Source organism: Equus caballus, chromosome 15 (assembly GCF_041296265.1).
Source record: "Equus caballus isolate H_3958 breed thoroughbred chromosome 15, TB-T2T, whole genome shotgun sequence".
NCBI lineage: Eukaryota > Metazoa > Chordata > Mammalia > Perissodactyla > Equidae > Equus > Equus caballus.
Genome location: NC_091698.1, coordinates 47,948,530 through 48,019,146, shown reverse-complemented (window position 1 = coordinate 48,019,146; position 70,617 = coordinate 47,948,530). Strand labels below are relative to the sequence as shown.

Sequence of the window (70,617 nt, the reverse complement as noted above, 5' to 3'; positions counted from 1 at the left end):
TATGATCATTGTTAGTAAGTGTGGAGCACAGAAAAGTAACCTGAACTGGATATAAAATTCAGACTCATGAAGAAAGACTACAGGGAGAAAAGAAAGCATCCTGGGACAGAGCCTGAAAAACAGCAAAATCTAAATACTGGGTAAAGGAAAAGCCACTAGCTAAGGTGACTAAGAAGGAGTAGCCAGTGATGAAGGAAGAAATGCACAAAAATGTACTGTCATGGAGCCAAGGAATCAGAAATCAAGAGGTGAACTTGAAAAAAGTAGTGTTGGTAGAAAGGGAGAATAAAAGCCAGCCTGGAGCGGCCTGAACAGTAAATGGTGTGCAGCTTTGGTTTGCATGTGTCAAATGTGGGCTCAACCTAGCACAAAAGAACAGGCAAATTCAAGGCTAAAAGCCGTTCCTGAGACACATAAAAAGCAAACGCATATTCTTAAAAAGAAACAAACACTGTTTACCACACAAACCAGTTTGAACTCCATGAAATGTTTAACTACTGTTGTGATTGAACTGTGTCCTTAAATTGATATTAAGTCCTAACTATTCACCCCCCCCAACTGTGAATGTTACCTTATTTGGAAAGAGGGTCTTCGCAGATCTATTAGTTAAGATGAGGTCATACTGGATTAGGGTGGGCCCTAAAACTATGACTGATGTCCTTCTAAGAAGGGGAGAAGCTGACGGATGTGAACACACAGAGGGAAGAAGGCCATGTGAAGATGAAGGCAAAGACTGGAATGATGCAGCCACAAGCCAAGGATGCCAAGGATTGCAGGCAACCACCAAAAGCTAAGAAGAAGGCAGGAAGGATTCTTCCACAGAGCCTTTGGAGGGAGCACAGCCATGATGACACCTTGACTTTGGACTTCTAGCCTCCAGAACTTTGAGAGAATTTTTGTTCCTTTAAGTCATTCAGCTTATGGTACTTTGATACAGCAGCCCTAAGAAACGAATACAACTACTTGCTCACAAAAGAGGGAAAAAATTTTTATAGGGTGTGTTGTGCGTGTGTGTGTGGGGGGGGATAGTGAATGGGAGATGAAGAAGTGGAAGCATATGCAAACAACTCTTCCGAGAAGTTTGATTTTGAATTATACCAAAGAAATGGGGATACAGGTCAAGGGATATGGGGTCAAGTGTGGTTTTAGTTAAGAGATACTAGAACATGTTTTTTGGTTGACGGGAATGATCCAGTGAAGAAGGAAAGACTGATGCCACAGGACAAGAACAAGCACGGCACATATTATACAATTCCATTTACAGAAAATGTTCATAACAGGTACCTCTATATAGACAGAAAGTAGACAACAGTTGCTCAGGGCTGGGGGGAGAGGGTGTAGAAGGAAAAGGATAGTGACTGCTAATGAGTATGTAAGTTTTTTTGGGGGAAGGTGAAAATATTCCCAAATTGTGATGATAGTTGCATAATTTTGTGAATATTCTAAAAACCACTGAACTGTACACTTTAAATTAGTGGGTTTTATGATATGTGAATTATATCTCAATAAAGCTGCTGTAGGAAAAAAGGAATAGGCACAGGATCAAAGTCCTTGAAAAGGCGAGAGAGGTGGGATCTCACTCATAAGTGATTTGGCCTTTTTCAGGAAGGACCTTTCCTCAACTGTCACAGGCGGAAGAAGGGGAAGGTGGATGACTTTTATGTAAGTTTGGTGGTTGAAAGCCGAGAGAATTCCTGTATGATAGCTTCTGTTTTCTCAGTGAAGCATAAGGTTGACAGTGTGGGGTGATGATGGAGAAAACAGTGAGAAATATTTGAGGAGACAGGAGGGGGGCATGAAATAGTTATCAAAGAGCAGGAAATCAAACTTACTAGAGAAACAAAGGTTTGCAAAGATAGTACCATGTACTCATCTAACTGTGTGACCATTAAATTAGAAGCAAGACCAGGTGAGTCAGTTTTTCTCTAGCAACATTCAGTTATTTCAGTAGGCACAAAAGCTTTGTTCAACCAGCACTGGGGCTTGCCTAGCATGCACAACACGGGAAAAGAGGCAAAGGAGTTGGGGGTGGTTGCAATCAAGGCTGTGGCACTTGATAACACCAGAGAGTGCCTGCCAATCATGTATCACAAATTTTATAGAAGCGGAAATGTAAATTCAGAAAGAATATATTAAATCACTTACTCAAAGTTATACCTATCTTATGGTTGTCAGGATTCAAATCCATCTGGCTGACTCCAGAGGCCACATACAGACATCCTTTGCTATATGACTCTATTTCATACTAAATATGCGTTAAATGGCGATTTTTATACAGCGGGGACCTATACTCAACAATCTTAAATGGAAAAAATGAGTTCATGGCCCACCCAAAGCCCCAAACCTATTTCCCCAAATAGCACAAAACACTAAAATCCTATATATCAATCCTCTAATGAACTCACAGTAAATTGTGGCTATCAACCCACTGTATGAAATACTTTTCTACTTTTCCGAAATATTATGTTGTGATAAACAGTAAAGCTTTCAGAATCAACTCTACTTTTATAGTTTTTTTTTTTTTTAATTTTTTTTCCTTTTTCTCCCCAAAGCGCCCTGGTACATAGTTGTATATATTTTTAGTTGTGGGTCCTTCTAGTTGTGGCATGTGGGATGCCGCCTCAGCGTGGCTTGATGAGCGGTGCCATGTCCGCGCCCAGGATTCAAACTGGTGAAACTCTGGGCTGCCGAAGCGGAGCGCTCAAACTTAACCACTCGGCCACGGGGCCAGCCTCTACTTTTAGTCTTTATTTTCTCATCTCACAGAAAAAAAAAAAATAAAAGCTTACAACTGGTAGATGGGACACATACATGAGAGAACTTTTATCTTTTCACCTCTCAATATGTTTTACCATTTCCAACTTTTCTTCTAATTTATGTGTTTTTCCTGACCTCTTAGGCTTGTCCACTTTCTTCACCAGTTTTTCTATTTCCTAGAAGACGTCTTCACTTGCCGAGAGGAATGATAGCTATACTGTTTAACACATTTAAACAATCCGATTGCAAGATACGATGTTACTGTGAGAACAGGTGAGATACAATTGCAATATGTTCTGGTTGTCTTGCCAGAACTTGAAAGCCATGTGAACAGATTTCACAGATTTTTGGGGCAGATTTTTGATTTGGAAAGTAAATTTTGGGCAAAATGGTTGCAAGCTGTTATAGCAGGTATCTGGATAGTAAGAGCTCATAGTGAAGAATAACCAGACATTAGTTCTAATGTAAGCAGACAAAGGAACTAGAAAAAAAAAAGTTTTGGTATTATTTGGCATAATTGCAAACAAATGCACCTTTAAAAAAACCTAGAAGGAACTGGCATAAGAAGTGATGCTCATAAATTTGACCTAAAGTCGTCAAGAAATGATATAATATCTATTTCAAATACTCCAATTACTAAAGAAAAGCCTTTCTAAAATACATTTCATATTATCAAAAACTTTTAATGGCTCATTCTAATGCACTCTTACACAGACAAGTATAGTGTTTCTGCACTTATCATTGGCAAAGTCATAACATAGAGGCAATACAATAAAATCCAAGGTTAATGAAATCTTAGTGTATACTCCAAGATTAGTGTATATAAATTCTCCCACTATTCACCCCTATATTTTTGAAGATTTTATTTTTTTCCTTTTTCTCCCCAAAGCCCCCCAGTACATAGTTATATATTCTTAGTTGTGGGTCCTTCTAGTTGTGGCATGTGGGACGCTGCCTCAGCATGGCTCGATGAGCAGTGCCATGTCCACGCCCAGGATTCAAACCGACGAAACCCTGGGCCGCCTGCAGTGGAGCATTCGAACTTAACCACTCGGCCACGGGGCCAGCCCACCCCTATATTTTTGGAAGTGTGATATCTATGCATTTAACTGTTTTGAACATTGAGTTATTACACTAAAAAAGTTTATTATTTATTTGAATTTGTAATATATTTACAAGGTTCAAACTTCAAACAGTACAACACAGCAAGAAGCTTCCTGTCCTGCCCCCCATCTGCCTGTCTCATTGCCTACCCTTAATTGCAGGAGACCCTGCAACAAGTTTCTTGTTTATCTCTAAAGAGGGAAAAGAACACAAATACACACGTCACATAAATATACGCTCCCTTCTTTCTTACACAAATGAGCTTTTTCATCTAACAATATGCCATGGAAATCCTTCCACAATCAGTACTTACAGAGCGTCCTCATTATTTTTTGTATTTAAACAATGGTACAGTATTACCATATTACAGTATGGAGGACATGTCAAAGATTTTATCCAGCTGTCACACTAAATACGAGCCTTTTCCTTCTTTATATATGCTATTATCACCTCTCATTTGATCAACTGCACTACCCTTCCTCTTCTCTGCAAAAACTAGAAATTTCAAGCCCATGCAAATTGGTGTTCAGTAAATGTTTGTTAAATGAAAGAAATGATGAAATATTTTCAAATACATTAATATACAGATTTAAAAAACCCCACCCATTGGAACATTGCATTAGCTATTTTTAAATTATCATGGGAATATAAAACGGGGAGATAATGAATTAAATACATGAGATTTTCAATATCTACCTTTTTAAATAATTAAACAATTTCTCCTTTCTATTTTCTGAAAAGATTTTGTCCGTATTTTGCATGCATGAGGTGATAAATAAATGCTGAATAAATGACCAACCAGGAGAAAGAAGATATCCTCTAGTGAGGTTGTTAATTACCAGTGAAATGAATGGTAGATAAAAGATTAATACTTAAAACAAAATGAGTATCTTAGTGCTTTACTCTCAGAGCATTGCACATGCACTTTTTATTGAGCTCACCCATTTGTTGAAAAAGGAGACAAAGCCATATCCCTTAGACTTTCCTGTTGCCATGTCTTTTACCACTCGGGCATCTCTGAAATTAGAAACAATCATAAGTTTAGGTTTGTAAACTCTCCTCTGGATACCAGAAAGAATTTCATACACAACTCATTTTCATGTTTCATCTTCATTAAAATGAACCTTTAATGCAAATTCACCTTTTATTCTACAAAATTTATCATGTATTAGCAAATAAGGCTTAATTTTATAAACATGCAAATCAATAACTTCTTAAACATATATGTATACATTGTACAGAAATTGCCTCCCACTTCAAAAAGTTTTTAAACTTTTAAATATTAAGCATGGTGAAAGCAGCTATTCACGTGAATTACTTAACCTCTTATAGGGTTCACAGGCACATTAGGTGAATGGCTTTCTCTAACCATGCAATTTATAATTTGCTATTTGATACCATATACTACCCTAATCATTAAAAAAATAAATAGAAAACTGGAAACTAAAAGAATAAAAAAGTTGCATATTCCCTGAATTAATTAAATTATTCCATTTTCTCAGATCAATTCAGACCCCCCTTTTGGACTATGGGTAAATTTCGAGAACTTGACATTTTCAGAAATGCTAAATCATTGAAGAAAAATACTAGACACACATTTTAGTTTTAAACTATATAAGAAAAGATTTTATACTGAATTTTAAAATAGCAATCATATAAGATTGATTGGAAACTACAAGATATAAAAGCAAAATTTTTAAAAGTCAGAAAGTAAAAAAGCACGCCAACATTTATCCACTGTGAACCGTAGCTTGTAGTTAGCCAGGGCAATTCTGTCCATTCTTCAGAGATACTCTGCAAAATAACCAGAGCCCTATTATTTGAGATTGAGTCAAAAAAACCCAGCCATGATAGCTAAAACTCCATACCTCAAAAAATTGGACTCAAATTGTGCTTCACAGGCAATCTGCTTTTAAGTTAGCCAGGTATGTCACAATGCTTGTTCTCTCAGGACACATGAACAAAACAGGCACTTTTACAACAAAAACCCAAGTCAGAAAGCCATGCAATATAATTTTATATTAAAGAATACATAAGCATATTTTGATCAATTTAGGAGTGATTTATTAAGTGTTTAGGATCAAAATGACAAAGAAGTGGTGCTAAAGAGGGAAAACAAATGCAGGTCACTTCTCAATATGTAAAAATACTTATTAAATTTCTGTATGGTACACATGCATTTAATTTGGTAGCTGATTCACTTCTATACCAAAATATGTTAGACTACCCTAAACTCAAGGAACAGGAAGAGTTTAAACTGTATAAAGTGGGGAAAGAAAGTACTTTTTTTAATACTAAATATTTCAATAGGCCACCATTTACTGCATACTTTCTATAAATCAAGCACTGTCGTAGGATCTCTACAGAGAATATCTATCATGAGAACCTTTTAACATATAGTTACCAACTTATCTCTTTTAACAAAAAAATCAGGAAATGATGCTACCAACTGAAAATGGTTCTTTTAAACTTAGGAAAACAAACTCCTTGAGTAGCCTAAAGTTGACACATTATACATTATCTCAACTGAAAATTATAAAATTTAAAGAAAGGCCTTACCAAAAAAAACAAAAAAAATCAATAATCATGGTTGACCATAAGAAAATCTACAGACTAATTATGCTACCAACGTATTTAACAAAAATAAATTATTGACCTATTATTAAAAAGTCATGAAATTGCTAAAATTTGAACGTCATTTAACTTACCCTCATTGTTAAACACTCTTTATCTAATCCCAAACTAAAATTCCCATGCTTTCAGAAAAACTACTTGAATCAAAATCAAAGCATTTAATAAAACAGCTAATCTGTTAAAATTTCAGAAAATTATTTTCTTCTTAAAGTTTCACGAAACGTTAGCCTTGAAATATACTTAGTTCTTACTTATTTCTGAAAAGATTCTCTAAAGAAGCAGCAGCAAAGATCTAGATCAGGGTTCTTTAATCTTTCCTTAATCCTTTTATGATCCTATCACTACTCTGAAAATAAGATACAACTTAACAAAGATACTCCACACCAAAATGAAAACAAATACAAAATTTTGCGTACAGAGACTTACAGAGCCTTTAAGAGGTCAAAGGTTAAGACCTCCAAGTCTAGATATTTGAAAGCAACCTAACCATCATTAAAACCCTAAGACAGATTGAAAGGAACAATCAAGAAATTAGAACTTACTTATTTTTCCTAATCAGTTATTACAGATGATGAAAAACGTCACCTAACAGAAGAATTCATTTATAAACCCTTATCTTGTAACTGCCTTTAAAGTTGACCCCTTACTTATGACCATTCCTTCGTCACTATACATTTTTATCCCCCTACCAATGAACTACAACTCTTCAAATGAAAACTCCCAAAATTCGTCACCAATACTACTAGCATTTACTTTCCAAGTCTCCTCACCTTCTCATCTCTGCTGTTGGTCTGTTCATCAAACCAAACCAAAGCTAGTGTTTCCTTTTACTACTCTTCTAGCTGAAACAATAATAAAGCAACCAGAAACCCTAAAAAATTTCTGTTTTCTAAATTCAACAATTACTTCTAAGAAAGTACTATAATCAACTTACTATTTATTACAGTATGCTTTTAAAAATATTAAAGTTCTTTTATGACGAATACTACCTTGAGTGAGCTATTTACAAAGGGCCTAAAGTGTATGATTAATAACATATGCAAGCAGGACAGTGCTTTACAAAATACTAAAAGGTATCATTATTATTATTATTGTTAACTGTAACAACAACCAAAGGGCAGATACTTGGGAATTAACACTTAATAACTGCTTTTTAGGTTGAATCGTTAAAGTTTCTTTTTGTTAAAATATATTAACACAAAATGCATGGTATCATAGAAGTGCCCAAAGGGTCTAAATTCCTTAGACACAGCACAAGTTTTGTACTAAAGATTATCAGCAAGCTATCAAGACACTTACATAAAAAGCAGTATGTACAATAAAGCAAATTTGTCTCTTAAAAGCTAATGCTAATTAAAAATGGATTTTAAGATAATTGAAGACCAAAGATTTATTTTATCAATGGGAAAACCATCTTTGGCTGTTAACTGCTTGAATAGTCTCTAAACAATGTAATACATTATATTCAAGTGTTAAAAGTAATGTCCAAAATTCACAATAGACTTTCAAATTACTTCTACATAAGACGGTTTCTAATTAAAAGCACTTTAAATTTATCTTCTGTTACTTACGATATTCTTCCAAATGGTGCAAAAGCAGCTTTTATATCTTCAGTTGTAATTTCTGGACTGAGATCACCAACAAAGACATGGAAATGATCTTATAAAGGGAAGGAAGGGGAAGTGAAAAGAAAAATAAAATTTTAGAATTTAAAAAATACTAAAATCTATTCAATAAAGTATTCTTAAAATAACTTACAGATTATAGTAAAGTATAAGTAAAACACTATCCTATATCTATAACAAATCCTATCAATTTTAAACATAATGAATCAAGGTGACAATACAGGTAAGCTTCTCCTAAAGACTGTGATATGCCTAACTGGAAACTGACAGTTATATTTCTACTTACAGCCATTTATTATACTGTTCTAAGAAAATAAACTAATAATATATAATAAGTTCTGCAAAAAAATTAATGACTTAATTACCATTCTCATAGTAATTATTACATTTATTCAGTTTACCACTATATTAATGCTTTACACATTAAAATAAAATAGTGGTATTGTGAGTTATGAAGACTAGACTCGCCTCAGTTAAGACAATTTACTGAAGCTAGCTACATGATATATTTGGTTTAACCATATTTTGTGAAGAACAATCAAAGAAATACCTTGCATTGCAACAGTTTGATGTTAAAGTATTTGACAGTTTTCTCAAAAGCCAACAGTTTTGGTTGCCCAGACATTACACCATTCAGTTTATGTGAATCCATGTGCAAGTGAACTAAGACTGAAGGCAACAGAATGAAAACAGTAATCCCTTCACTTTATATCAGAGCCACTAAAAAAGCATTGGAGAGAAATAATGATCCCATATGTGAAGTTTTTAAAAAAAGACAATGCTCAAAAAAGAAACACTTTAAAAATACAAAATACTTGGATCAACACTTTATAAAATGGACATATATATCAATTTTGACAAAGTATATTTGGAAAGAAAAGTTACCCCCACTTGGCAGGCCTCAAGCAACACACTGGGTTGCCATTTGGGAAACAGTTTCAGGAGCAACTCAAGCAATCAGAAGATCTGGGTATGAAGCACAGATTGTGACCTCAAGGAAGCAGGGTATCTTGCCCTTTAGTTGGTGAAAGTATTTCTAAGGCATCAACTGCTACCAAGGGGGTCAGAGAACTTGAGATAGCACCAAAGTAGTGGACGAGCCACACTTGGTCAACACTGAGAAAAGGGGGAAAATATTGCCAGAGATACAATAGAAATACGACCTCCTCCCTCCCCACTCCCCCCAATATCAAACAAAAAAAAATTCAGGTGGTTAGTGAATACCCTTTCAAGAGATTTCATTTTATGTTTAAGAAGATACAATTACCTTGTGAACGCTGTGTGCTGACAACGGTACTACCTGATGACAAAGATTAGATTTGTTCTTAAATTTATTAACACAAACACATTCAATCATATCTTAGGATAACGATCAAAACATTACTGCAAACATGTATGATGTTTATATGCTTTACAATAAAACTACTGTGTACAATAAAAACAAACGTTCAAAGAGTATAAAATATACTTACTGCTTGTATCTTTCTTTTGACTGCTGGGGGTTGTTGCCCAATTCACTTTGACTTCCTAAAAAAATTTTTCTACATTTATACTCCATAAAATAAAGAGCTCAAAATAAGATATTACAACATTTGCATCTATGAATACATAGGAAGGTGTTTGTTCAAAGACTTTTTTTTTTTTTAAATTTTTCCTTCTTCTCCCCAAAGCCCCCCGGTACATAGTTGCATATTTTTAGTTGTGGGTCCTTCTAGTTGTGGCATGTGGGACACCGCCTCAGTGTGGCTTGATGAGCGGTGTCACGTCCACGCCTAGGATCTGAACCAGCGAAACCCTGGGCCACCGAAGCAGAGCACATGAACTTAACCACTCGGCCACAGGGCTGGCCCCTGTGTGTTTGAGATGAAACACTCAAGGGGATACCAGTTCTGGTCAAAGTTTCAATACTTATCTTTTAACCTACACTGACCCAAATAATGCTGACAAACGCTAATTTAACATACTTCTCTGTTAACATTCAACTAACCTTTCTTATCTAAAGTACCAATAAATTTTTTTCCTTTTATTCTTCCCCATTAGTATCCAGTCGTCCTAGATGTTTCATCCGGGCTTGAGTAATTCAACAAATATTTTAGTATTTATCAGGTGCAAGTCACCATGAAGGATACTAATATAAACACACCCTCTAAAAGCTTTATCTCATCTTTTTAACATTACATGTGATCTTTTGCTGTAAAGTGAATAAAATGCTTCTAAAAAGGAAACAAGCTATATGCAACTTAAAATTTTCCAGTGCAAGTCACCTTTAATTATGACAGCTTACCTTACCCATTATCTTCCGCCCATTCATAGCAGCTAGTGCTGCAGCTGCATGACGATGCTCATAAAACTCCACAAAACAATATGGATCATTTCCAGCTGTCTGTTGAAGGAGGAACACAAAAGCCAATTTTAAGTTTTATATTCCCATTAACTTAAAATTATGGAAAGTTTTATACACCTCAGTTATCAGGCCATGGAGAATGAAGGGTCCATTCCACAAGTAAATCTTTAGCTAAGGAAGTGAACACTCAAAAATGAACTATTTATATAGAAAGCTGTCTTCTTCAACAAGTCATAGTATACTAGTATATATAATTTAATCTTTTACTAATGACTAAGTGTCCTAATTATGAATGGATGAATATATAGCTATATTATATATATATATGTGTGTGTGTGTGTGTCTGTGTGTTCTCCCCATCACCATATAATATAATCATTTCTTTAAGCTACAGAGGTTAAGTCTGGCTATACTCCTATGTTCTCAAGTCTTGGTGTTGGCTTTTAATAATTTTTCTGTCCCTTCCATGTTACATGTTACTTTTTATTGCTATAAACGTGCATATATCCTTGCTGCTTCTAACTAGCTGAGCAGCAGAAAATGCCAGCCAACCTTCTTAAAACTGTTTCTAAAACATAAGTAAATAGGCTTTGAAATCTGAAGAGGTTCTTTGGTAAGTAAAGTTTTAGAATAAGTTTTAGAATGTGGATTTTCTGACATTAAATTTTTGTCTGCTTAGCAGTCTTTTAAAAATTCTCTCCTCTAGAAATTACAATGGATACCGCAGAAATACAAAGGATTACAAGAGAATACTATGAAAAACTATATGCCAACAAATTGGACAATAGGGAAGAAATAAATTCTTAGACTCATACAAAAACAGGCACACATATCAATAGAACAGAATTGAAAGCCCAGAAATAAAACCACACATCTACAAACAGCTAATCTTCGACAAAGGAGCTGAGAACATACAATGGAGAAAGGAAAGTCTCTTCAACAAATGGGTACTGGGAAAACTGGACAGTCACATGTAAAAGAATGAGAGTAGACCATTCTCTTATGCCATTCACAAAAATAAACTCAAAATGGATCAGACTTGAAGGTAAGACCTGAAACCATAAAACTTCTAGAAAAAAATACAGGCAGTACACTCTTTGACATTGGTCTTAGAAGGTTCTTTTAGAATACCATGTCTACTTGGACAGGGAAACAAAAGAAAAAATAACCAAGTGGGACTTCATCAGACTAAAGAGCTTCTGCAAGGCAAAGGAAACCAGGAATAAAATGAAAAGACAACCCACCAACTGGGAGAAAATATCCGCAAATCATATATCCGAAAGAGGTTAACCTCCAAAATATATAAAGAACTCACACAACTCAACAACAAAAAACCAAACAACCTGATCAAAAAATGGGCAAAGAATATGAACAGACATTTCTCCAAAGAAGATATACAGATGGCCAATAGGCACACAAAAAGATGCTCAACATCACTAACCATCAGGGAAATGCAAATAAAACCACACTAAGATATCACCTTATATCCATGAGAATGACTATAAATCACCAAGACAAAAAAATAACAAACGTTTGAGAGGACATGGAGAAAAGGGAACCCTCATACACTGCTGGTGGAATGCAAACTGGTGCAGCCACTATGGAAAATAGTATGGAGATTTCTCAAAGAGTTAAAAATCAAAATACCATACAACCCAGCTATCCCACTACTGGGTATTTATCCAAAGAACCTGAAATCAACAATTCAAAGAGACACATGCACCCCTATGTTCACTGCAGCATTATTCACTATAGCCAAGAAATGGAAGCAACTCAAGTGCCCACTGACTGATGATTGGATAAAGAAGATGTGGTATATATGCACAATGGAATACTACTCAGCCATAAAAAAGACTAAATTATCCCATTAGCAACAACATGGATGGACCTTGAGGGTATTATGTTAAGCAAAATAAGCCAGACAGAGAAAGACAAACACCATATGATTTCACTCATATGTGGAAGATAAACTAACACACGGACAAAGAGAACAGTTTAGGGGTTATCAGAGGGGAAGGGGCTGGGCTGTGGGCACAAGGAGTGAAGGGGCATGTAGATACGTCAACTGACAAAAAATAATGTACAACAGAAATTTCACAATGTTATAAACTATTATGACCTCAAAAATAAAATTCTCTCTTCTTTTCTGTTAGTGTTCCAAGTAACTGAGGTATGATGATAAATGAAGCTATATGTTTCATGTAAATTAAAGAAGCAGAAAAAAAACTCAATATTTTACACCTATCAAGTGCAAAATACCAAATGACTTTACAGTCCATTTTGAAATTCCTTCCATAATCTCCTCAGCAGAATTGTTAAAATAAGAAACTAATTCAAAAGACTAGAATGATACTAGAATAAAGAAATATACCATCTTGCTTCAAGCACAATTAACAGTTTAAAAAAGTCACTGGCAATGATTTTTAAGAATTTTAAGGGTCAGCCCCATGGCTGAGTGGTGAAGTTCATGTGCTCTGCTTCGGCAGCCCAGGGTTTTGCCGGTTTGGATCCTGGGCGTGGACCTAGCCCAGGGTTTTGCCGGTTTGGATCCTGGGCGTGGACCTAGCACCACTCATCAGGCAATGCTGAGGCGGCGTCCCACATAGCACAACTAGAATATACAAGTATCTACTGGGGGTGCTTTGGGGAGGAGGAGGAGGAGAAGGAAAAGAAGAAGAAGAAGAAGCAGCAGAAGAAAGAAGAAGAAGAAGAAAGAGGAGGGAGGAGGAGGGAGGAGGAGGAGGAAAGAAAGAATGGCAACACATGTTAGCTCAGGTGCCAATCTTTAAGGGAAAAAAAAGAATTTTAGAGCAAGGAGGCAACCACAAAATTGATGATATTGAGATTATCCATTATTTTATTTTAAAAACATTAGGGATTAAAAAAATGTTTTAAAAATTGTATAATTCAAACTAACAGCACAAAATGCAAATTCTCCTACAAAGATCAATGTTGACAGGCATCAGAAGGTGGCTAGGAAAGGTAGCTTACACTTAAGAGAAGAGCAATCAAATGAAAAAGAACGTTCATTTTACTTAATTTGTACCCAGAAAAAAACTGTACTTTTTAGATAAAAAGAATCTAAGCGTACACACTATCAGCCTTTATACTCCAAGGAGCATAAAATTCATAAATAGGGACATCAATTCAAAACTTATACAAAGTGGCAGAGGCTAACCTAGTTAGCCTTTTCTTTTTTCTTTTTGTGAGGAAGATTGGCCCTAAGGTAACATTCACTGCCAATCCTGCACCTCTTGCTTGAGGATTGTCTCTGAGCTAACATCTGTGCCAATCTTCCTCCATTTTGTATCCAGGATGCTGCATGGCCTGATGAGCAGTATATAGATCTGCGCCCGAGATCCGAACCTGCAAACCCCGGGCCGCCAAAGTGGAGTGCGTGAACTTAACCACTAGGCCACCGGGCCTGCACCTAGTCAGCCTTTTCTGTAGGTCAGGCAGCCCTTAACATTTTGCCTAGTGATCTTTACCAGGCAAATATCCAGAATGACACAGACAGGGACAGAATAGCAGCGTTCAAACCAATGGACAGGATTCATATTCAGATAGATCAATCTGGGTTTACATCCTTGCTCTGCCTCATTTCTGCATATATTAAACGGGAATAACATCTGCTTTATAACGTTTCTATTGAGCATTTGTGATAATGCATCAGAATTAGAATAATAATAGGTAGCAAGCATTGCATAAATGCTATTACTGGGATAAGGAAGAAGACCCAGATCAAGGAAAGACTGGTTTTAAATTCTCCATCATTTTCCTGTCTCTCCCTCTTATCTTTCTCTCTGGGTACATGGATCTTTTCTTCTTTATCCAAAGGCATACAGATATTAAATGTGATAAGAAAACACTTAAGAAGAGTGTAAAGGACAAAAACATCTGTTGAATCCATCTATATTATAAGTAGATGACCCTGTATCATTCAGAGAAAGGTCTGACATTTTAAAATCTAAGAACAAACCAAAATCAATTGACTAAACAATTTTTAAAATACACAGCAAAAAGAGTTAAATTGGCATACAATAGAAAAGAAAGTAGCAAATACACAGACACATATCTGATTTTCTTTCCTGGGGAAAAGAAAACCAAAAGTTTACAGGAAGAAGAGACCATAGGATAAAAGATTTCTCTTCAGCACTCTTTCCCATCAAAAAAACTTTGTCTTTTTATATATGTTATAATTCAGGATTAACACCAATTAGATGAATGAATTCAATGTTTTTTCTAAATATAAAGGTCTGATGGATGGGAATTGCTGCGATGCAAGAAAAACTTGAAATAATGACCTTTAAAAATAAAGTTAAAAACAAACAATTTCACAGTATCAAATGTCTATTATTTTTTGACCCAATTTCCCAATTTAATTGTAATAACTGAATTTCTAGATTAGCTAATCAACTGACACCACATATAAAATAAACAATTCTGATGCCTCAAGGCACTTAAAACAAGAGCCTACCCATAGTTCTCACCTGCTCTAGAAATCATTAGTTCTATTCTCTTCTTCCTTTATTTAGTAAAACAAATTAAACTCAGTGGCCAAATTATTACAAATTCACTAAAATCCCAACGTTACACTGCATAAACTAAGAGTTCCTGGAAGTAATAGATTTGAATAATGTATTTAAAAAAAAGAAGAAAGTTAACTAAGTAAAATACCCTTACATCCATAATCATTTTGCAGTTTTTACAAGGTCCAATCTGGCTAAAGAGCTGGAGAATTAGAGCTTCTGTCACATCTCTGGAAAGGTTACCGACATACCTGAAACACAAAGAAACACAATTTACCATCTTAAATTTGCTTCTTTTGCATCAGTTTCTAAGTTGCTTACTGAAAAATAAACTTTGGGAATAGGTAGATATTTGCCTTAAACTACATTATTTGGGAATAGCTTATAAAAATTTGCCAAAACTTCAAAACCTCTTTCAAAACAGATGCAAGGTATGTTACCTGCAAATATATTAGACACTGTTAGTAGAGGGGAAGCGTGTGTGTGTGTTAGTCAAGGTTTGCAAATTAAACCTGTTTGTTTCTAAGTTTCTAGGTTTACCCTAGGAAGATATGCTTAAAAATCTCTCAAATGAATCACGGGACACACAGAACATTTTATACAATAAATCCTGAGAAGCTTTGCAATTACTTCTACTTTTACAGTATTAATGAGTAAATTTTCCTCCATTTTTAATTCATGATTCCCCTAACAGAGTCCAATATAGGTATACTTTGGTTTACACAATAAACATATTTTTGAGAAATCATGGGTAAATCACTTCTCAGGTGTTATGCATACTCACAAAGGGATGGGAAACCTTTCAATGAGTATCACTGATCAGTGGAAGTGGAGAGTGAGGAGAAAGATTCCAGGACAGACCTTCCACAGATAACATGAATTAGTAACCAACACACTTAATTACTGTAAACAGTGTATTCCATGATCACACGACTGGGATGATCTTTATTTAAAAGGTTTAAATAAATAAATTTTCAAAATGGGACTTTTGAAATTAGATTGCCTCTAGACAGGTCAGTGATAGAAGTTATCACTTCTGAAATCAGAGAATGCAGTCTCCCAACAACCACAGTTTCTTATTCTTCTGCCAAGAATCCTTCAGAGAACAATGATGAAAGGTATGGACTCTCTCTCCAGAAAAATAAACATCTATACATGACGGAAAGTGTTAATTCCTTCCTTCCACTTACCCGTTCAATAAACATATTGAGCGCTTACCACAAAGGCAGTGGAATAGGTTAAAATGGCAAAGGGAGAAGTGCTGAGTTTCAAGGAACAATGAATAACATTTAAAGATCAGGTAGAATAATGATACTCAAAAAAGCAACAGCAACAGCTATCCAACAGCAATTTTTCCAGTACTGGAGGTTATCATTACACCAAATCTTTATTCTGAAAACTCCATTACAGTGTAATCTAATAGCTCTGGCTGATGAGGGAAAAGCTCTTCTTTACAGAGAAATGCTAGTCAATAAACATAGACAGCATTAACACATTAAATTAATAATGTGTAAGCCCTAATGAAATAACTGATTCAGGCAAGAATCATTAACAGATGCAGAAACATTAGATGAAAGTTTGGTGTGAAAATGGATACCTGCAGGGTAACAAAGTTATCACAAAGATTACTTAACAGTGGCCAAAGGGAAAACCCTACCTTAAAAAAGTAAGAGCTTTGGTCATTTACCACTTTGACCCAGTGATCAAACTTTAAACCATTTTTCAGATGGACAACAAGACACTGTGTACAATATGAATTATACAATATCACCTATGAAGTATTCAAATCAAAAAGCTTTAACTTGAATCTAGTCAAGCTTAAATTTAGATCTAAGTGTACAATACTGGGCATATAAAAACAATTACACAAATCCACAAATGGGACACTGTATAAGACAACTTGTTTGATTTCTTCAAAAAAATTATCCTAAAAAAAAAGGAGGACTGTTTTTGATTAAAAGGAACTTAAAATTTTGACACTGACAACCAAATACAATGAACATTCTTTCACTGGATCCCGATCAGGGAGAAAACAGCTTTTTTCTTGAAGAACTCTAATTTATAAATGTAGAAGGAATGAGGGAAATCACCATCAAAACACCACAGTAATGACTGCTATTGGCAAGATCCACCCATGGATCTTTTATGGTTGATGAAACTCTAAGGAGAAATAGGATATATGTAGAGCTTCAAAATATCTCCTCTAAGATATTATTGGTTTTAACCAATGAACTGGTTGTTTTAAAATATGTCCAAATAAAATATGTCCACAATTTCTTTGATACCCCCTTCTGCGAAGTGGAGCTTCATTCCCTCTTCTTGAGTGTGGGCTAGTCTTTGTGACTTAATTCTAATTACTAGAGTATGTAGAGAAAAAAAGTACAGAGTCACTGTATAGTGGGAGAAACAGATTGTACCATGGAGAAACAGCACCCTTAAAAAGTGCCATGGGCACAAAAGACATCTCACATATTAAAGGAGAGTAAAGAGAGAGGACGACTAAATGCAATGTCTTATCTTTGACTGCATCCTGGAATATAAAAAGGACATCAGTGGAAAAACTGGGGAAACTGGAATAAAGCTTGTAGGGTTTTTTAACTTTTTTTTTGTGAAGAAGACTGTTGCTAACATCTGTGCCAATCTTCCTCTATTTTATGAGGGATGCTGCCACAGTGTGGCACTAGCTAGGTCTGCGCCCAGGATCCAAACCTGTGAACCCTGGGCGCCGAAGCGTAGCACATGAATTTAACCAATACAACACCAGGCCAGCCCCAGAAAGCTTGTAGTTTTGATAACCATACCATAGTTATGTAAGATGTTGACATTAAGGGAATCTGGGTGAAGGTTACGTGAGAACTCTGTACCATCTCTGCAACTCTTCTATATCGATTCTTGTCTGACTCTTGTGCCTATAAGAAATTCTCAGGATTGGGGGGCTGGCCCTGTGGCTGAGTGGTTAAGTTCGCGCACTCCGCTGCAGTCGGCCCAGTGCTTCATCGGTTGGAATCCTGGGTGCGGACATGGCACTGCTCATCAAACCACGCTGAGGCAGCGTCCCACATGCCACAACTAGAAGGACCCACAACTAAGAATATACAACTATGTACCGGGGGGCTTTGGGGAGAAAAAGGAAAAAAACAAAATCTTTAAAAAAAAAAAAATTCTCAGGATTGCATATGTCTAAATGAATAAAATGGCTCTTCTGAAAGTTAATTCTAACATCCACTTTCCTAAAGCTAGATAATCTAGTGGCAAGTGGACACTATTTAGGGAACCTGAGTTCTATTAATTACTCTTTGCAAAATCATCTAAGACTTTCTGAGAAATATTTTCTGAGTGATATACCTCATTTGAAGATAGGTAATAAAAAAAATAAGCTACTTTAAAAAGCACCAGGGTTTGTATTGTCTTTATATTTGTTTATTTAACGTGGCCTGTTGTATATACTATAAGCTCCAGGAGCCTCTACCAATTAACTCTATGCACAGGTGTTTAGAGAAATGCTCTTCAGAGAAAATCACATGAACAACTTGTTCTCAACCTCTGACAGGAATACAATAAACTACAAGTAACATATATAACATTCATATCAAAGAAATCAAATGACAAGAAACTTGTCTTCCTTGTGTAAATAAAAATAACCCATTAAATTAGTCTTTGCTTTTTACCAGTAAGTAAATCACTAATACCTCAAATTTTCCAAACAACTTAAGATGCTATTACTTTCCAAGTCTACTTGCTAAATAAATACTAGTTTGAGACAGAAAGCCCAAATCTGAATTCTGCAGTCCCTTTTTATAATCAAGATACTTTCAATGGAAAAATAAGTTTCTTATAGTTTGTAGAATGCTAGTACTTTAAAAAGTTCATTCTCATTTTTATGTTTCTTTAGTTGTTCAATACTTTGTAATATATTATTGCTACTGAAGCCCAAGGATTTCCTACTAATAGTATGGATTTAAGTTACACCTGTGTAGTGAATTATTTATTTTTGGCTGCCAAACATCTTCCTTCCTATTTTCTTCTTCTTCTTCTTCTCCCTAAAGCCCCCCAGTACATAGGTGTTTATTGTAGTTGTAGGTCCTTCTGGTTGTGCTATGTGGGATGCCACCTCAACACGGCCTGATGAGTGGTGTCAGGTCCGCGCCCAGGATCCAAACCGGTGAAACCCTGGGCCAGTGAAGTGGACCACGTGAACTTAACTACTCGGCCATGGGGCTGACCCCCTCCTTCCTATTTTGAGAGAAATCCTCATCCTGTGGCAGAGCCTGACTCCTCTAAAGAAGCTGAAAAGGCTAGATATGGTTTTGTAGTCTCCCTTGCATGTGATCTAGGCTAGGTCAATTAGAGATACCAGTTCTGAACATAGAAGACAAAGATAGGGCTTCAAGAAGCAGAGATTAAAGAGAATCCATTTGGTGGTAAACAGCAGTGGAGTCCAATATCCAGTGAAAGTGGAAGCTGTGTATCTATTTGGTCCTAATTATCCTATTTTGCCAGAGTTACTCCAGTTCATGGGGAAAAGGTGTATGTCTTTTACTTATTTAAGTATGTAGAACAACAAATACTTACTTATACTATACACCAGCATCACAACCCTACCATTATTTAACAACTGTCTACTCTTTACAAAGGATAGTTTGTTGCATGATAGCTGAAACCCTCTTACTATACTAGCTAGCACCTCCTTCACTTGGAGATCACACCATATACATAAACCAGCCTGAACAAATGTATCTAATACTATGCCAGAAGACATCCTAAGACATCCATGGTCTCAAGACTGTTCTCATTTTTACTTATACTTTGCAACAAACTAACATTTTAGATGACTGATGTTACACATTTGTAAATAAACCTTATTGTTAACTTCATTCTCACATCCCACATACAATCCATTGGTGATTCCTGTTGCTCTGTTTTCAAAACACATCCAGAATCAAACCACTTCTCACAATATATTGCCAAAGTACTGCTGACAAGAAATTGAATACTGGCAATCTCTAACTTAACAAGGCGATGCTGAACACTCATTTGTGGCAAATGAAGGCATTTCCTCTGAAGCCATTTAAGTACACAGGTGATACTTAGATTCAGACTATATTTTACCCTCAAGAATGAGTAAAATCTTAATTCATTGCTAGGAATTGTACCAGTTTTTAACACAAATTTATTCAACACTTGCCATGGGCCAGACACTGTGCTAAGAACATATTAAAAGACCCTGAGTTTCAGGGTCATTAAAACAAACGATTTATATTAAAAGTAAAAATATTGCTGGGAAAACTTAAGGATTGGTATCTACTCATATTTAATCAAGACCGGTCTGACTGGAAGAATGGGAGTTTTGGTTGAGGGCGGTAGAAGCAAGGGAGGAGAGAATAGGAAGTGTTAGAGCATCGACTACTTTGGGGAAGAGGTTTTTGGATTGGGTGTTCTAGTAAAGGATGCAAGGGAAAATCAGTCCTAAGCGGAAGAGTTCAGAGTTGAGGACAGTAGAGTTGCAGGATGATGAACAAAAAGGTATATGACCTTGCATGAGTTACTTAAAGTCTAAGCTTAGCTTTTCCTCATGTTAAACACGGGCCCATTCACCGCAGAGTTCCGATGAGGATTAAAGCAGCTTGGAAAGCACTTACCACAGAACTCACATTATCACAAGCATTAAAGTAAGCACCTGTTGAATAAAACTTCCTTCCTTCTTTCTCCTGCAATGGTTGGTCCCCTGTCCCCAAGCTAGTACTGTTTAACCACCTGCTTTTGCAGACTGGCCTGAGAAAGCTGAAGCTGTCTTCGTTATTTGATATTCCCAAATCAATGTACTAAAAAAGGTTACATTCCCAGATATTTCTGGCCATTTCTGAAATTAAAAATTTCAAAATAATAATCATCTTAAATTTAAAGACATTATAAAAGATGAGCAGTGTTTAATCCAATATGCTGCTGGCTATCATACTTCTACCTAAGAGGCAAGGGGGAAAAAGGCTTCCATAAACTCTATGAGGCTAATAGTTTAGGGAGTATTCATCTACAGATGGAATCTTTCAAAAAACATGGTCATGCACTAATTGCTGCATCCTATTAAAAAGATACTTAAGATTAACAGACTATCAGGTAAACTAGCAAAAAAGTTTACTAATCTATCAAGAAAACAAGTGTAACTATATTTCTCATATAGATTACAAGATGGAAACTTTTTTGGTGATGGAAAAAAGAACTGATTACACCGTACTTCATGACAACAACCGTTAATAGCTAGAGAGCTGCAAAAAGAAACCTAAAATGGTATTTTTAACGCAGAGAGTTCTCAAACTGCCAGTATTCTAAGCATAAAACCAAAAAAGCTATGTCAAAAACTCATCGGGCTTTTTCTTTTTTTCCCGAGAAAAGCAACAAAGGCAGGAGCACCTCATCCGATAATACTTCGAAAAACAAAGGAAAATGCTATGGTGGAAGCTACACGACAAAGAAAACATCCCAAACTGAGATCATTTAACACCAAAAATTCTCCGAGGTGACTAAATATGTTAAGATATTTATCAATTCTGGTTTCATGCAAACTGCCCGCTGGTTCAGCAACATGTCAATCAAAAGTAGCACACAACAATAAAAACGTATTAAATCCACTTCCTCTCAGTTGATATATACCTCCGGGTGAGATTTCCATTTCTAAAAAGCAGTTTCAAAATCCTTAGCGTGTCCGGTTTTTAGGCTTTTTGGTCAGGGGTCGGGATCGGGGTGGGGGAGCTACAGAAGGAAAACCAGAGAGGTTAGAGAAAAACATCTGGCTTCCTTCCAGTTGGCAGCTGGGAGAATTCAAGTTTTACCTCACTGAAAAGGAGTACAAGCAGCCTCAAGAGAAAAAGGTCTATCAACGAGAAGACAACGAAAGGTTTCAGGAGGAAATCAAGGCGAAATGAAAGTGATGCGGCTGAACAGATCAAAAGAGGTTCATCAAAACGGAGGGGCGCGAAAAGAGAGAAGGAAAGCAAGGGACAAAAAAAAGAAGGTTCGCCGACTTCTAAAAAAGAGGTTTGAATGAAAAAGTCCTCTGTCCAGGCCTGAGGCCGCAGAGGGCCCGTGGCGAGGCCAAAGGCCACGCGGCGGGGTCGCGCAGGTGAAGAAGGCGGCGGGGGTCGAAGCCCTCTCCCTGCGCCGCGTCCTCTCACTGCCCGGCTCTCCGTCCCCAGCATCCTAGGGCGCGCCCAGGAGAGGAACCACGACCCCGCGGCGTCCTCGGAGAACAATAGGCTGGGGAGCGGCGCAGGGCCGAGGCCTCCCTCCGGGACCACCACCATCCCGCCCCCCACCCCCAGCGCTACCCCAGACTCACAGAGTCTTGGGCGTCTCGTCCTCCATGGCTGCTGCTGTCGCGGCCGCGCCTCCGGGTCCAGCTCCCTAGTCTTTTATTACCTCCCAAATCTTTTGAGCCGCTATGGCTGCGGGATAGCGGGGTTCCTCGGCTGACCGGAGGTTACTCCGCCTCCTTTTTCGGCGGCAGTTACACCAAAGCGGCAGGCCCAGCGCGAACAATGAAGCCCCAATACAAGATGGCGGCGAGCCGGGAGCCCAGGAGCAGCCAGCGAACTGACCCGGGCCGCGCAGGCGCGGAATAATCCTGCACTTTCAACCTCCCGGCCGCCAGGCTACACCTCAACCCATAGGTTCACTTGTTGCGCAGCCGCTCTTCCACCCGACGCTGGAGTGTCTCAGACTGCGCAGGCGTAAGGATTAACTATTTCAGGCCTTGCGGAAACTTTTCTGTCTTCCAGTTCCAAATTCGAGTGTTTTAACTGTGAATTATAATGAAATAGAAGTCTGTATGGAAATTAAAAATTCTAAGTTTTTAGAACTCTTCAAGTTTCCTTGTTCTGAAGGTGGCAAAACTGCATGCGCCGCCCGGGAATCGAACCCGGGTCGCAAGAATGGGAATCTTGCATGATACCACTACACCAGCGGCGCTGACGGAAGTTAGGCTCGCTGAAATATCCTAAGACTGAACACAAGCAAACGTTAGTTCCCATATAAGGATGATTTGTTTATCCTTATACAAACAAAAGTTTATTGAGAGTCTATACTTTGCTGTTTTTCATTGATATAAGAAAGGATTTATTTTCTCTGATCCCAATACAGTTGAATGATTGTTTCTACTTTTTCTGTACAAAAAAACTCAAATTTTTTTAGTTTAAAAAAATAGTTTCATTAAGAATTTGTCTTGGTGTTAATCAAATTTTTGAGAGTCAAGAAGATATTTCCAGATCTTTGCCGAATTTTTCTTTAATAATTGCATTTTATTGGTATATTCAATGTACATTGGAAAATACTTGAGATATTTAATGCAACTCGATCACAAGAATCCTAAAACCAAATGAGTTAGAAGATATGTAAATTTCAGTCCTCTTCGTGGGAAGCAGAGAGATGAGGGCTCTGAAATGTGGTTCAGCGTACTCATTACGCATTTTGTTTAAACATAGAAGAATGTACACATTCAAAAATGTGACGTCCTCTTCGAAGTCATTCCTTTAGACTAGGATACTTTTGGATTTCCATTTTTGGAATTGTCTTTAGAATCTATGACACATTCTTCGGAAATTATTCAAAGATATCAAATAGTCTTTTCAGGACGAATACGAGAAATGTTAACAGTGGTTAGTATTTTTTAACAGTTTTTTCAGATATAACTCACATAACGTACAATTCATCCATTTAAAGTGTACAGTTCAGTGGTTTTTATTGTATTCACAGAAATGTGCAACCATCACTATAATCAATTTTAGAACATTTTCATCACCCTAAAAAGGAAACACCCATTGGCAGTCATTCCCTATTCCCCACCCCACCCCACTCCCCAGCCCACTAATCTTCTGTCTCTATAGATTTGCCTATTCTGGACAATTTATAGAAAATGGAATCATAAAATATGTGATCCTTTGTGATTAGCTTGTTTTCACTTAGTATTATACTTTTATGGTTCATCCATGTTGTAGCATGTATCAATGGTTCATTCCCTTTTTTTTGCCAAATAAAATTCCATTGTATGGATATAGTACAAGTATTTTTTAAGCTCTAAGAACTTTATCAAAATTTTATTTTTATTTATTATATTATTTATTTATATATTATATATTTAAAGTTACAAAAGTAATACATGCTCACTGTCACAAGTAAAACAATATAGATAAATAAGGAAAAGATTAATACTTCCCTCATTCTTCCCCTCTTGAGGTAATGTTAATGGATTAGTTTGTAAGCTCCCACATCTTACTTTACATACATACAGATACACACGTATATAAGTACTTGGGATTTTTTGTTATTTAAAGAAATGTGCTTATGCCATGGATCTTACTCTGCAACTTTCCCTTTTTTATTGAAGTATAATTAACGTATTATATTACTTTCAAATATACAACCATTTAATATGTGTATACATTGCAAAATAATCACCACAATAAGTCTAGCTACCACACATCACTATACAAAGTTACAAAAATTTTTTTTCTTGTGAGAATTTTCAAGATCTGTTCTCTCAGCAACTCTCAAATATGTGATACATTATTATTGACTATAGTGACCATGCTGTCCATTACATCCTTATGACTTATTTATTTTATAACTGGAAGTTTGTACCTCTTGATCCCCTTCACTCATTTCACCCGCATCCCTCTGGCAACCAATTTATTCTTTGTATCCATGAGTTTTGTTTTGTTTGTTCATTTGTTTTGTTTTTTAGATTCCACATATAAGTGAAATCATATAATATTTGTCTTTCTCTGTCTGATTTATTTTACTTAGCATAATACCCTCAAGGTGTATCCATGTTGTTGCAAATGGCAGAATTTCATTCTTTTTTATGGCTGAGTAGTATTCCATTATATCTATACATCTTCTTTACCCATTCATCCATTGATGGACACTTAGGTTATTTCCATATCTTGGCTATTGCAAATAATGCTGCAATGAACATAGAAATGTTTATATCTTTTCGAATTAGAGTTTTTTTGAATAAATACCCAGAAGTGGAATTTCTGGATCATATGGAAGTTCGATTTTTAATAAATTAATTTTTTTTTTAGGAAGATTAGCTCTGAGCTAACTACTGCCAATCCTCCTCTTTTTGCTGAGGAAGACTGGCCCTGAGCTAACATCCATGCCCATCTTCCTCTGCTTTATATGTGGGATGCCTACCACAGCATGGCCTGCCAAGCGGTGCCATGTCCGCACCTGGGATCCAAACCAGCAAACCCCAGGCTGCCGAGAAGCGGAATGTGCATACTTAACTGCTGCGCCACAGGCCGACCCCTGTATGAATTCTTTATATATTTGGGGTATTAACTCCTTATCGGCTATATGATTCGCAAATATCTTCTCTCATTCACTAGGTTGCCTTTTTGTTTTATTGATGGCTTCCTTCACCATGCAGAAGCTTTTTAGTTTGATGTAGTCCCATTTGTTTATTTTTGCTTTTGTTGCCCTTGCCTTTGGAGTCAGGTCCAAAAAATTGTTGCCAAGACCCATGTTAAGGAGCTTATGGCCTATGTTTTCTTTTAGGAGTTTTATGGTTTCAAGTCTTACATTCAAGTCTTTAATCCCTTTTGAGTTGATTTTTGTGTCAGGTAGAGGTCTAGTTTCATTCTTTTGCATGTGGCTGTCCAGTTTTCCCAACACTATTGAAGAGATTGTCCTTTCCCCATTGTGTATTCCAGCCTCCTTTGTCATAAATTACTTGACCATATACGTGGGGGCTTATTTCTGGGTTCTCTATTCTGTTTCATTGAACCATGTGTCTTTTTATGCCAATACCATACTGTTTTGATTATTATAGCTTTGTAATATAGCTATAATTTTGAAATCAGAGGGCATGATGCCTCCAGCTTTGTTCTTCTCTCACGCAGCATTCTTTTCTCACTTAAGTTTACATCGTACGTAGAGAGGCCACACCAGTGGCCAGCAGTTCAGTTCGTGCTCTCCACTTCGGGGGCCCAGGGTTTGGCTGATTTGGATCCTAGGCGCAGACATGGCACTGCTCATCAGGCCATGCTGAGGCAGCATCCCACATAGTACAACCAGAAGGGCCTAAAACTAGAATATACAACTATGTACTGGGGGGCTTTGGGGAAAAGAAAGAAAAAAAAGAAGATTAGCAACTGATGTTAACTCAGGTGACAATCTTTAAAAAGAAAATTTACATCATAGATATTCTCTAGTTCAACTAATACAGATCTAGTTAATTGTTTTTTAATAATGGCAAAGTAATCCATAGAATGAACGTGTCACAATTTATTCAATGGTAAATTGAATAAATGACCATAAATGATATTGAGGGACATTCAGGTTACTCCTGGTTTCTTTTCTCCTACTACAAATAACGTTGCAATAAGCATCCTGGTATATATATTCTTATAAGTGATTCTTTTCTTTCTGTAGAATAGATTCTCAAACATGGGATTTCTGAATTAAATAATCTATCTATATATTTATATAGTCAGGGAAGTGAAAGATTACAGAAATTAAGAAGGGCGGGTAACTGGTGCTTGTCACTTAGGCTCCTACCCTGCCACAGGGGCTGGGAGAAGGGGCTTTATCTTCCTGTTTTGGCATTGGTGGGAACAAACAGTAAACTTTTTTGGCAGCCTTGAGTTTTCTCAGGCAGGCACTTTAAAGGGAGCTAGGGTCATTCCAAGGGTGCAGCTTGAGCTGTCAGAAACTGTGTTAGTGTTTTTTTTCAAGTCTCTATAGACCAAGGTTGAGGCCTAGTTGAGAAGAGGAGCCTGGCTAGAGTTTGATCGAGGAGAGTATCGTAGTGTTTAGCCTCCTAGAGAGACTGCTCTTTTGAATAACACTTCTTTGAATAAATGTTTGTTATATTACCTTATTATGACCCTTCATACATGTGGTAACATTTGCCCTCCATGATTTTTAAAAAACCTTCTTGAGTTTCAGTGGCAGTATTATTTCGAAAGGGCAAAGGTGCAGAACGAGAAAGCCTTCAGCCCACTTCCCACTTTGCAAGTCTTTTACACTGTCTCTTCACTGAGTGTCCTGTCAGTAAATTCTTTCCCAACATTTCAGTAGCAGAAATGAAAGTTTCCAAATATGACACGTGTCAAGGTCACTAACATGGTCAGTTCTAATCAAGCAAGAAATACTTATTGACAGCTTGGTAGGCTTAATGCACTGCGGTGTTGTGGACATAATGTAGTTTGGAAAAAGGAAAGTAAAAGGTACACATAGTTTAGCTCTTTCTTTGAAATTTCTAGATGTAGTGGAGAAGGGCACCTAATGCTCATATTTTTATCTTCTTAAGTAGAAGTGTTTATTTCTTGTACGACTTGCATCTTGTTCCATTAACACCTCCACTCCCCCTTTCTTACTGTGCTCCAGTGGCCTCCTTGCTGTTCCTCAAACATGCTAGGCATCTTCCTTTCCTAGAAAGCTCTTTCTCCTGATATTTACCCAGCCCACTCTCTCACTCCCTGCCAGCTTTTGCTCAAATGCTTTCTTGCTCAATGAGGCCTACCCCGACCATCCTATTTGAAGTTGCACTCCATTCCCCAGTCCTCTCACCCTACTCTATATATTACATCATTTACTTATTTTTTCTAATTATCATCTGTCACTCTCCACTAGAATATCAGCTTCATTCGAATAAATATTTTTAAAAATCTGTTTTGTCCACTGATCTTTTTCAAGCACCTAGAACACTGCCTGACACTCAGAAGGAACTCAATAAATATTTGGAATATTTATTGCACTGAATTTCTATTCCCTTTCTCCACGTTCCACCTTTATTTCTATCTAACTTATTTTCCTTCCATCCTTACTGTTCTTCATGGTCTTACACCGATTTTTCTTTTCTTTTGTTGAGGTGGGGGGGGGGTGAGGTGGAGTATTTTAATTACAGAAATGGGATCAAATAATACCCTTCACTCAGCCACCAGCTTGTCTCACCTAACAATACTAGGACAATAGTTATAGATCCTATATTCTTTTTAATGCTTGCATAATGTTCCATCGTATGCTATGGGTACTCTACTTTTAGTCATGTCTGTCACTACTTTTCCACTCCCTTCACATTGGACCACCCCATCCCCAGTTTCCCTCATTCTTCCTTTCACCTAGCAGCGTTTACCCATTCATCTGTGCCCAACAGTCCCCAGAACATAGTGATCACTCAATAAGTATGTGTCGCTCCACCGGTCTGTTTCTGACAGTGATGAGCAGTGTGCCTTCTTTGAGAGGGAGGCACTGAAGAGACAGAAGAGGGCACTAGTGAAGAAATAACGTGGTTCACTCGAATACATAGGGAGGAAGAAGGAGAGCTGGGGTGAGCCTCCGCCGGTGCCTTTGGTGTCTTCCTGAAGCAGCGAGGGCCCCAGAGGGACCAGGCGGGCCTGGAGAACCGAGGGGACAATGGTTGGGGGCTCCCCGAGGGCTGGGCAGACTTGGGGCGCCAGCCGCCTGCGCGGGCGGGGCGGAGGGGCGCGGCCGGCCGGGGGCGGGGCGGGCGGAGCGCGCAGACGCGCAGCGGCTGGCCGACTGTCGGGTGCCGGGGACTGACTGCTGCGCTGCATGAGCTATGGGGCTCACCGCCAGGGAGCTTGTCTCGTCGCTTCTGGGGCTGGGGCTGCTGCTGTGCAGCTGGGGGTGCCCCGGGAGCGCCGAGCGACGGGCCCCGCCGGATAAGATCGGTAGGCGAGAGCGGGGCGGCGCGGACGGGGGTGCGGGAGCGCGCCCCGCGCCGGCCGGCCGGCTGCGTGGTGCACGGACTCCGCAGCCGCGACGCCCGCCAGGCCGCGTGGGCCGCGCGCTTCCCGGTTCGCGCCTCGGGGTCGTTTTCGGTGCCCGAGCACCGTGCCTTCCCGGGCGTGGAGATCGGCCCGCTTGAAGAGTGGGCCGTGCAGGGGGGTCCAGGGCGAGTGGGCGGCCGCCAAGCGTCCCTGCAGCCCGTGTCTCTGAGGTCCCTCTCGCCGCCTTGCCTTGCCGCACCTTTGGGAGGCCAGTCCTCTGGTTCGTTCTGGAGAGACGGGCCGCCTGTGCTCTGCAGATGACAGGCGCACGCTGGCACAGCACGCTGAGCAGTGCAGACAAGCTGAGCCCGACTGCTTCCCTTGATAGCTGGAGCCCCCTGCCCCCGTCTGCTTTGCTGAGGTGGCCTGCTCTCAGAGGCCCCTGGCTTGCACACAATTTCTCTGCCTAGGACTACGACACAGCCGAAAGAATGCACTCTTTTTCCAGTTTCAGTCTTCCTGGTTTTTTTGGTCCCTGTTTGTTTTGTTTTGCTTTCTTTTTTATTCCCCATAAACTGTGTTCTTTGGGTTCATTAACCTACCTACATTAATGAGACAAAACAAATCTAAGCAAAAATGGCGGCCCCTTATTTAAAATGCGTGCTGGGAAGGCCCACCTTCTCTGTTCCCATGCATTGGGCACAAAGAAGGGTGAGCGGGCCTGTTGGTGCATCGACGAAGAAATGTGTGATCTTTGGGCATCTGGCAAGAAAAAAATCTAATGTCAGTTTGTAAGTTAATCTACCGGTTTTATCTGGGGCAGGGTCTGAGAGATTCAGAGTTCCGTCTTCACTGCAATTGTCACTTGCCTCCCTCTCCCCAAGCTTCCCCAAATTGTTGACAAAAACGAAACAAAACCCACATAGCTGGTAAGAGGGAAAGAAATTGTTCTTTTTTTTTTCCCCTATAGCAATTATTGGAGCTGGAATTGGTGGCACTTCAGCAGCCTATTACCTGCGGCAGAAATTTGGGAAAGGTGTGAAGATTGATCTGTTTGAAAGAGGAGAGGTGGGAGGCCGTCTGGCCACCTTGACTGTGCGGGGGCAAGAATATGAGGCAGGAGGTTCTGTCATCCATCCTTTAAATCTGCACATGAAGCGTTTTGTCAAGGACCTGGGTAGGTAATTTGGCTTTAGAGCTAAGCAGATTTCTGTGTAACCATCCATGGATATTTTTCTCAAGATAGGGAACTGAAACTTTTCTGTCCTTTACAGAGAAATTGGAAAAACTCTTTTCCCCACTTTTCCTGCTAGCAGTTAGTACTGCCTTAGTTAGGAGCCACTCTCCTGTAATGGGACTCTACTTATCTGTATCTTCAGTTATCTGGAATTACAGCCATAGGGCGGGGGTGGGAGTGGTTGCTCTTAAACCTGGGGTTCATGTTGAAGAATCAAAGAATGCCTTGAGTTAGCAGAAACCTCGTGTGCTTATTTTGCAGCTGGGGAAATGAGGCACAGAGGCTTGACATGTTTGGCTTAAAGTCACTCACATAGCTATGCGTGTAGACATATGCCTAGAACCTGGTGCATCTGACTGCTTCCCTACCTGCAGAGGAGCTGGGACAGGTTGTGGGGGAAGGCTGGCAGGCCTCTGCAAGTCCTTTCTTTCGGGAATATTTGTGTAACTTTGGCCTCCTTCCAGTTATCTGAAATACCCTGTTATGCAGAATAGGATTGGCATAGGAATGGGGATAGCTTCTTTTTCTTAGCTGCATTCCACCTCTCCTGTGGAAGCTTCTTGGGTCTCTCTTTCCTCCATGAGGGCAAATATATAACAGGAGCGATTTATGCTGCGAAGATTCATGACTGGCATTTCTGTTTTTAAGTTGAATTCAGTTGGTACTCTTTTTTCCTTTGACTTTTTAGCCTTTTTAGACTAACAGTAGCCATTCTAATTTTGATATCTCTGCATGATCTGATCTAACTTTTGGAGACTCTGCTTTTGGACAGTGTAGTGAGTGTATAGTGTGTCACACACTGTTCTAAAGATAGAGCTCCTTTAATATGTCTCCTGGGAACTGTGGGAAGCCCGGGATTCACTCACTTCAGAGTGTGCCTGATAGCTTCCGATTACCTTTTTTCCTTTGATCAGCATGGAAACCACTGACCTAGCTCCCCTCTCTCTGTTTTTGCAGGTCTCTCTACTGTGCAGAGCTATGGTGGCCTAATGGGGGTGTATAACGGAGAGAGACTGGTGTTTGAGGAGAGCAGCTGGTTTATAATTAACATGATTAAACTAATTTGGCAGTATGGGTTTCAGTCCCTCCGAATGCACATGTGGGTAGAGGATGCATTAGACAAGTTTATGAGGTAATTTTTTTCTCTTCCGTTTAACCTAAGACCTTTTAGTTAGATGTTCTTTAGGAATTACCGTTTCTTGGAACAGTTCTCTGCCTGACTGCAAGGCCTGTTTGTTGGTAAGATTGTTAGGCAAAATGTTTTTTATAAAATACACAAGCCGGTTATCCACTTGGAAATTGAAAGGGTACTTTATTTTTGCTTCTGAAAATGTGTATTGCAAATGCTTGTTTAGTGTTCCTGGGCTTTGTTAAATTCTCTCCAAATATTAACTCCTTGAAATCTCAGGACAGCTCTCTCAGGTGGGTACTGGTTTAGCTTTATGCAGGTGTAGAAGGTGGAGGCATAGAGGTTGCAAGTGTGCAGGCACACCCACTTAGTAAGTGGTGGGGCTGAGTTCCTCCCCAGACAGGCTGGCTCCAGAGTCCCCACTCTTCATCTCGGCACTGTGCTGGTGTTGTGTGGATTAATGAGGGAATGTGTATAAGAGCTTGTAAAAGGGATCAGAAAACTTAAATGAGCTTTAATGGTGACGTGATGTTCCAGTGGGCCAGCAGCCTGAGGTGGAGTATCAGTTCTGTGCCCCAAGAATTTAAATTAAGGTACTAAACTCCAGCACTGTCCTGGGTAGTGGGAATACAGGTGGCTTTTTTTTCTTCTTTATGCTTTTCTATATTTTCAAAATTTTCCATGTGTATGAATGCTCATTGCTTTGCAATAAGGAAAAATAACATTTAATAACCAGTCAAACTTTGAAAGATGCAACCTTTTGCTTTTTTTAAGGCTCTTGGCATGTGCTAATTTTTATGCTGGTTTACAATTTTAGATGCTGGAGAAATTCAACTTGTAAGTGCTAATAATAGTTTATTACTATGACTGTTCCAACATAATAAAGTACTTGTTAAAAAGGTAAAATTACATGTCATATGACTGAGTATTGCCCAGAACAAATATAGGAGTGGAGTACAATGAATACACTCTAGTTTCTGTAACTTATATTAGTTAGAGATTTGTTTCTTTCTAAACATCATTCTTAGGTCAAATCCTTGAACATCTTTTCAGTGGGTACATTCAGTTCAGCTACAGTGCAGACTGTTTTAAAGTAGGCATTCATTCATTTATTCATTCACCAAATATTGAGTGCCAGGCACTACTCCAGGTCCTGAGGGTGTAGAACCTAGAACATTTCCCTGCCCTCAAAGAAGATACATGCTAATAGAGAGACAAGCAATAAACCAATAACTAAAAAAAAATGCAGGATTTTTTAAAGAGAGACAGCCAGTCACTCTTTAAAGAAGGTAGGGGGCACGTTGCTACATGCTCAGCAGGAAAATCAAGTTCAGATGGCATCGGATGCAGCTCTGCCTGTAACACACTTCTTACCCGTGGCTTGCTTGACATGTAGAAAGTTGCCCTTTGACAAATAAAGAAATCACTTTGAAGTGAATTCAGGGTGTTACGGAACTGTGAAAAAGACCCAGTGAGAGGATACATAGATTATCCTATTTTTGATTTTAGAAAACAATTCCCAAGCTTTATGAAATTACTGCCCCCCCGTCTGCGTTTGATATTTGATTATATAGCACTGACCTTTATGTTGTTTAAAGGGCCATGCATCGTACATTTCTGTTTCTTTCAATAAATCAACATACAAATCTTATTTTGACAATTTTATCATGCGCTATGAGATAATTGGAGACAAGGCTGGTATTGAGCCAGCATGTGCCAGTTGTTGAAGTAGTGAAATTCTGCTGGACTATGAAATAGCTGTGTGTTCCCACTCAAGGCATCTGCCTGCTTTTCGGGAACCCCCCCCCCCCCACCTCAGCAGGGAATCTTAACTCAGTCCCAGTGGTGTAGGCAGTCTACTTGCTGTTTAATTCTTTGCCAGCGGTTAAATATTGGTAGTATTCCATGTTGGAGTTACTCAGGAATGTTGCAACCAGGATTGGGAGCTACAGAGGTTGCCAAAGAAGAATCTGGAACAACGAATTCCCTTGCTTTTCAGTAAAGCAGTAGTTCTCAACCCTGGGTGCACATTAGAATCACTTGGGATCTTTTTAAAATAAGAATGCTATATTCTACCTCTAGAGATTTTTGATCTCGTTGTTCTGGAGTAGGGGTCTGGGCATTGATATTTTTAAAAGCACCTCAAGTGAATCTTAACTTACAGCCAGAGTTGAGAACAACTACGTTAAATGTGCAATTGGAGAATACTCTTGAGTTTTTCTTTCTTTGAATGGTATAAAACCTAAAGTTCTTGCTTGAAAAGTTTTTTCTCTTTTTTGGATATATATGACAGATCCAGCTAAGTCCCCTTGAAAGTGGCTTGTGTCATCTTCTGCAGAAACTCTTGGGAGATTTGCTGACCAGCTTTGGGGAGGTATCTTGTCATTTCTCTGCTTCCATTTCAAAGAGTGCACGGTGTGAGCAAAGGCCCATATGATGGTAGTAAACCATGACACTTGAAAGAGGGTTCAAACTTGTAGGCAACACCCCACACTCCTGGGAGTATGCATTCATTCTTCTCGCTGTTGGATGTACTTGGGTGGAAATTCTGTAGCCCGTGATATCCACACTTGCCAGGTTAATGTCCAGTTCTGAGCAATTATTTATGCAGTTCTTCTGGTTCGATGCCATTCTTACTCCAAAGTCCAATCTCTAATCTCAGTCTTTCAACAAAACCTTCCCCTAATACTCTTAGTCACCATTGATCTCTCTTTTCCAAAGTCCGTTAGGAATTAGATGGTGCACAGCACACATACACTTGTGTTGTTGTGTAGTATGCGCAGTAATTATAATGTAGTAGATAATTCCCTCAAATGTTTGTTGAATTGAATCCTTTGGTCCACTGTTGCTTCCTGTTGAGATATCTTGGTGTCTAGGCTAGGGTACAGCTTATTCTTGTCTCTAGCACTTAGTGCGTTTCTGGGGACCTGTTAGATCCTTAACACTTCTTGGTCTGAGACTGATAGGACTGACAGTGAAAGGCTTTATAAACACCCTTTTTTCCTTCTAGTTAACGGCTAACAAACATTTTGCCATTTTTTGTTTCTTTCTCTCATTTCCCAAATCCAGTCTGTCTGGAATCCTGTCAGTCTTTAACATATATCCAGAATTCCACCACTTCTCACCGCCACCACTCCTGCCACTTTGATCCAAGCCACTATTATTGTTCATCTGGCTTACTGGAATAGTCTCTTTCCCCCTTCAAGATGTCTACATCCTAATTCCTGGAACCTCTGAATGTGTCGCCTTACATGGTAAAAGGGACTTTGCAGATATGATCAAATTAAGGGTCTTGAAATTGCAAGATCCTTCTTGATTATTTAGATGGGCCCAATGTAATCCACAAACGTCTTTATCAGAGGGAGGCAGGAGGATCAGAATTAGTGGGAGATGTGATGGTGGAAGCAAGAGGTTGGGGTGATGCTTGAAAGGGGCCATAAGCCAAGGAATGCAGGTGGTTTATAGAAACTGAAAAAGGTAAGAAAATGGATTCTTTCCTCAGAGCTTCCAGAAGGAACTAGCCTTGCCAACACTTTGAGTTTAGCCCTGTGAGATTGCCTTTGTATTTCTCACCTGCAGAACCATAAGATAATAAATTTGTGGTGTTTTAAGCCAGTAAATTTGTGGTAATTTGTTACAGCAGCAGTAGGAAACTAATACACCTTCCAACTCATCTCCCTGCTTTTGCCCTTGTGCTGCCACAATCTGTTTGCAGCATAGCAGCCGAAGTGGTCTTTTTAAAATCTAAAAGTCATCACATTACTTCTCTGCTCAGAAACTTTCAGTGGCTTTCTATATCCTGCAGAGAAACGGCCAAAATTATCCCATGGTTTGGAAGACCTGACAAAGGACATGGATAATCTCATCCCTTATTTTTATATTTCCTGTTTCTTATGGGCAGAATTGTCCTCCCTCCCGACCCCGGCCATTCATATGTTGAAGCTCTAACCCTGTGCACCTCAGAATATGACTGTATTTGGAGATGGGACTTTTAATGAGGTGATTAAGTTAAAATGAGGCCATTAGAGTGGGCCATATCCAATCTGACTGGTGTCCTTATCAGAAGAGATTAGAACACACAGAAGAGGCACAGGGAGGTGCATGCACAGAGGAAGGACCGCGTGAGGACACAGTGAGAAGGTGGCCATCTGCAAGCTGGGGAGAGAGGCCTCAGGAGAAACCACACCTGCCAATGCTGTGATCTTAGATCTCCAGCCTCCAGAACTGTGAGAAATACATTTCTGTGGTTTAAGCCACCTGGTCTGTGATACTTTGTTGTGGCAGCTCTAGTGAACTAATACACTGTTAGCTTCTGCCTACTTGTTCTACTCATTATTGAGAGTGGGATGTTAGTGTCTCCAACTGTGATTGTTGAATTGTCTGTTTTCCCCTTCAATTTTGTCAGTTTTGCTTCATGTATTTTGGAGCTCGGTTGTTAGGTACATATATGTTTATAATTGATATGTGTTCCTAATGGCCTAACCCTTTTATCTTATAAAATGTCCTCCTTTGTCTCTAGTAACAATTTTTGTCATAAAGTCTATATTCTCTGATATTGGTATAGCTACTCCAGGTCTCTCTGTTACTCTCTGTGTGGTGTATCTTTTTCCATCTTTTTACTTTCAGCCTATTTGTGTCTTTGAATCTAATGTGTATTTCTTGTAGACATCATATAGTTGGATCGTGTGTTTTTATCAACTCTGCCGATCGTTGGACTGTTAGTCCATTTGTGTTTAATATAGTTACTGTTAAGGTAAGTTTTATGTCTCTCATTTTGCTATTTGCTTTCTGTATGTCATACGTTGTTTGTTTCTCTGTTCTTCCATTACTGCCTTTTTGTATTATCCATTCATCTGTTGGTGGACATTTAGGTTGCTTCCACCTCTTAGCTATTGTGCATAATGCTGCAGTGAACATGGGTGTTTAAACATCTCTTTGATCCTGTTTTCAATTCCTTTTGGATACATATCCAGAAGTGAGATTGCTGAATCATATGGTAATTCTACTTTTAATTGTTTGAGGAACCTCCATACCATTTTCTATAGTGGCTGTACCATTTTATTTTCCCACCAACAATGGACAGGGGTTTCTCCACACCCTTGCCAACACTTGCTATTTTTTGTTAGATAATGGATATCCTAACAGGCGTGAAGTGATAATCTCTGTGTGCTTTTGATTTGCATTTCCCTAATTATTAGTGATGTTGTGCATCTTTTCATATACTTGTTGGCCATTTGTGTATCTTCTTTGGAGATGCGTCTATTCAAGTTCTTTGCAACCCCCCCCCCCCCACTTTTTTTTTTGGTGAGGAAGATTGGTCTTGAGCTAACATCTGTTGCTAATCTTCCTCTTTTTGCTTGAGGAAGATTGTCACTGAGCTGACATCTGTGCCAGTCTCCCTCTATTTTGTATGTGGGACACCACCACATCATGGCTTTATGAGTGGTATATAGGTCCACACCCACAATCTGAACCTGTGAACCCTGGGCCGCTGAAGTGGAGTGCGCAAACTTAACCACTGTGCCACCAGACTGGCCCAACTTTGCCCATTTCTTAATTGGACTTTTTGTTGTTGAGTTATAGGAGTTCTTTTTATATTCTGGATATTAAACCCTTATCAGATATATGGTTTGCAAACATTTTCTCCCATTCTGTACATTGCCTTTTCATGCTGTTCATTATTTCCTTTGCTGCACAGAAGTTTTTTAAGTTTGATATAGTTCCATTTATCTATTTTTGCTTTTGTTGCCTGTGCTTTTGGTGTCATAGCCAGGTAATCATTGTGAAATCCAGGGTCATGAAGCTTTTCCCCTATGTTTTGTTCTAGGAGTTTTATAGTTTCAGGTCTTATGTTTATGTCTTTGATTCATTTTGAGTTAATTTTTGTATAACATTTAAGGGTCCAGTTTCATTCTTTTGCAGGTAGATATCCCGTTTGTTGAAGAAACTATCTTTTACTCATTGTGTAGACTTGACACCTTTGTTGAAGATCATTTGACCATATATGTGAGACTTTGTTTCTGGATTCTCTATTTTGCTCCATTGATGTATATGTCTGTCTTTATGCTGGTACCATACTGTTTTGTTTACTGTAGCTTTGCAGTATACTTTGAAGTCAGGAAATGTGAGACCTTTAGCTTTGTTTTTCTTTCTTCAGATTGCTTTTGTTCTTTGGGGGTCTTTTGAGATTCTATATAAAGTTTAGGATTTTTTTTTCTATTTCTGCAAAAAACGCCATTGGGATTTTCATAGGGATTACATAGAAACAATGCAATTGTAGGTCACTTTAGGTAATAAGGACAATTTATCAATATCAAGTTTTCCAGTCCATGAACATGGGATGTCTTTAATTTCTTTCAGCAATGTTTTGTAGTTTTCAGTGCACGAGTCTTTGTCTCCTTGGTGAAGCTTACTCCTAAAGGTTTATTCTTTTTGATGCTATTGTAATGAGATTGTTTTCTTAATTTCCTTTTCATATTATGCATTGTTAGCGTATTGTGCCTTTTTAAAAAAGATTGAGATATAATTGACATGTAACATTGTGTAAGTTTAAGATCTACAGCGTGCTGATTTGATACATTTGTATGTTGCAGTATGATTACCACCACAGCTAGTTAACATCTCTGTCGTGTCACATACTTATCATTTCCCTTATATGGTGAGAACATTTCAGATCTACTCTTAGCAACTTTGGAGTATAGAAGACAGTATTGTTGGCTGTAGTCACTATACTGTGCGTTAGACCTCCAGTACTTATTCATTTCTAGTTGCTGTCCTTTTTTGTTTTAAAGAGATATTTTCTACTCTTTATTTCTTCGTGTGGATTTGAGTTTCTGTCTAGTGTTATCTCAGCCTGAAGGACTCCCTTTAGTATTTCTTATAGGGCAAGTCTGCTAGTGTTGAATTATCTGTTTTTGTTTACTTGGGATTATCTTAATTTCTCTTCATTTTTGAAGGATAGTTTTGCTGAATATGGAAGTCTTGGTTGTCAGTGTTTCAGCATTTTGAATGTGTCATGCCACTGCCTTCTGGCCTTCATGGTTTCTGGTGAGAAGTCAGCCGTTAATCTTAGTGAGGATCCGTTGTGTTGGATGAGTTGCTTTTCTCTTGGTGCTTTCAACATTCTGTCTTTGTCTTTCCACAGTTTGACTATTCTGTGTTTCGGTATGGATCTCTTTGAGTTTATCCTGCTTGGATTTGTTGAGTTTCATGGATGTGCAGATTAATGTTTTCCATCAAATTTGGGACGTTTTGGGCTATTATTTCTTCAATTTTTTTTGTCCCTTTTTCTCTTCTTCTGGGATCCCCATTTTGTGTGTGTTGGTGTACTTTGTGTTGTCCTACAGGGTTCTCATGCTCTGCTCATTTTCTTAGCTGTTTTTCTTTCTGTTCCTCAGACTGTATAATCTCCTATCTTACCTTTTTTTTTTCTTTTTTTAAAGGAAGATTAGCCCTGAGCTAACATCTGCTGCCAATCCTCCTCTTTTTGCTGAGGAAGACTGGCCCTGAGCTAACATCCATGCCCATCTTCCTCTGCTTTGTATATGGGATGCCTGCCACAGCATGGCTTGCCATTCGGTGCCATGTCCGTACCCAGAATCTGAACCGGTGAACCCCAGGCCGCTGAAGTGCAACGTGTGCACTTAACCGCTGTGCCACCAGGCTGGTCCCTCAGTTGATCTTATCTTTAAGTTCACTGATTCCTCTGCTGTTTCAGATCTGCTGTTGAGCCTCTCTAAGGAATTTTTTATTTCAGATGTACTTTCCAACTCCAGAATTTTTTCTTTTTTATAATTTCTGTCTCTTTATTGATATTCTATATTTGGTGGGACATTGTTCTCATACTTGCTTTAGTCCTTCAGACAGAGCTTCCTTTAGTTCTATTAAAGTATTTATAATAGCTGATTTAAAGTCTTTGTCTAGCAAGCCCAGGGTCTTGGTTTCCTCAGAGACAGTTTCTGTTGACTCCTTTTTTTTCCTCCCTGTGTGTGGGCTATACTTTCTTGTTTCTCTGAGTAGCTCATAATTTTTGTTGCAACTGGACATTTAAAATAATAATACATGGCAAATTGGGAAATCAGATTTCTCCCCAACTCAGGGTTTATTATTGTTGTTGTTTGTCTGTTTAGTGACTTTCTGGGACTGATTCTGTTCAGTCTGTATTTGTCAGTTATGGCTGTGAAGTGTGTGTGCTGGGGTGTGTTTTCAGTGTTCTGGCAGGTGGCTTACAGCTCTCCATTAGCCTTTACTTCCTGCCTGCTCAAAGCCTCAAGGTTGGCCAGACGTGGCAGATTCAGGCCTTCTCAGGTCTGTCCTGGGCATGGGACAGCTTTGTATGTGGGCATGGCCTTCTAGATCTCCAGAATGTGTTGGTGTTTTTCATTCCCCAGTATTTCTTTTTGAAGTCTTTTGGTCAGGGGGTGGCCCCTGGCCAAGTGGTTAAGTTCATGCACTGAGCTCCAGAGGCCCAGGGTTTCACTGGTTCAGATCCTGGGTGTAGACCTAGCACTGCTCATCGGGCCATGCTGAGGCGGCGTCCCACATGCCACAACCAGAAGCACTCACAACTAGAACATACAACTATGTACTGGGGGGCTTTGGGGAGAAGAAGAAAAAAAAAAGCCTTTTGGTCAGCCTCTTGTTAGCCCCAGTTGGTATCTCAGCTTCAGGCAGCTGTGATGTTAAATTGCCACTGATGTTTTTGACAAATGCCCTCAGGATGGGCTGTTTGTACAGAGTGAGCTCCAAATCAGGTCAAATAAAGACAAACCCTGATGATGGAGCTTTTCACTGAGCTGCCAGATAGGTCGAATGGTGGGACTTCTCTGGGGATGGGGGTTTTGGGGAGCTCCAGACCTGTCTTATTCCCTCCTGTGGCTGCCAGCTTGCTGGTTTCACAGTGACTGTCGTTGCAAGGCTGCTGATTTTCAAGGCTACCTTGGAGCCGGCAAGAGGGGAATGGGAATAGGGTAAGTTAAAATGCCACAGAGCTCGTTCTTACTGAGAGTCAGACGTTTTTCTTGAATAAATACTCCTGGGATTTTGGCAAGTCTTTGGTTTCTTTCTAGAGTTCTGAAAACATTGATGTTGACAGTTTTTGCCAGTGTTCTCGTTGCTGTTATGTGGGAGCAGATTTTCTGAGTTCTGACTCCCCCATTCTAGAGGTGCTTCACCCCTCACCCACTAGCCTTCCTTGTTTTTTTCTGCCGGTGCCTCCTCCTGTTCTCCTGGGTCTCTCTGCTTTAGCTGCACTGGCCTCACTGTTGGTGAATGCACCAGGCATGCGTCTGTCATAAAGCTTTTGCACTGCTCTTACCTCTACCTGGAATATTTCCCCCCCAGCTACTGCATCGCTTGCATCCTCACCTCCTTCTCAGGTCTTTGCTCAGATGTCACCTTCTCAGTGTGGCTTGGTTGACCACTCTACTCAGTTTTTAATTTTTTATTTATTTTTTCCTTTTTCTCCCAAAGCCCCCCACCCCAGTATATAGTTGTGTATTTTTAGCTGTGGGTCCTTCTGGTTGTGGCATGTGGGATGCTGCCTCGGCATGGCTTGACGAGCGGTGCCGTGTCTGCACCCAGGATTCGAACCGGCTAAGCCCTGGGCTGCCTAAGCGGAGTGTGTGAACTTGACCACTCAGCCACAGGGCTGGCCCCTACTTATTTTTTTGGACCATCTTACTTAGCGTTGCAACCTTGCCAACTCCAAGCATTCCCAGTCTTCCTTTCTGATTTATTTTTCTCCTTAATACTTATCCTTCTCTAACCTGCTGTACAATTTAGTTGCATTGATGTATTTTTTTATTAGCTGTTTCCCCAACTAGAACTCAAGCTCCGTTAGGGCAGGGATTTTTTTTCTCTTTGTGTTGATCTCTTTATCCTTAGCCCCTACAACAGTGCCTGAGTCAAGGTTGATGCTCCATAAATAGTTGTTGAATGAATGAATAAATAAGTGTTAAGGGTTATACAAATGTAGTTTAAAAAGGAAAAAGGCTGTATAAGCAATCTGATTAGCAGAAACTACTAGTTAACTCACATGTTAACTTTTTAGTAGATATGTATTCTAATGCAACTAGTACCATGAAACAGTTACAATGCTCAGTGTTTATATGGTGTGTATTATCTCATGCCACCCTATAGGAGGCCTTTACTTAGGAGGCTTGCTTGAGTGGGGTTGGGGCTCAGGGCAAGAGGAGGCAAGGAGCAATATTTTTGTATTATCATATATAAGTTTTTTAATTGGCTACTATTTTGTCATGCTGACCATTAGCCAAAAATTGCTCTTCATTTTATTGAATATTCACTATAATAATTTTTCTAAAAAACTCACTGATTTTACCCTTTTTCCAACTTCTTAGGGGCTGGAAGCCAAATGATGTGGTTAGAAGGAATTATTTTAGTTTCCCAGTTTTGGCATTGATACCAATTTTTGCAACAAAAATTTATTCAACATTTTGTACACTATGCTGTTTTGTTGTTGACACTGCCGTTGAGTCAGTTCTGACTCCTAGCGACTGTGTGTGCAGCAGAGCGGAACCCTGTCTGGTCTTTTTGCTCCATCCTCTCACCTTCCAGCGCTGTATCAGCTAGTGCTCCACTGCTGTTCCTAGGGTTCTCATCGCCAGTTTTTTTGGAAGTAGGTGGTCATGTCCTTCTTCCTAGTCTGTCTTAGTCTGGAAGCTCTGCTGAAATCCTTCCACTCTGGGTGACCCTGCTGGTATTTGAAATACTATTGGCATAGCTTTCAGCCTCACAGCAACTTGCAGCCATCACAGTATGACGACTGACAGATGGGTGGTGTGGTTCCCAGACCAGGAAATGAACCGGGCCACGGAAGTGAGAGCACCACATCTTGACCATTAGACCACCAATACTGTGCTGTTAGACAGTAGGTAATATCAAAATAGATATGACATTGTCCTCTGCTCTTTAAAAAATTACAGCTTATTTTGAGACAAGAAAGTTGATGTAAAAACTCTCCTCTCATGATCACTGATCAGGATCTTTCTTTGGCACTTTTATTTCTTCTTTTGTTTCATCTGCTTATTTCTGCATGTGCCTTATTACTTGTCCCTAACTGTAAGCTCCAGGAAGGGAACCATGTCTTTCTCATTTTTGTATCACTTGTGACCTGAAAAATTATGCATCGAATTACTGCATTACTAATTTATGTGGATTTATTTTTTCCTCCTTTGAGGAAGATTAGCCCTGAGCTAACTGCTGCTAATCCTCCTCTTTTTGCTAAGGGAGACTGGCCCTGAGCTAACATCCATGCCTGTCTTCCTCTACTTTATATGTGGGACGCCTGCCACAGCATGGCGTGCCAAGCGGTGCCATGTCCGCATCCGGGATCCAAACCAGCAAACCCAGGGCCACCGAAGAGGAACATGCACACTTGACCACTGTGCCACTGGACTAGCCCCATGTGTGGATGTTCTTTTAAGTCCATAAAGTGCAGAGAAATGTCAAGTGATATTTTCTAAAAATTAAATAATACAAAGTACTATCAAGTGCTGAATGAGTGGTATGGGTGCTAAGTTGTATGGGACTGTTGGAGGTGACAACGTCACTGTGGACTGGGAAGTTGGGCAAGACTTTGCAGAGGAGGTGGGCTTCAGGCTCTGGAGGAGCTGTCACCGTTCTGTGGTTAGGAACGGGAAGTGTCTCCCAGTTGGAGGGAAGAGCTAGTGCAGTGTTGGGGAGCATTATGCAGAGCATCTTCAGAGACCAGTGAATGGGTCAGGTGTACTCGCGAGGGTATGAGTGTGTGTGTGGTTGAGGGCAGAGGGGGCAAGTGGTGCTTGAGCCTTCTGCTTGTATGTGACTTTTAGACAAGTTCTTTTACTTTTCCTTTGTTTTTTTATCTGCAATTAGAGCAAAAGAGTTAGACTTGATGAGTTTGCCTCTAAAATCCATGTCTCTCTCTCTCTTTTTTTTAAATGTCAGGACTTTAGTAAGCATCACTAAGCAAGATGTTTTTGGAGTAAGTGGATGAATGACAAAATAAGAGGTTTTTTAGGGCTTCTGGGAGATTCATATATGTTTCAAAGAAAAGAAACTGGAAGCAGGTAGATCAGTTATTCATTTTAGTGGTTTGAATATAAATCCTGACTTAAGATCAGGGAAATGAGAATGAAGTAACAAGAGAGATGTTAGAAAGACTGATAAGGTTTCCTTCTTGTGTGGGTAAAGCAGAAAAGAGAAGTGATAATGTTGAAATTTGAAACTAAATGAACTGAGGATGAGTAGGATATTAGGAATGACCTGTTATTTTTGGTTGGGATGGGGGGATGGATGGAGAGGATCAAGCCTGGTGGAACGATAAAGTTTAATTTTAAACATGTTTAAGTGCTGCTGGAAGATAAAAACATAATGAGAACAAGACATACCCACTTCTTTAAAGGTGCTCCCAGTGACCATATTAATGCAGAAGAGTGTATACAAAGGACAGTGGACTTCCAGAGGAGGTGGAGGGAGAGGGAGGGCCTAGGGCTTCCAGGGTTCCAGGGGCAGACGGTGACATGCGATAGGCAGGAACTCGTCAGAAAGTAACATAAAAGTCAGTTTGAGTCTTATGATGCTATTTCCCTTCTTTATGCATCCCCTTGCCCCTATCTTGTTTGATTTTTAATGGTCATTTCTCTTCTTTCAAAAGGATCTACCGCTACCAATCTCATGACTATGCCTTCAGTAGTGTTGAGAAGTTACTACATTCTCTAGGAGGGGACGAATTCCTTGGAATGCTTAACCGAACACTTCTTGAAACCTTGCAGAAAGCAGGCTTCTCTGAGAAATTCCTCAATGAAATGGTTGCTCCTGTCATGAGGGTCAATTTTGGCCAAAGCATGAACATCAATGGTTTTGTGGGTAAGCCAAGGCTGGGAACAGGTATAGACACTAGTTCACAGAGGGGCTTACCTGATGCTATGGTGGCTCCTGACTTTAGGCCTTGAGTTGGAGAAGACTCCCTTTCTCTGTGCCACCTCAGACATTGTTTGCAAAATTGCGGATATGTAGATGTGCATTTTTACAGGGAGAGGGTCCTTAGCTGTTGTTAGTTGAATGGTTCTCGCTTAGGGGCGATTGTGCCCCCAGCGGCCATTTGGCAATATCTGGAGACATTTGGAGCAGAACTCACCTAAATGGAAAGGGAGTGTGGGTAGAGGGCCTCTTAGAGAGTCAGAATTAAAACACATTTTTCCCTCCTGCCAACAGGGGCAGTGTCAATGTCCTGTGCTGATTCTGGCCTTTGGGCAGTAGAAGGTGGTAATAAACTTGTTTGCTCACGGCTCCTTGAGGCTTCCAAAGGCAACCTTATACATGGCTCAGTAATGTACATAGAGGAGAAAACAAGAACCAAGCAGACGGGTGAGTTTGAACTTCTATTTTATTGTTCCTAATTTCCCCTGTAGGAAATAATTGCTCAGGCAGAGAAACCTCTCTTCTGCCATCTCTCACTCAGTTCCAAATGATGGAATTTTAAATTGTATATGTCGTGCCCTGTAGAAATATTCCCAGATGTGCTCAAGTACAGTGGTGTGACACTTTGGATTTGAAAAATCATCTCATCCTCGAAAGTAAAAATTCCATATTTTATACTTGTTGACAAGGTGTGATTTCCTTTCCCAGTAGGAAATTGCTTCAATTTGGGACAGTTATCTGTCCCAAAGGAATAAAACTTCTTTAATTCCATAGAATTATAAACTGTTAAGAAGGTATAAAATTATTTTTAGAAGGTATAAAATATAGTATATTAGAAACACTAAAGAAATGTATGCTTCCTTATTTCCTCTAGGAAATCCCACAAAGATGTATGAAGTGGTCTACCAAACTGGATCTGAGACCCGTTCAGACTTCTATGACATCGTCTTGGTGGCTACTCCCTTGAATCGAAAAATGTCCAATATAACTTTTCTCAACTTTGATCCTCCAATTGAGGAATTCCATCAATATTACCAACATATAGTGACAACTTTAATTAAGGGGCAATTGAATTCAACAATTTTTACCTCTAGACACTTAGATGAGTTTGATCTCAGTACAATCTTAACCACTGATAGTTCAGATTTGTTCATTAACAGCATTGGGATTGTGTCCTCAGTAAGAGAAAATAATCCTCAACCATCAAAAGGTGGGACATATGTTTGGAAGATCTTTTCCCAAGAAATTCTTACTAAAGAACAAATTTTAAAGCTCTTTTTGTCCTACGATTATGCTGTGAAGCAGCCGTGGCTGGCATATCCTCACTATAAGCCTCCGGAGAAATGCCCCCCCATCGTCCTCCACGATCGACTGTATTACCTCAATGGCATAGAGTTTGCAGCAAGTGCCATGGAGATGAGTGCCATTGCAGCCCACAATGCCGCTCTCCTTGCCTATCACCGCTGGAACGAGCACGCACACATGATTGACCAAGAGGACTTATACGAGAAACTGAAAACTGAACTATGAAATAACATTGTCACTCCCCCCACCCCCGCCTTGGTTCCGAATGGAATATTATTGGCAAAAAAGAATACAATCTGAGATGATTTTGAAGCAGATGTTTTGCCATTATCATTGTTTAACTGAAGTCATCCCAGAGAATCAAGAGAAAATACAAAGTTCTAATTAAGTGTGAAAGTATAATGCATTTATGCCATCTCCCAAATTTCTTAACTCTTCTTTTAATATCCATCAAGATTGTTTCCAAGCTTGTCTGATCTTAAGAATCATGTGGAGTTTGTTAATCGTAAGAGATTCTCTTGCTTCTCTGGTTAATCAGTGGATCTGGGGGTGGGGCCCTGGATTTTAAACAAGACTTTAGAGGATTTTAAGCTGAGCACTTGAGGAAGAATTTAAAGACGTTATCTTTTAGTTGGGGACTAGTTCATTTGCAGTTCATGGCTGGATGTGATCTTCAGATAGTGAAAACTATTATGGAAGCTGGTGTGTCATGCCTGGCTTTAGTAATTGATACCTTTTCAAAGTAAATCTGCCATGCCTGAAGCCTTGACTTTCAGAATGTTCTTTGGATTCTGTTTCAGTTTTATTAGGGGTGACATTTCAAAGTTTTAGTGGTATAACCTTAAGATGTCATAAAAAATCTCAAGTAAAATGAAAAGCCAGGCTATTGATTTAAAGAATTGGCATTCTATCATCAAATCCTCACTTATGAAGCTTTCACAAATACTGGTAGATCCTCACAAAGATTCTGATTTATTGGATGGAGGAGAGGACCTCAGCATTGTAGCTTTTTAAAGTTCCTAATGTTGAGAATTGCTGATGTGGGGGTTTAAGATGTGTTCAAAGGGTTTTCAGTGCCTTTAAAGTCCCAAGAAACCCAATCCGTTATTAAAGCAGATCCATTTTGCAAAGAATGATTTCTCTCAATGAGAACTCAAATAGTAATCTTCATAGTAAGAAGCATCGACAGTCTAATAGCAGAGGCAACTTTGTTTACTCCAGAGCACTTGACAATAGAGTAGGATATTCAGAATGACACTACGCTTGATCAAATCCAGCATATGCCCAAACTCCTGAATGCTTCTAAAGCTACTGTAGCATTTTGGGTGAGAAATTCACTGCTGAAATCTTTTAAGGTCATAGTTCTCAAATTTGGCTGCAAGTTGGAATCACCTGTAGGACTTTAAAGCTTCCTGAATGATTCTAATATGCAGCCAAACTTGAGAACCAGTTCTACATCCACTGTGCAACGATCATGAATGACTGTTCTTATACTTGTGAATTCTAAAAGTAACTGCAACCAAGTTAACGTGTCCTGTTAAAAAAAAAAAAAGTCCTTTACCAGATTATGGCAGTAACTACTTTAGCAAAATGGTCTAAGAGAACATTGATTCTTAGTTAAAATGATTTCTTCTCTACTACAATTGTGAATATTAACATGCTGATAAAACTGCCAAGATAGAGTTGATGTAAAGGCAGGGATTAAATTTTGTTTGTCAAAGCGTGAGCTTTTTTCTAATTTTATTCTTAACAAGCCTAAGACGCATTCAAGTTTTTTTCCTTTTGTGGTTTTAATGAAGACAATACAGAGAATGTCATACTGTGTTATGTGTATGTTAAAGATTGGTAAATACTAATGAAATAATTTATTTTCTATCACTTGTAGACTGTTTTGCAATGGGATATATATTTTACTTATAAGAATATCAATTTAAAATGTTGCTGTTACATCAAAACTACACTGATTAAGTTTTCCAACAGGGTATCTGAAATTGCTTCCTCAAAGAGCAAAACAGATTATCAATATATCTAGCATATTAGATTGTTTGCAATTACAGTATTAAAGGGTAATTTTTTGTTGGAAGAAAAATACTATCAGAGCCTGTTACCTGGTCCAGGAGACCACTCTACTCATCTTTTTGTAGAAGACACTGGTAAAAATTATGCAGGGGCTAACAAAGCTAGCTCTACTCCAGTGGTTCTCCAGCTTGGGTATGCATCACAATCACCAAGGGCTGGCTGGGCCTCACCCTCAGAATTTGTTTCAATAGGTTTGGAGTGGTATACAAAAATGTGCATTTCTATTAAGTTCCCAGGTGATGCTCCAGGGCTAGGAACCACAATTAGAGAACCAGTCTTATAATTCAGCTGTGTGTGGCTGCACAAAATGCAAGCCTGTAAACATCAGCGAAGATTTCTTTAGAGATGGTGAAGAATGGAAGAATAAAAATATATAGGAAGTCATATCAACTCTGCTTATGGTGATTAAGTTGGTTTTATCCCTCTAACTGTTCTTTTGCCATATTTTCTATAAATAGGAAATACCATTTTAGAGATGCCTATAAGTCATCCAGTGTGTTCTGTTTTATACAAGTACCTCACATACCCACGTGCAGTATACCCCATTTTCTACAGTTTTATTAAAGTGATTGATGATTTGTACGCTTTTTACCTATAATCACAAAAACCAGATCACAAAAAGAACAGGCCTAAGTATTTGCTTGGTAAATTTCTTTTTTTTTTTGAGAAAGATTAGCTCTGAGCTAAGATCTGTGCCCATCTTCCTCTACTTTATACGTGGGACGCCTGCCACAGCATGGCTTGACAAATGGTGTGTAGGTCCGCACCCAGGATCTGAACTGGTGGACCCTGGGCTTAACTGCTGCACCACTGGGCCAGCCCCTGTAAGTTTCTTAAGGTTAGGGTTATGATACAACCATCTGTAAAATATCTCTCATCTGAGTTTGTGCACCATAAAATTTATGAGCAAGATGAGTATGTTACAGGCAGCATCATCACTACCTTCTGTACTCCACAAAGAATCACAATACACTGGAATGTTTTTCTCTGGAACTCTATTTCTACTGTGGTATTCAAAAATTTTTTCCCACTTAACGTTCAAAATAAACAACTACATCATTACTTCCTGTGTTTTACTTGTCTTGTACTATACTTGGAATGTAGATGTACTAAGAACAGAGTACATCAAAGTTATGAAAATTGCAGTTACTCTTTCAGGAGAAACCCACTCAGGTTTCCAGGTGTTTTATCTCTGTTTATTGTTAAAAGATGGAAAAAAGGCATCCTTGCCATGTTTCACATTTAATCAGACTCGCAGGAATAAGTTCATGTTAGAAAAAATTAGAATAAGGGCTAATATTCTATTTTCTATGCTCAGAACATCTGAGAAAGCATTTTTGCCTATTACAAAAGTTTATTTAACAAAAAAGTTCAATATGAAAATGTACATGACCCAATTTTTATGTTGGAGTAAAACAGGTGCTGTGGAGCAGGGACATGTGGAAGGAGCTGATTTCTCTGGGGAACACAGCCTTCGTTTATACTCGTTCCAAGGCTTCTAACATGATGATACTATTTCCTCGTATTACCTAAGAAAAAGAGAAGTAAATTTGAAAAAATTCACTTAACAGACCTATCGATGATTAAAAGAATTTTCACCAAATCATTAATGTTTTTCCAGTTTTAAATGTCAGTTTGTGACTTTTTTCAAGCCACAAGGACCCCAAATAACTCAAGTCTTTCAATCATGAAGCCACTAAGCCCTTTGTAAGTGAGATATGCATCTTCTATATCAAAGGCTAAGTACCCTTTTGAGATGCCAAGTCTCCAATGACTCATTTCACTTTCTAAACTGTAGGACTCAAGTAACATTGCCCATCTGTGCCCCTAAGGGATCCATGAATTAACAGGAATAGGTACAGCAGAATACGTATGTCAGTTCAGGGTGTAAGATCATTGAGGGAACAAACCAGGATGGAAGTTGCAAAAAGCAGGCTTTATGAAGATGGCATTTTAGCTGGGTCTTGAAAATTCCGTAGAATTTGGACAGGAAGAAATTCTAGACAGAACTGAGATGAAAAAGCATAAGAGGATAACGAAAGAATCTACTTTGAATGCAGTAAAAGCTTATGAAGGGAAGTGAGAAACAAAGATAGTATGCATCTCAGAAGGCCCCAAACACCAATCTTCCAGTGTTTGGAGGACATTTTCATGACACAATAAGCTAATGAAAGTTTCACAGTTGGGGGAACAACCACTGTTCTGGCAACTGCATATATAAATATAGAGAATGGGAGAGACCTTAAGAGTCAGGAAGAGAAATTTTAAAGAAAAGGCCCTATGAGCACAGTGCCCGACACAGTAGCCATTCCATAAATGAAGATCAGCAAGGATACTCACGAGAGCATAGGTGAAATGGCTGGTGACTGAATTCAAGAAGGGGAGAAAAATAAGTCAAACTGGAAGGCAAGGGGACTGAAAATAAGGTGCTTCTGGTGGACTGCAGATCATAATGCAATCACAGATGAGGTCAAGCAGAGCTGGATAGGTCAAAGGACAGGAGGGGGATGAGAGGAAACATAATTTATTAGAATGGGAGGCATTCTGGATAAGATTCAAAGTGGAGCTATGCTTGTAGGCAGCTGGAGTAAAAATAGCTATAACTTGTTCTTCTCTCCCCTCATTCTGCTTGCTTTATATATTACATACACTGTTATTTACTGTCTTCCTCACTCACATGTCATTTCTAGAGGGTAGGGACTTTGGTGCAATAGTCCAGTACCTAAAGTAGTGGCAGGCACAGAAAAGGCTCAATAAGTATCTGTTAAATAAACAAACGAACTCGCATGTGATTTCTGCAGCTCAGACTGGAAAGGAACATGACAGATGGGAGAGTGTCTTGGAGCCTGGCAGAAACCAACAGCAATGAGTATGGAGAGAAGGTGGCAAAGAGTTAAAGAGCAGTATTAAAAGAGAACAATGCCCTGACAATGACAGTGGGGACTGAAGCAGCCTACAGACTCTTACTCTTAAGTGAGGGATAGAAATGAAGAAAGCTAGACGCCATGCTTGCCTAGTTCTCAGTTTTAAATTTCTGGTTTATTTGCAACAGATGATGAACATCATATATCACTGATTAAAGCATGAAAAACAGCTAGCTTCCTTTCCTAGCTCCCTCCTAAATTTGTCCATTTCTGATACTTTCCCTAGAACTCAAGGGTGGTGGAGAGAAGTTACTTCAGATAAACTAAAATTTTCAGATCTGAGGGATTTTTTTAGGGGATTCATTAAAAAACAAAACTACGCCACTTTCACCAACATTTTCTAAAGTGCTATTACACACTTCTTTGCCTTCTCACATATATACAGGAAGTAGGGCTAGTCAGTGAACACATCTGCCTTGTGGTGCTCTTCCTTTTTTCCCATTGTATTCCAGGCTCAATTCTCCAAATCAAACTGGAACCATCAGGTCCCGAATTCCAGACGGCTCTCTTTCGTGCTTCAATACTAGTTTTTGCAAAGTGCCGCTCAGGCTTTCAGCCTCTCGAAAGGGCACAGCTGTCTAATGAAGACTACAAACCTACAGTGGAGCTATAGAAGCAAAAAGCTATTAAGAACTGAACTACGAAGCATCATAAAATACAGAATTTTTATTACATTCTTCTTTTTTAAAGATTTTTCCTTTTTCTCCCCAAAGCCCCCCAGTACGTAATTGTATATTTTTCGTTGTGGGTCCTTCTAGTTGTGGCACGTGGGATGCCACCTTAACACAACTTGATGAGTGGTGCCATGTCTGTGCCCAGGATCCAAACCGGAAAACCTTGGGCCTCCGAAGCAGAGCATGCGAACTTAACCACCCGGCCACAGGGCTGGCCCCTTTTTAGTACATTCTTAAGGGAACCTTGGGGTAGAGTGGAATCTTAAGGAAATAAGACAGAGGTGAGGCCACCGACAACCTGGGGATGTCTCAGAAGAGGCTAGTCAAGACATCATTAACTATCCAGCTGACAGACCCTCAAAACAAATTACCTCCCCCTCAGAACAGACACATTCTTAATGCTATTTTTAGTACAATGGCATTATGAAATTCCAATGGCCTCAACAGATTACTGACTTGGACAAGGGAATAATGAAGCCAATGTAACAGTCTCCTTTGCCAAACAACTTGTGAAAAAACGAAACCATAACCAGTGTTTCCCTTTGTTCAACCTCAGAAAAGCTGTTCTTGCATTTTCTTTAGAATATCTTTATATTAAAGACCACTGATATATTACCATTACCTCATTTTCAAAGCGTTAACTTGGCTGTAAAAATTAGTGCCTACTAATACAAACTTCTTTTGGTTACACGAGAAGCACCAGAGGGGGAACAGCGGACCGCCTAAACAGAGGGAGTAGGTGCTCATTATTTGAATGACTTGGGATGGTGCTGTTTTTAACCGAATTCTGTGTAAAGAAAATTAAGCCCATCAAAATTCAGGGGGAAAACTGAGAGAAAGATCCTTGATCTAGGCTTAATTCCTTCTCTGATAAAACTCCAAGAAGTGTCAAAGATTCTCTAAAAAGTTATCTTCCCAAGGTAGAATCAACTTTTAGATGTCAAGTCCTTTTTGAATCCTTTTTTAGCAAATCTGCTGAGGTATGAAATAAAAACTGAATTGACTCTCTATTAGAATGAGGGTTTCCTAATCCGTAAAAGGAAGGGCTAGAGGAAAATCTTGGGGTATTTAAAAACTGTTTTTATAAGAAACTGGCAGCTAATGATTTGCACATAGTTTTATTCATTTTCAACAGAAGCTCAAGGAGAATGTACCTGAGAGGAAGGTCGACTTACGTGAAACTTGGAGGCAAGGGGTAGTCTCCTATCTAGAGACTCTAAGCTGTTCTTCCAACCTTTACCACTGATTTGCTTTTCAAAATGGAGGAATGGAAATACATTTGAAATAAGCAACATAAACCTTGGAAACAGTGATTAAAAAAAAATTTACACCCCTTTACTGTTCAAACATAAAAAAATAATAGTGAGGCAAAAAATCAAGGCTAACACTTAGGAGTTCTTGCCACCTCTTAGAGGTCTTCATGCTTAAAGATTTGCTAAAACTAAGTTGTCCTTTCTGATTCACCCTTCCCAAGAAACTTGGACTCACCACTTACTGGGTGTATTGCCCTGTGCTGGACAAAGACAGGGATTCACAGCCTGGGTCTTGCTGAGAAACAGCAAAAACTCTTCTTCAGCAGTCACACCATTGTGGCCTCATGAATGCAGAAATGTCTGCTCCTCTAATTAAGAACTCAGTCTTTCCATTCCCCCCTCCCCCCATTTTCTTCCATGTGAATGGCTGTTATCATGATTGTCTCTGGCAATTTTTACCTTGACTACTTTTAAATTCGGATGTGATAAACCAGAAAATATAGGTTGATTATATACACAATTAAAATAAAAAAGTGTAATCTGTGGACTGCATTTGTTAGAAATGTAAAATTTCAGGTTCCACCTCACACCTACTGAATTAGGATCTGCATTTTAACAAGATCTTCTGGGAATTCACAAGCATGCTAAAGTTTGATAAATAGCTCTTAATCCTCACCACACATTAAAAATTACCCAAGGTCTTTTAACCAAAAAAAGATGGTACCATGAGAGATACAGTTTCAAGTGCTCTCGGGTGGAATCTAGGCAGAGTTTGTTTGTTTGTTTTGGTAAAACTCCTCAGGTGATTATAAACGCTCTAGATCAGTGGTTAATCTTTGCCGTACATTAGAATCACCTGGGGAACATCCCAGACTAATTTGATTCTAAGATGCAACTAAGATTGAGTACTATTACTGCTCTAATGAAGGACTAACTATGGGCCTCTAACATAGAATAAAGCTCCAAAATGATTTCCAACAGGTATTTCAAGCCCAAGGACCCCATGGGGTTCTGTATAGGATTCAGATCTAACCTACAGGTAACTGGGACATTATCACAGTTAAATGACTACCATATGTTAAACTAAAAGGGAGCTGGAAAGTCTAATCTTGCTGTAATGTGCCTAACTTCAATTTAATCCAAGAGTTTGATAGAAGAGAAGTTAATGTTTATTCTGAAAGAAAAATGAAATCTCTGAGAAAAACCTTACATCTTTACTTACCACCATTCCAATATTGTTCTGTTGCCCACTAGTTGCCATCTCCACACATTCGTCTATCACAAGATTCATAAAGGGATCAAATCCCCGCAATATTCCTTGGACATGTCTGCCACCATTTAATTTCACTATAAAAAGGGAAAAAGAACTTTTAATAAAACTGACCCTTAACTGTCAACAATTCATTAAAAATTAGGTGGGATAAAACCCAGGCATTTAAGATGTATAATCCACTATCCTTACTATACGCCAAGCGCTGGGCTAAACATTTTACATTTACTTCCCCATTTAAACTTATAAGAACCCTATAAAGTAGAATTGTGCAACTCTTTACAAGGGAACTGAAGTATAGAGCTTTTCAGTAACTGGTTCAAGGTTATAAAGCTACTATGTGGTAAAGTTGGGACTCGAACTGAAGGTGGCTTGCCTCTAAAGTCAGTCTTTTTTTTTTTTTTTTAAAAGAAAGATTAGCCCTGAGCTAACTACTGCCAATCCTCCTCTTTTTCAGATTTTTAGTCCCTGTCTAAGTCCTTTGCTTAAAGGAAAAAAGGTTAATAAGTTTTCAAATATTACAAAATAGGAAAATCCTGTTAATTCTGTCAAAGTGAGGGAGGGCTTATACGAAACAATAAAACGTCTGAAGTACTGTAAAATGTATTAAACATCAGAAATTAGGCAAATAAAATTGTCTAGTTAAGACTGTGATAAACTTGCTTAATTAATGGATATGAGTTAGAGGTTGTGTGCTTTGAATTTTTATAAAGTTGCTCCAAGTGTTATATACTGCCAAGACACATGTAAAAAGCAACTGAACAACAGAAAACAAAGAAACTCAACTTACATGATAACTTCTTGTCCATAAATCTAAAAAAGCAAGGGGTAAAGATTATTTAACTCATTTTAAAAATTTAAGCATAAATAAGCACAAAGTAGATATAGCCAAGATAATTTGGTAAAATTTACACAACAGGAATAATGAAATTTAAAAGAGTAAAAACTTTATACTGCTATGAAGGATAAGGGAGTAATGGGACCACCTCAATTAGCACTTACACAAAGCACTGTATTTGGGGAAGGGGCAAGATAATAAACAAAGGGGAAGAGATTTAGAATACATTCATGTACATTAAATTGAGTCTTTATACTGATGTGATTTACAAAAACTTTCTTGTTCAATATTGACCTAATTTTCAACAACTGGATTTTATAGCCCTAACAGAAAAACAAAGATTTGGTTACTTCCAAAACCAAACAAAGCTGTGAAGAAACGAGAAGGTAATCAAACCATATCAATTCAATAGGCATTTTAATTTATATTTGAGACAGTAAGTAGTGTTATTTCACTTGATATTAAGCATCAATCTTAAGTGTTCAGGATATTCTTCAACACAAGTATATTTTAGCAAAATAAATGCATACTTTGAAACTTTAAACAATTTGAATTAAGAAAATCCCATCTCAGCAGGATAGTCTGAGACTATCAAGAATTTTACCTCTTCTAGTTATAGGCTAGAAAACAGGAAATTTCATTCAATATTAACGTATAAGATATGGGAGAATTCAAAGATAAATATGACATGGGGCCTGACACAAAGCGTGAGAAGATAGATTTACAGATAAAAATACATAGTGTGATGTATAAAATCTATTTGAATAGGATGTACTACATAAAACATAGCAAATATCACACACATGAGCATATCTAACCCTTACAACAACTTTGTAAGTTACGTACTATTATTACCACCATTTTATAGATGGGGAACTGAGGCTTAGAAAGGTTAAGTAAACTGTCCAAAGTCACACAGCAGGTGAGAAAATTTGAGCAAACACAATGGTTCAGTTTAGCTGGAGAACAGCACACTTAAGAAGTGTGTGTATTACCTGGTGCTTGAATTTCAGATAGAGGAGCCTGAATACTGGGTCAAGAAGTCTGGACTTTATTACCCAGACAGCGATAAACGATTAAAGCAAAATCAGGCATTCAAAAGACTACCGTGGCAGTGATTTTTAAGAGGTGGGTGGGAGAATTCAGTACAGCCAGGATATCTCAACCTTGGCATACTGAAATTTGCGGCCAGATAATTCTTTGTCGTCGAGGATGTCCAGTGCATTGTAGGATGCTTAGCAGCACCCCTGGTCTTTACCCACTAGACACTGGTAGAACCTGACTCCTTACCCCAACCCAGTTAAGAACCACCGAGTTATGCTAAACCAGGAGGCGGGTATAAAAGTGTAAAGGAAGATGGTATGTGTGAGAAAGTAAACTTAGAAAAAATTTTGGGAGGCAGATCTGACAGAACTTCACAATTCATGAAATCTAGAAATGAGAAAAGTATTAAAACTACTTTGATTCTCTGAAATTCTTAAATAATATCTGTTAAGAATCAAAAAGGAAATCTAAGACTATAAGTAGAGAATGGTCCTTTTGTTAAAAAATAATTACCATTTCACCAGCTCCTGATGAATCCAGAGGATACTTACGAGATTTTACCAGCTCACCAATAAAACACCTTTCAGATAAGCATTTTCACGACAGTAATTTATTTTTCTTAACGCTAGCTTATGATTTAATAATTAAGTCTTTAACAGATCCAACTAAGATACACGTTTTTGCAGAAAAGATGGCTTTGATACAAAGGTGCATAATTAAACGCAAAATTATGAAATGCTAACTTGTCCTTAAGTCTGACTTCTTTCTGGAGCTAATGATAAATAAACCATACACAAGGCAGACCAGATGGTTGCCTTACAAACTGATTCCTGGAGCAATTTTGCATCCTTTGTGCTATCCAACTAGTGCATGCAGAATTCCAGCATTACATGGTATAAACAAGATAGAGAAGTACTTAGGAGACATGGGACATCTTAAGAGTGTTTGAGGAAGTCAAAGCGTTTAATCGGGCCCTATCTAAAGTAGAAATATTCTACTTTGACTTGATTTTACTGGGTGCAGGGGAAACTTTATTCTCTGATTGGAAAAATGAAGGTTCTCCCACAGCTCTGTTCACAGAGCAAGGTATCACATGACATTCAAGTTTGACTTAAGTACAAGAAAGCTAGAAAAAGGAATGTCTAAGTTAAAATTCAAAGAAACAGCTACAAACACATTCTAAGATCAACGCGGCTTTGGATTCCTCATATACTATCGAACACCAGCATTCCATCCACCTCCTTAGTTCCTCCTACACTTACTCTCCAGCCACCTTATCGAGAACAAGATGCTACTCAAGATGTTCCTCAAAGGGGTGCATTCGAGATCTTCAGATAACGAGGGAGACGGCGGGGGAGACGTGGGTCCGCAGCTCGGTTCAGGGAGGCAGGTCGGCGGAACGGAGGCGCTTCGCTGTCCCTGGTAACCACGCTGACCAAGACGAACGGGACGTGTGCGCGGGCTTCAGGCCCCGAAGCGCGGGACCCAGCCGGATCTCGGCGGCCTCGGACGAGCATGCATGCCAGGCGCACTGACGGGACATGGCGGGGGACCTACAGAGCTCGAGGCACGCAAAGAAGCTGCCACTTGAGCGCGGCCCTCACGCATACTTACTTTTTCAACTCAGGAGGGTGAGCTTTGCTCATGATGTCTTCTCACCGAGCTCAAAGATGCCTCCAAACGCAATTCACGGCTTCCCTTACGCTCCCGCGGCAGGCCCGGCGTTTTGCGTCTGACGTCGCTGAGCCCGTGAACCAATCGATTGTCTGCAGCGTTCACATTTCACCTCGCGATACTTAGGGGACGCCCGAGAGTGTCCGTCCGTCTTGAGCTTCCGGCTGAGAGGCCAGCGATTGGCCAGGATGGAGGGGTGGGGCTTCGAGACGTCCTACTCCGTTGGGTTTCCTCTTCTGTTAGACTGAGATAACGTCCGGTTTCTAGCTTCTGAGCGACACTAGTCACTTCGTTACCTTTGCGTTTCGCATCGTTTGTCTTCTTCAGAGATACTAAATGAAAATAAACTCTGGAGGTGTGGGCCCCTAATATCTCTTTGGCATGCATTCCCACAGCATACTGTCATGCTAAGCCTAGGGTTCCAGTAACATTTCAATTATTGACCTCTACGCCGGAAGAGTAGGGTGACAAGGCTTCAGTTTCCAGGACTTTGAATCAAGACCCCGGAAGTGTATTCCTGGCTGACGTCCTCCAATTCTTTAACACTGCCTCCAGAAGCCCACATAATGTACTTTGCCCCTATATATAAAACGTGAAGTGCAGCGCACAAACGATCTCTAATATGAGGCACTGATTTTCAAGTCAAGAGTGTAGAGTGTAGAGTGTAGAGGTGGTCTCCGCCTTGTTCCCAGTTAAGTTACCCAAAATAGGAGAATGTATGAATTAAATGCAATAAAGATTATAGAAGATGTAGGCCAAAACAGAAAAGCCTTGGTCATTTTAAGTAGGGGATTGTTCTCCAAAATTCAACTCATTCCTAACGTTCAGGAATGACTTTATTTAAATATCAATCATAGTAAAGACTTAGTTAAACTCATCATATATTTTGTATTCTCTTGTCACTCAAAATCTTAGACATTGCATTTTCTCTAGAGGGATCATAATTGTGTATCTTTTCCAACTCTTGCTGTTAGTGTTTATTTGAAGCTAGAGACCTGACATGGCTATTTATTTTATTTTATTGAGGAAGATTAGCCCTGAGCTAACATCTGCTGCCAATCCTCCCCTTTTTGCTGAAGAAAATTGGCGCTGAGCTAACATCTATGCCCATCTTCTTCTATTTTATATGTGGGATACCTACCACAGCGTGGCTTGATAAGCAGTGTGAAGGTTTGTGCCTGGGATCTGAACTAGGGAACCCCGGGCCACTGAAGTCGAACACATGAAGTTCACCACTGTGCCACTGGGTCAGCCTTGATGTGGATATTTAATTTCTTTTAGCCTTATAGACAGGTTCTATCTTTTTACATTATGGACTTCAACTCATACGGCCCTAGCCTGCCCTCAAAGTTTTTCCCACTTACAATGAACAAGTCCTGCACCCAAACCATAACTAATTTTCACTCTTCTGAACCTCTTAAGAAGCTTATTTCATACATTACAAAGAGAAACATGAGAAAGAGAATATATAACTTTCTCAAGTTATATATTCACAACCCAGATATGATGAAACACACACAATAGTGGAGGAAAAATTAAACCTTATTTATTTTTAAAAACCCAACCACTAGGAAAATATATCACAGCCTTGAAACAGCAAACAGACAGGCTATATTATCATCTCAAGTGATAAGCAGGTAAAAAGACAACAAAGTCCTTATCAAATGATAAGGTGCCAGATTTGGGGCAGGAACACTGCATGTTGCAAAAGCCCCAGGCAGAAGTGCTATTTGGTATTGGGGGGCCGCCCCTCTTTTGCTCTAAAGGAGTCACAGCTCACCCATGAGTTGCTTACTTTTTCTTCCTTGACCTTCCTGTTGCTAAAAGGATTGTCTCGATAGGGCTCTCTTACTTCAGGGGCTAAGTAAGCAGCACTGGGTTTAGGCTTTCATTCCATTCTGTTCTATGAAAAGCAGGTTTTCCCAAATTCAGTACTTCAGAACTCTCTTAATTAAGCAGCCAGCAGTTCCTCTTTCACTCTTCATTCCTAGATACCTGTATATAGCACAGTTGAACCCCTCTTTCCCATCAAGGGAGAGTGTTCCTGCAAGATTGTCCTGTCACTGCTGCAGACAGCCTCCGGGCCCGACGCGGCAGTCCGTGAGAGGGAAGGTCTGTTTCCCATCCCCAGTATGACACGGCCTCTCTCCAGGGTGAAGGATGGAATGTGTGAGAATTTTAAGAAACACACATCCACATCTTGATGGCCAGAAAGGGATATTCACAAGAAACTTTTCCAAGTTCCTATGCAAACTACCTCTCCCAACTCCACATCTTAAATCAACTTCATGCCCTTGTATATAAAACAAAACCAAGCAAAACAAAGACCCAGAAACCTTTTTCTGCCTTCTAAATTAGTTTATGGAAAATGGTGTGGTGATCCTTGCAGTCAACAGAAAGTTGTCAACAAACGGAGAACACCTGTCTTCCCACTCCACCAGATCATAGGCAGGTGAGAGGAAACTGCCAGCCTGCTGGAACCTGTGTACTAAGAAGAATCTGGTACCTTGGAGGGCTCTGGTTGGGTACAAGGGAGATCCCTACAGCCAGGATAAGCACTCGCCACATGAAACAGGCTCTCAGAAACTCTCCTGTGCTATCTCTGACTCATATTTTAGCACCAGTTTTTTCCATTTCACTTTCTAGGAGTGAAACATAAAGAAACCAATGTCCAGAGGAAAGTGACATATGCCTTAAACTCGCTGCCATCCTTAATTTCTTCATTCATAAACTTTGCTTAAAAGACCAAAATTCCCATTCCTCTTTTTAAATAGATTCCTGTCCTTAGCCCCACTGGCCAATGGCAAAGACTTCTATTTCCCAATGGATGAGAGAGACTCCTTCATCTTCTTGGTCATGGTTGGGATGAGGTGCATGTGGTCATCCACACATTTGGTCACACAACTCTCCAGCTGCCGCTTCACTTGAAGCTCTTTACTTCCGGCATCTATTGAATCTTTGGCTTTGTCATTGCAATGCATGGTGCACCGGGCCAGACGGTCCTGTGGCAAGAAGGAAGAGGGTAGAGAAGGCTGAGAGGATGGCCTCCATTTCCCGAGTACTTATCATGCGCCAGGCGTTCTGCTACATATTTTGGCTTGACATACTTTATCTTGATCAATTAAAGGGACACTATAGTGCAATCAACAAAGATTATACTGAAACAGAGGGTGGTACCTGGAGGTCCCAGACAAAGCATTACTAGAAAGCAGGTGAATGACAGAATAAATCGTAAAGAAGCCCTTTCCAGAAGTGAGAAGTAACTAGAGGCTACTGTTACTCAATACAGAAAAGCTTACAAACATCTCGAGTCTTTAATGTCTGTCCTTGCTACAGAAAAACACTCAATTAACCAACATTTATTGAGCATCTACTATGTGCCAGGTACTCTTCTAGCGCTGGGGAATACAGTGATGAGTGAAACAGATAAAGTTCTTGCCCTTGTAGAACTTACATTCCAGAGACGAGAGAGAGAGACAAACAAAATAAATAAGTGGAGATGTTGAGGAAACAGTTGGTTATATGAATCTGGACATCAGGAGTGAAGTTGGTCTAGAGATACGAATGTAGGCATTGTCAGCATATAGATGATATTTATAGTTATGAGAACAGAAAACTAGATGGAAAAGAGAAAAGGTCCAGGGACAGCTCTGGGCCCTCCAACGCTCAGAGGCTAGAGAGGGGAAACACCAGCAAAGGAGGCCAAGAAAGAGGGCCATGGAGGGAGGTGGAAACCAGAGTGAGGTGTCTTGGTGGCCAACTGAATAAAGTGTTTCAGGGAGCTGGAGAGTGATCCACTGTGCCAATGACGCAGAGAGGCTGAGGAAGATGAGGAAAGAGAAATGGCCACTGGATTTAGACCCATGGAGGGGAGTAGTAAGAGCAGTTCTGGCACAGTGGAAGGTAAGCCTGACTGGAGAGGACAGAAAAGGGAATGGAAGGAGCAAGTTATACAGAAATTCATGAATCAATTTTTCCAAGACTCTATCTATAAAGTCAGGTGTCAGAAGAAACATAAAGGAACTCATCGGAGTTCCGTGACCTTGGAGAAGTTATTCCTTTATAGTGTCAGTAATTTTGAAGAATTTTCTATAGCAGAATGTAAAAATGTATCACATTAGACATAATGTTTCCATGTGAACAGAATCCCAGGCTATGACAAACTGCTTCAGAAGTGAGCCCTGCGTTCCCCACGCTCCAGAAAAGCATATTCAGAGGAAGGGAGTAAAATGAAGTTGTGGCTACCTTTTGCTCCAGAGAGGGATACAGGGGGCTCTTAGCGACCTTGGAGGGGCTTGCGAGGCAGGCGTCAGTGAGTCAACGATAAGGCTTCACACAAATGACTGCTCTTTAGTGACATGGGAGCTGCAAGTGTCACTTGGATGTAGCAAGTAGGGACATTCTTGGGTAGACACTTGTGTGGGTGTGTAAGTCCACAAAATGATGGTAGGATCTTGCTCTAATCTGCACCTTTTAAAGATGATCCTATTCCACTTTCCTGGGGATTCGGCTGTTGTAAGAATGAATTATTATGCTTCAGAAAACTTTATACTATACAGTATACATATATTTGATGTCTGTGGGGAAAAAAAGCCTAAGTTCTTGGTCACGAACTCCCTTGGTGACTCCCTTTTACATCTTTGTTTCTATGGGAAATACAGCACTCAACCTCTGGCACTTTTTCCAAAATGTCAAACCCTTGTGAAGATTGGTTGGCCACAGGACGGTCACAAATGTTAAAAGAACCAAGACGCTAAAACCAAGAGTTTTGAACAAATGCTTGTCATCTCCTGCAAAAGAGCCACATCAAGGACTAGAGCCCTCTCTTTGGGATATTCCTCACCTGGAACTTCTCCAACTCGCTGGTCACCAGGGCCTGGGCTTGAGCCAGAGGCGCATGGCAGCGCTCAATGCACTGGTGTACCTGCTGCATGGACGCCTGGCTGTCCTCACAGCAGCTGGCGCTGCACCGGAACATGAGGCCCTGTAGAAGGAAGGCAGAGAGAGGTTAGGCAGGAAAGCCTCTGGTGACAGAGGTGACCGCGGAGGGCAAGGGAGGCTAGGAGCATCTATCTATGCACCTCTCCTTAGAATAGACATCAGAACTTAAAACCACGATGGGAAAGTTATCCTTGGTGCCTAGCAGAGTGTTTCATGGGCTTCTTGCTGCTGGCTCACTGGCACTTGTTGCATCAAAGGCTGGGTGGATGGGGAAGGTGGCAGTGGTCAAACAAAGCGAAGTTCTGAAAACCACAGGGTTCAGAGGTCAGCAACCTAGTATTCTACATTCCACCAGGGGACAACCGATCCATTAATCGACTCAAGGAGCACTACAAGGGAAACCCACAATCTGGTTAGGTAGGCAGGTCCAACAAAACACTTAGGGGATCAGAGCAGAGCAGCATATGAACCAGCGCTGTGTGGAGTGGAGTTCGGTGCAACAGAACCGGGCATGACCTGGCCATTGGGAGGCCGAGCGCCTTCGTCTTTCCGGTCTTTCACCTTGGCCGTGCTCTTTCTGGGCCTCGGGATGCTCACCTGCAGAAGGGGCCGCGCAAGAGGGGCAAGTAGGGGAGGCCGAACGCCTCACACCAGGGGCTTTCTAACCCTGGTCTGGGGACGCCCTCTTCCCCGGATCGGCCTGGGTGGAAAACGGCCTTGCGCACAGATTTCATCCACTCAGTCGCAGCTCCCGAAGTTCTGTCTGTGGGCAAGGCGTGCTTCCGAGGACGCCGCGGCGACCCCAGGGCCGCCCTGACCCGGGTCTGCGGGGAGGGGGACAGCGGCCCGGGGCCTCGCGCGGCGGCTGCGGGAAGGGGCCGGGAGTCCCGGGCCGCCGGGGCTCCCCTCGCATCGGCCTGCGCGCTCCACTACCTGCATCTTCCGGATGTTCTCTCTCTCCAGACTCTTCACCATGGAGTCCACCGCCTCCTGCACGCGGAGCTGCTGCAGCTCCGCCATGGCGACCCCGCACTGCGCCCCGCCGCGCCGGCGCCCACATGGACTCCAGAGCACCGGCCCGCCCCCTCGCCGCCGCTTCCCAGGTCACCGCGGCCCGCCCTTCCCGGGCCACGCCGCCGCCTGGCGTTCGAGAGGAGCAACTGCAGCCGCGCGGCCTCGCTCCCTCCCGCGGCCTCCGGCCGGCTCCCGCTCCCACCCGGCCCCCTGCGGCCGCGGTGCGCGCCCGCCGGAGCCGCCTCGGGCAGCGGAGGGTTGGTCAACCTCCCCCGGCAACCGGCCGTGAGAGCACTACGACTGCCTTTCTCCCTCCTCTCCCTCCCTCCGTCCCTCTTTCCCTCTTTTCCTTCAAATTCTTTAAAAAAAATTTTAATGTAATTAACATAAAGATGAATATGCCCAGATCTTAGGTGTATAGTTGAAGAATTTTAACAAATCTTGCCTTTTCCCAATCTCCGCCCTTTCTTCCCCCATTCCCCCACCTCTGACCCCAGGCAACCACTGATCTGCTTTGTCACTACAGATTACATTTCCCCTTTCTAGAACGTGTACATAATCATTCTGGCTGCTTCACCTAGCATAATGCTTTCGAGATTGAGTTGTGTCCTTGGTTCCTTATACCACAATTTGTTTTTCCATTCCCCTTGACAAATAGAAATGGCAAGCAATAGGATATATTGGAATATATGAGGAAGCCATTTGGTGTAAACCTAATTCGGCCTGACCTCGTTTTTCCAAAGGGGCCTGACCATGGCCGTTGAGCATGCGTTGTATATCTGCTTCTGACCTTTCCTATGGCAAGAACAAAGACCCTTGAGATAAAGGTGCAACTTCCCTCCCCCTCCCAACGTTGGCATTTCCTTAAGGATTAAGCATCTTTCCTTAGAGTAGGAACTGATTGCTGCGCTCACCTGTGACTGCCCAGCTGGAGACAACAGACTTGCCTCCTGCTAGGTCCACTGAGATAGCAGACTCACCACCTGCTGTGTCCATCAAGTGCTGTGCTGACAGGGCAATTGTGGGAGGGACATTTCAATCATATGTAAAGCATCCTCTTTGGGGGTATATAACCACTCTGTGTACCTCACTTCTTTGGTGCCCTTTCTACCTTCGGGAAGAAAGGCCCCAGGCCATGGTCCTCAGATTTTAGCTCAGAATAAACTCTCCCTAATTTTCATTTATAGAGTGGTTATGGATTATTTTCATCGACACCCTGTTGATGGACATTTGGGTCTTTTTCAGTTACTAGCAATTCTGAATAAAGTGGTGACTGAACATCCTTGAGCAAGTCTTTGTAGACATAGATTTCCATTTCTCTTGGGTAAATATCTAGAAGTGGAATTGTTGGATTGTTGGTAGATGTATATTTGTGCATTTCTTTCTTTTTTTCTTTTTGAGGAAGGTTAGCCCTGAGCTAACATCTGCTGCCAATCCTCCTCTTTTTGCTGAGGAAGACCGGCCCTGAGCTAACATCTCTGTCCATCTTTCTCTACTTTATACATGGGACACCTGCCACAGCCTGGCTTGCCAAGCGGTGCCGTGTCCACACCCGGGATCCGAACCAGCGAACCCCTGGCTGCCAAAGCAGAACGTGCACACTTAATGGCTGCACCACCGGGCTGGCCCCCATATGCATTTATTTCTAATAGAAAATTATTAGCCTCAAAGGCAATGCAGGGGCTATAGGTATTCAAACGACAAAGAAGCATTTACCTGAGAGCAACAGCGAGCTGTTTCTGTGCTTCTGGAACAGTTCTATCTGGAATGCCCCACCCCCATGCCCAGCTTTACTAATTTATGCATTTATTTATTAAACATGTATTGGGTGCCTGCTAGACATGGAGTAATGTGATATGGGCGGGGGTCCATAGGGAGCATCAGCGAAGGTGAAGGGGGCAGACACAGGCGATGTTGGAAGAGCTATGGAAGTGACCCCAGGTGGCAAGAAGGAAGAGAGTGGTCCAGGTGCTTTCTTGGAGGAGATGATGAACAGGTGTTTGCCTGGCGCACAAGAGAGTGAAGAGAATGCCACGCCAGGCCGGGGAGCCGCCATGAACAAAGTAGAGTGTGACAGAGCTTGGAGCTTTGGGGAACCCAAGTGGTTCTGCTGACTTGGAACCTCGAATAGAAAAGGAGACTGGTGAGTTGAAAGGGGCCCTGACACTGGAATTTAGGCATTTGCTGCCATTGGACACTAGATGGCGGGAGAACTCTGTTTTGAGGGTAGTGGGACGCTTGACTCAACCCAAAGTCCTTTAAAAGAAAGCAGAGTTCTTCAAGCACCAGGTTCTCTCTAGCTCACGAGTTGGTAACTCCCGGAAAACCACTGTTCAGGGTCCCAGACATCCTTTCCATTTCAAGCTGGACTAGTGGCGCCCCCGGCAGCCCTGGAGTCAGGGTAAGGCCAGCTGTTATTACAATGTGCCAGGCACAGTTTTAAGTGCTTTATATGGATTATCTCATTTAATTCCCACAACAATCCTATGAGGTAAGTACTTTATTATCTACTTTTCTCCGGCTCAGGGCAGAAAACTGAGGCCTAGGGAGGTGAAGCCACTTGTCAAAGGTTGCACATTTACAAGCTAGACTTGCTGGAGCTCGACTTCCAACCCCGAGAAGCTGACTCCAGACTATAGGAGGAGGAAATCTCTGTCATGAGCGACAGTGTTTATAGTTGTGTCTCCATATTCCATGGAGAGTTCTTTCTTTCTTCTTTATAGCACAATCTGAAGCTCCTCACTTTTCCCCCTTACTCCTAAAATGTCAGGCTGAATTTTTCCAAGTCTTAACTTGTAGGAGCCCAGGTAATCACGCTAAAATGAATTGAAAAGTCCTTAAGTAATGCAGCCTTGCTAGTCTGTGTATATGAAATGAATGGTTCTTACAGTGTTGATGAAAAATCGTGCCTCACTGTGTTAGCTTTAGAATGGGAGTCATGGTCGAAGCCCTTTGATCTCACCCAGGAAGCTCAGATACCTGTTTGTGTTATTATCCTGGTGCTTTGCGAGTAGGAAATGAGGTTTCAGGATCTGAGATCTTGTCTGGCCCCAGCCTTGGCTGACTCACTGGAAACAAGTCTGAGCTCTTTCAGGGTCCTGGATGGTCAGTTCCACAGTCTGGACTCCTCCCCCACCTCTCCTGCTGGCCCTGCTGTACACTCAGACCCTGATGGTGGCTCAGCAGTGGCCAAAATACTCCCAGCCACTCTGCCAGAGACCAGCGATGGCGCTAGGTAGACCACACTCTGTCCTGTTTACTTATATTCAGACCTGGGTGGGGATAGAGGAGGTCCCGGAGGCCTGGGATGGTAGGAGGAAGTGAAGTTCGCTCATTGCTGCCGCCTTGTCTAAACCTCAGGTTAGCAATGAGTGACAGCGAGAAACCCAGCTATGGCCAACCTTGGTTGAAGAGCTCCGGGTGAACCTTTATGGATCAACGGATCATTTAAAAAGCAATTCTTACATTATCACTTTCTAGTCATCCTATTCCTTGGTAGATTAGGAAGTGTGCTGGGGGAAAAGAAAACTCTCAGGCAAAGAACACCATCTTCTGCAGAATGAGGAATTCAACTTTTTGGAAGTCACAAAAAATTTTATTAAAATACATTTGAAGTTTTGGTTGAATGGTTGTTTTATATATATTTATATTATTAAATATAAAATAAAGCAAATGTTTCATGATTATAAATATCCTAGCATGTAAATATCTCTTGAATTTATTCACATCTCTCTAGCCTATTGTTATCATGCTAGACAGAGCCACCATCATTATTCATATTTTATTATTGGCTTGGGCTACTGCAGTTAACCCTGTTTAAATCTTTTGCTCGTCTTCCTAGTGACTCATCTTTTACTTAGTGGTTTGTAGAATAGATTTGTATACTCCTGTAATGAGCTCTTTGTCAGTCATAGATGTTACAAATATTTTCTCCTACTTGGTGACTTGCCTTTTCACTTGTAAAATAGTATCTATTGATGAAAGAAGTCCTTAATCTACATGTAGTCCTATTTACAATTTTTTTCCTTTATAGTCAGTTTCTTTTGTGTCTTGTTTAAAAAATCTTTCTCAACTCCAAGGTCATGAAGGTGTTCTTGAGGTGTTAAAAAATTATATGTATTTATTTTTATTCAACCTTTCTTCTTCCAAATGTATGCATTTTAAGGCTTTAAACGTCCCTGTTATACTGCTTTAGCTACTCTCACAAGTTTTTTGTTTTTGCTGAGGAAGATTCGCCCTTAGCTAACATCTGTGCCAATTTTCTCTATTTTGTATGTGGGTCGCTGCCATAGCATGGCCACCAACGAGTGGTGTATGTCCATGCCCAGGAAGCGAACCTGGGCTCCTGAAGGGGAATGTTCCAAACTTAACCACTTGGCCATGGGGCCGGCCCCCCACAAATTTTGATATGTAGTATTTTTGTTCAAACATTTCCTAATTTCTATTATGAAATCTTTTTTGATCCATGGGTTATTTAGAAATGTATCTCTAAATTTCCAAACATGTGGGTATTTTCTAGGTAATTTATTGTTATTAATTGCAGACATGACTGCATTATGGTCAGCGAACATACTCTGCATATTTGCAGTCTTTTGAAATTTGTTGAAACTTCCTTTATGGCCTCAAAAAAGACTTTTCTGACTGCCACACTCCCCATCCCAAATGATCCTCTGTCATGTATTTGCTTAGCATCCTGCACTTGTCTGTGACAGTGCTCATCTCTACTGCTTGTTACTTCTCTCATGTTTATTTTCCTTTCTAGGTTAAAACCTCTATGAGGACAGGGACATGTCTGTCTTTTTCATTGTTCTTCTTCAATTCTTTGCTTAGTGTCTGATACATACTAACCCCTCAGTAAAAGGTTCTCTAATAAATCAAGCCTTTTTTTTTTTTTGAGGAAGATTAGCCCTGAGCTAGCTGCTGCCAATCCTCCTCTTTTTGCTGAGGAAGACTGGCCCTGAACTAACATCCATGCCCGTCTTCTTGTACTTTATACGCGGGACACCTACCACAGCATGGTGTGCCAATTGGTGCCCTGTCCGCACCCGGGATCCGAACCAGCAAACCCTGGGCCGCTGAAGCAGAACGTGTACACTTAACCGCTGCGCCACTGGGCTGGCCCTGACACATTTATTTATTTCACTATAAAAGTAATTAACTTTAAATATTTGGAAACTAGAGAAAAGCAATAATAAATAGATAAATAAAAAACTTAAAATCCAGAATACTATTCCACTATTTTAAATATCACTATTGGCATTTTTATTTTTATTTTTTTGGTTTAAACAGGATAAACATTTATTTCTCATATGTCATTTGAAGGTAAGCAGTCTAGGGCTCATAGGGCAACTCCATAACTCCAGTCTAGTTCTAGTTGCTCTGCTATCCCCAGGGGCCACACCCTCATCCACATGATCTTGATTTATTTCTTTCCAGTCCTTTTTCCCATGTGGATTTTTTAAAAAAAATTGTGGTAATAAAATATATATACTTTGGTATCTTCCTTTTACAATTATGAATATTTCCCTGTCACTATGTACAAATAAGGGGAAACATAGCCTGTGGCTAGCGATCAATTTTAAGTAGACGACTGAAATTATAATACAGTTTAAAGATTTGAATGAGTCTTGTGGTGGGGGCTGGCAGAACCCCCTGATGGTTGAGCAATCCAAGAGCAAAGGGGGCATGTCTAACTTCATAGAGCCCCAGGGAGGTGACCCGACTCCAGAGAGATGATGGCCTCATGGTGGGTCTAGGTGGAGAGGGTCTTGGGCAGCCCCACAGGTTTCCCAGAGCTCAGTGTGAGTAGGAGCTGCCCCAGAGTGGCATGGAACCAGACAGGGCCTGAGACAGCCTGGGAGTTTCTCTTTCCCGTGGCGCAGATGGGAGATACCTAATGATCTCTGAGCAGTGGAGAGAAGCACAGAGCCCAGAAGGAGCGGAGAGACAGAGCTGGCCTGGACAGATCTTGTGTCTGGGAAGAGGGATGACTCCGCAGCACTTAGTGTGAGCTGAAGATGGAGGCCTTGTTCCCTTGCAGATGCGAGTGTGGACAGATGATACAACTCCCCCTTCCAGCAGACATCTTCTTATTTAGATGCAGCTCTGGGATGGGCCCCCACATTGACTGAGATTGCATCTCTGCCACCCGGCAGACAGGCGCTCACATTAGAGATTCTTTGGTCTTAGAAGAACAAAGTTGCATTGCTTGTAGATCTGAGTTTGTGGATTGAGATTTATACCAGCTATGCGTGTGTTCCTTAGATGAAGAATCTATTAAAAAACGACAACCACCACCTAGCTGTGTGGGCATTCACAGTGACTAAGAAATTGTGAGCTCTAGTTCTCTGTTGCAGGGCACCAGCACCAGCTGTGTGGCTTGAATGACATTAGCCACTGTCTTGGTTCAGCACCCCTCATCCTTCCAAGACTGTTGTAATAAAAGTCCCTTACCCAGTCCTCCCTGCGGCAGTCTGCCCGCCACACTTTGGTGAGCTTTCTACAATATCAGTGTGGAATTATTTATAGTTCTCCCTTGTCCAGTGTCTGCTCAAAGTGCCCCCTGGCACACAGAGGAAAGTCCTAACTCCTAGGATGGACCAGCAGGTCTGTCAGGATCTGCCTGTAACCTACCCTTCCAACATCATCTCTCCCCTCCTTACCATGTGCCAGCTGTGCCCAACCACTTATAGTCTCCTAAATGTGTCATCGTCTCTTTCCAGGCCCCTGTTCCACTGCACGTGCTGTGCCCTCTGTCTGGGATGCCCTTCTCCACCTCTCTTCTCTGCCCTGTGGGCTTCTACTTAAAACTTGGCTCAGATGCTGCCCAGCTGGTGCCTCCTCCTGTATGCTCCTCTAGTACTTTGGGTTTTCTGCCATCTTCTTCCATCACAATATCCTTTTTATCCCGTTGGAAAGCAGGGATCTCCAACTCACCTGCTTTTTGGGTCCTGGAGGCAGTACCAATGAGTGAAGCTGGTCTGGTGTCAGTACCTATATCTGCAGAGTGATGGGAAGTGTGATAGACTGAAGAACAACATTCTCAATTTTTTTTTTCAAATACCATGGGCCCAGACAAAACATGGTTAATCTGGCTCTTGAGACTCTTCAGTAAAGTAATTATTTGTTTTCTTTTTTGTCACCCTCCCCAGCCCCGCTCACTAGAATTGAGCCTTTTAAAAATGCTGTACTGTTCTTTGCATCTTCCTTAACACCAATTACAGTACAAGACCCCAAGTAATCAGGGAATGTTTACTGAAGAAATTAATGAATGGAAGGCTGTATCTTGCCTTTCTGTAAATTTCCTCCCCTTCCAAGTTTGCCTTGTGGGTGGTGTGGCCTCTGACCTCCTCCCTGTGCTGGCGATGGCCTTGGGTAACTTGGTGAAGGGCTTTTGGAAAAGATGGAGCAAAATTAAGCCCTTTATGGAGAAATAACTGTAACTAGAATCACAGAAGGAGAAGGGACCGGGAGGGGGTGGGGATAATATGGTTGGGACCTGGCTGAAAGTGGTTCCCAATCCTGTGGACCCCCAGCTAGATGCCTCTATCTGAGACCTTTCCTATCTCTGGGCCTCAGTTTCCTAACCTTG

The 70,617-nt window shown here is 40.3% G+C and overlaps 4 protein-coding genes and 1 non-coding gene across 37 annotated transcripts in view; 1 reads left to right on the top strand and 4 right to left on the bottom strand.

Moving 5' to 3' along the window:
* Window positions 1–22,775, bottom strand: part of TIA1 (TIA1 cytotoxic granule associated RNA binding protein) — a 30,415-nt gene extending 7,640 nt beyond the window's left edge. For 5 of the 32 annotated variants that reach the window (XR_011426003.1, XR_011425999.1, XR_011426002.1 and 2 more), the window contains exons 1-8: window positions 22,327–22,756; window positions 15,148–15,244; window positions 10,405–10,503; window positions 9,593–9,647; window positions 9,388–9,420; window positions 8,067–8,154; window positions 5,590–5,655; window positions 4,803–4,878 (exon numbers count right to left, since the gene is read on the bottom strand). Coding sequence is in view for 12 of the 32 variants with exons in the window: in XM_070235341.1 (XP_070091442.1) it covers window positions 8,098–8,154; window positions 8,671–8,789; window positions 9,388–9,420; window positions 9,593–9,647; window positions 10,405–10,503; window positions 15,148–15,244; window positions 22,327–22,352 (486 nt within the window). In the remaining 20 variants the exon portion in view is untranslated. Of the gene's footprint in view, window positions 1–4,802; window positions 4,879–5,589; window positions 5,834–7,200; window positions 7,338–8,066; window positions 8,179–8,670; window positions 8,790–9,387; window positions 9,421–9,592; window positions 9,648–10,404; window positions 10,504–15,147; window positions 15,245–22,326 lie in introns of those variants that run through there. The other 27 variants (XR_011425987.1, XR_011425986.1, XR_011425984.1 and 24 more) reach the window with 16 other exon arrangements.
* Window positions 22,776–22,884: 109 nt separating this feature from the next.
* Window positions 22,885–22,955, bottom strand: TRNAG-CCC (transfer RNA glycine (anticodon CCC)). The gene has a single exon. It is a non-coding gene; the product is annotated as a tRNA-Gly (tRNA).
* A 5,518-nt stretch (window positions 22,956–28,473) lies between these two features.
* PCYOX1 (prenylcysteine oxidase 1) lies at window positions 28,474–48,456 on the top strand. The gene is made up of 6 exons (XM_023618945.2): window positions 28,474–28,684; window positions 29,694–29,900; window positions 30,918–31,092; window positions 43,745–43,956; window positions 44,305–44,457; window positions 44,885–48,456. Exons 1-6 carry the CDS (start codon window positions 28,573–28,575, stop codon window positions 45,538–45,540), a joined length of 1,515 nt encoding a protein of 504 aa, XP_023474713.1. The 5' UTR covers window positions 28,474–28,572; the 3' UTR covers window positions 45,541–48,456.
* A 112-nt stretch (window positions 48,457–48,568) lies between these two features.
* On the bottom strand, window positions 48,569–57,532 carry SNRPG (small nuclear ribonucleoprotein polypeptide G). The gene is made up of 4 exons (XM_003362978.5): window positions 57,012–57,532; window positions 54,306–54,328; window positions 53,468–53,592; window positions 48,569–48,923 (listed from the first exon to the last, which is right to left on the bottom strand). Exons 1-4 carry the CDS (start codon window positions 57,041–57,043, stop codon window positions 48,873–48,875), a joined length of 231 nt encoding a protein of 76 aa, XP_003363026.1. The 5' UTR covers window positions 57,044–57,532; the 3' UTR covers window positions 48,569–48,872.
* A 1,063-nt stretch (window positions 57,533–58,595) lies between these two features.
* FAM136A (family with sequence similarity 136 member A) lies at window positions 58,596–63,161 on the bottom strand. 2 transcript variants are annotated; one of them, XM_001489972.5, is made up of 3 exons: window positions 62,946–63,161; window positions 61,915–62,055; window positions 58,596–60,073 (listed from the first exon to the last, which is right to left on the bottom strand). In XM_001489972.5, exons 1-3 carry the CDS (start codon window positions 63,030–63,032, stop codon window positions 59,885–59,887), a joined length of 417 nt encoding a protein of 138 aa, XP_001490022.1. In that variant the 5' UTR covers window positions 63,033–63,161; the 3' UTR covers window positions 58,596–59,884. The 2 variants fall into 2 exon arrangements, with proteins under 2 accessions (XP_001490022.1, XP_023474712.1); XM_023618944.2 differs by lacking the exon at window positions 62,946–63,161 and adding an exon at window positions 62,153–62,314.
* Window positions 63,162–70,617: the final 7,456 nt, after the last annotated feature.

What these genes read in the sequence shown, in the direction of transcription:
- PCYOX1 (XM_023618945.2), top strand. Translation starts at nt 28,573, where the DNA reads ATGGGGCTCACCGCCAGGGAGCTTGTCTCGTCGCTTCTGGGGCTGGGG. An exon ending in GGCCCCGCCGGATAAGATCG is followed by an intron (nt 28,685 to 29,693) that starts GTAGGCGAGAGC and finishes TTTCCCCTATAG; the next exon opens with CAATTATTGGAGCTGGAATT. An exon ending in GCATTAGACAAGTTTATGAG is followed by an intron (nt 31,093 to 43,744) that starts GTAATTTTTTTC and finishes TTCTTTCAAAAG; the next exon opens with GATCTACCGCTACCAATCTC.
- SNRPG (XM_003362978.5), bottom strand. Translation starts at nt 57,043, where the DNA reads ATGAGCAAAGCTCACCCTCCTGAGTTGAAAAA. An exon ending in CACCCTCCTGAGTTGAAAAA is followed by an intron (nt 54,329 to 57,011) that starts GTAAGTATGCGT and finishes TTGCTTTTTTAG; the next exon opens with ATTTATGGACAAGAAGTTAT. An exon ending in AGAACAATATTGGAATGGTG is followed by an intron (nt 48,924 to 53,467) that starts GTAAGTAAAGAT and finishes TCTTTTTCTTAG; the next exon opens with GTAATACGAGGAAATAGTAT.
- FAM136A (XM_001489972.5), bottom strand. Translation starts at nt 63,032, where the DNA reads ATGGCGGAGCTGCAGCAGCTCCGCGTGCAGGAGGCGGTGGACTCCATG. An exon ending in AGAACATCCGGAAGATGCAG is followed by an intron (nt 62,056 to 62,945) that starts GTAGTGGAGCGC and finishes TTCCTTCTACAG; the next exon opens with GGCCTCATGTTCCGGTGCAG. An exon ending in GCGAGTTGGAGAAGTTCCAG is followed by an intron (nt 60,074 to 61,914) that starts GTGAGGAATATC and finishes TTCTTGCCACAG; the next exon opens with GACCGTCTGGCCCGGTGCAC.